Source organism: Oncorhynchus keta, chromosome 22 (genome assembly GCF_023373465.1).
Source record: "Oncorhynchus keta strain PuntledgeMale-10-30-2019 chromosome 22, Oket_V2, whole genome shotgun sequence".
In the NCBI taxonomy this organism is placed as follows: Eukaryota; Metazoa; Chordata; class Actinopteri; order Salmoniformes; family Salmonidae; genus Oncorhynchus; species Oncorhynchus keta.
Window position 1 is genome coordinate 14398464 of NC_068442.1, and position 60948 is coordinate 14459411.

A 60948-nucleotide genomic window follows, 5' to 3' on the forward strand; every position below is an offset into this window, starting at 1 on the left:
AGTGGGACACAATCATGAAGTGGAACGACATTTATTGGATATTTCAAACTTTTTTAACAAATCAAAAACTGAAAAATTAAAATTATTATTATTAATTATTATTAGGTTAAGTTATTAACACTTGTTTTTTCTTAACTTCTTAAAATATTGTTGGTTTAGGGCTTGTTAGAAGCATTTCACTGTAAGGTCTACACCTGTTATATTTGGCGCATGTGACAAATTCAAATTGATTTGATCAAAATTCATAATGATATAAATTGAAGAACAACATATGTTGGTATCTCCAGGCACTCAAGGGTCCAAACGTGTGTGCCTTTCACACCTGCAACTTCTCATGAGTGTTTTTGAGGGGGCTTTTGACAGCTTATTGCAATGAGTGAAAAGCTTCACCAGGAATGACACCAGGAGATTGTCATTAGGGTACCATGCACTGACATGAGTTGAAACAATTACCTACATTACAGAGAAGCATGCCGGTTCTAAATAAAATATTTAAATCGGAACGTTATGTAACGATGCACCCCATGCACCCCCTGTGACCCAGTTCCTTCACAGGCTGATATTCTTTATACACATCCACTCCACAAGTTGATGGGCATCCAATGGCATCAATATCCATACAGGCTACATTCGTCTCTCTACCACCCCACTTGTTAATCAGCCACGTCTGTCAACACTGACACTGACACAGGTGGGACGACGGCTAAACCAAGCTGTCGCCACACCTGTTGTAGTCTAGCAGCTCATTAGGGATCTGGGTCCTGATGCTTCCAATGTAGATCATGGTACTAAAAAGCATTGGAGCTCCCTGGGAGGATGAAAAGACACTTCTTGACATCATCAAGAAGGAGAAACATTCATTAGCAACAGGTAAGGTTTATTTGGCTAGAATGACTTGGCTGGTCTGATTTGTCAATAGATCTGCCTGTTTGACAGTGGTCACTGCAAGAGATGTGAGAGAATCTGGACACACGAGAAAACAGTTTGGGGGTAAAGTTTGTAGAAAAGGTTGAATTACACACATACTGTCACGAAGACTACAGCAACAGTCAGATCTGGTACAGTAAGATCAGTGACGTTCCTTAAGAGGAGCAAAAGATGGAGGCTTGTACTTAAAATATGACTGTATAGGTCGACACTATGTATTCTACTTCTTTGGTCCAGAGATTTATAAAACTAAATAAATTACTTTGTAGAGTGACAAAATGGGTTTTGTTTTGAATTTGTAGCAGTTTGTCTCTATTTTCTCTTTACTGCACAACACTGCAAAGAAAGATGGGAAAGAGAGAGGGAATAAAGAAAATATATTTCATAATCCACAATAGTACATAAAAAAGTTAATGGTTAGAACAAAGGTGATAATATCATAAAAGCTGCTTGTGGTGTTCAAATGGGAACGTTCTTATTTAAAATAAATGATGACCATTTCAGGTGAATACCTGAGGAAAACCATGGGAAAAATACTAGCGGGATTCTGAAACTAGGAAAAAACATTGAACAGTGAAGATGGGTAATGCAGTCAGGCACCATACAGACAGAAAACATGTCTCAATCCAACTAGGACTGTTTCTCCCATGTAGTGGTTTGGGGCCTACTAGTGGGTTGTGGCTAGCCTCTGGCTCATTGTTCCTGGGTTACGGTTAGATTCCACATTTTTGAAATCGTTGTCTATCGGGTTGGCCACAGCAAAGGCTTGGGGCGAGTCATAGCATTAAAAATGTGTGAACCAACCACTGACAGAACTTAAGGAGATCCTACCTTTTATTTGTCGTTCTGATAAACGTGGCAACTCGTCTTGATGGAAGTATTCGTAGCACGACGTCCCGAGCAGCTGCTGAGGTAAGTATCCTCGGAGAGTGGTGGCTCTTTAAGGATTGAATGATTGAATTTATTAGACCATTTTTTAAAAATACATACATTACATTAGGGTGCTCCAGCCGGTGACGCCTGCACATACAAGGAGTTGAGATGGAGAACGTATCGTTAGTAATCACATTGTGAATTCAAAACTTATTCAGTGGAGCCAAGGTGTTTATGAAGAGGTTCTGTTCTTGATGGTAAGTCCTGCTATTCTACAATTATAGGCAACTCGAGACTGAGTGATGTGTGTTATGAGTCAAAGTGACCCAGACTCTCAAGAGACACCCACTGCCATGGGTCTTGCAGAGACACATGGGGGAGACATAGACACGGGGTGATGCACAGGAGAGGTAGACATTTAAACCTTGTTGGGGAATAATCAGAATTAGTTTGTAACATAGGTAAGATGTTTTATATTCATCATATGTTTGTAAGTTACTTCTCATCAGAATGTTATTTTTGTATAATACTGTGGCGGGGTTCCAGTATCTGTTCTATGTCGAGACTAAGTTGCTTGGGCCGGAGAGATTGGAGAGGTCAAGCGTGTATCTCTTGGCTCCACAATGTCTGTGTGCCAGTCAGTGTGTCTCTGTGTCTTGTCAAGATAGGATGGATTTGATATATGGCTGTTGATATGGGGGATTTGTTTATGGTTCTGAGTTCGAGAAGAGAACATAGTTAAGGAGACAAAGCTGAATGATGAATTATGCCGATGCTGTCTTATCCTGTGTGTGTCTTTGCTATAAAGGATCTCAGTTGAAATGTGGAGGGGACTCTCAAATAATTCATTGATAGACACTGAATTGATCTGAGAGTCACAGGGTTGTGATAGAGCTCATATAATTAAAGATGGACTTTGATAACTAACTCTGACTTGTGTGTGGTTTGCTCTCATTATTTGGTAAATAGAGGAAATTTCCACGACAACCTCCATTTGTTTATCTATTATATTTATATCTTCATTTACACATTTACATTCATCGTTTAGCAATTGCTCCAATCCAGAGAATACATTTGATTCTATTTTTTATAAAGACACCGCTAGCCCAAAAAGGGGCAGCTCTATGGCCGCATTTGGCATGTGCTCCAAATTTTGTGCACCTCTGCCTTATATGGGTGATTCTGCAGAAGTGGTATAAATTGCTGTCCCACCCCAAAAAATATATTTTTAAAAAACTGTAATGTCTCCAAATTTAGGACATTTATTTACATCATAATATGTTCTAATTCAATCCAAAGCAATAAGAAACATATTGTTATGTTAATATAGTACAGTCATTGTTTTTATGCTTATCTATATTGAGAACCCTGACTCCTAAACTTGATGTTTGAAAATAAAGCAATTCATATAATATATATAGTTTTGTTAATTTTCAAACATCTTTCTCTGAAAAATTCTGTCCCCACTTTTGTCACTACTGAAGAACACAATTTAAAAGACTGTAGAATGGATATGGAAATGTGAAGTGCACATGTATATTTATTGGTAACCTCGACGTCTCCTCGACGTCTCCTCTCGATTCACAGCATTTCCCTCACTCAGACAAGAAAGGTGCAAAAGTAGCCCAATTAGCGGGAGGGATGGGGGCATCTTCTCGTCATGCGCTGTGCTCAAGTTTTTATCGGCTCTCAGTCAAAACCCTTACAGTGCTGTGAATCGGAGAACCTGAACTCTGATGTGTTGTATTTTGTATCTGATGCTGTTCCAATTTTGGTGCTTAACAATAAAACAAATCTGCCATTTTTAACCCGTATACGGGATGACAGCGGCTGTCAGGGGAAAAGGCTATGCCACAACCCTACAAATAACACCAGGTGAAGGGATTGCAGCCCTATACCTTACGGCCACATGGTGAGTAATCTAGCTGCATTTTTTTTATGAGTGAATGAGTTGCTAAATCTAAATCATTTATTTTTAAGACATGTCCCTATCAAACATCTAATATAAAGAAATATGTCAAGTATGGTTTTAGGACTAACATATAGTTTACTGGGATGTACATCTGTCCAAATTAAAAATAGCCAGCCATGTTAGCTAAATCAAAAACACATTTTTTTTTAAACTAACCGAAATTGGTCGCTACTAAAATAATTGACGCCGTTTACATTAGTATTCACACCTCTGACTCAATACTTTGTAGAAGCACCTTTGGCAGTGATTATAGCTGCGAGTCTTTCTGGGTAAGTCTCTAAGAGCTTTCCACACCTAGATTGTGCAACACTTGCCAATTATTATTTTCAAATTCTTCAAGCTCTTTCAAATTGGCTGGCGATAATAGGTAAACAAACCATTTTCAGGACTTGCCATAGATGTTTAAGTAGATTTCAGTCAAAACGGTAACTAGGCCACTCAGGAATATTTACTCTCTTATTGGTAAGCAACTCGAGTGTAGATTTGTCCTTGTGTTTTAGGTTATTGTCCTGCTGAAAGGCGAAAGTATCTCCCAGTGTCTGGTGGGAAGCAAACTCAACCAGGTTTTCCTCTAGGATTTTGCCTGTGCTTATCTCCACTCTGTTTATTTTTTGTCTTGAAAAACTCCCCAGTCCTTAACGATTACAAGCATACCCATAACATGATGCAGCCACCACTATGCTTGAAATTATGGCGAGCGTTACTTAGTAATGTGTTGCATTGGATTTGACCAAAACACAACACTTTGTATTCAGGACAAAAAGTGAATTACTTTGCTTAATTGTTTGCAGTATTACATTCGTTTCTTGTTGCAAACAGGATGCATGTTTTGGAATACTTTTGTTCTTTTAAATCTGTAATCTAGGTTAGTATCGTGGAGTAACTACAATGTTGTTGATCCATCCTCAGTTTTCTCCATCATAGCCATTAAACTCTGTAACCGTTTTAGTCACCATTGGCCTCATGGTGAAATCCCTGAGTGGTTTTATTGTCCCCAGCACAAGGTGCACCTGTGTAATGATCATGCCGTTTAATCCGTTTCTTGATGTACCACACGTGTCAGGTGGATGGATTATCTTGGCAAAGGAGAAATGTTCACTGACAGAGATGTACACAAATGTGTTTACAACATTTGAGAGAAACATGAGACCAACACTTCACATGTTGCATTTATATTTTTGTTCAGTATACTTTACTTTCTTACAATTGAAGAAAGTGCCCATCGTCTCTTGATCTAATGGTCTTGGTATTGAAACCACTCAAGACCACATTTCAGTTTTTAACTTGTCATGGTCTCAACTCACTGGGTCTGGATCCTGGATCTAAAAACTGTTATGCAAAAACAAATTCTAGAAAATATTTAATTCAGTTAAAGAATTGAAATGGCAGCTGAGTGCTAGAGGCGTCACTACAGATGAGTTCGATCCCGGGCTGTGTTGCAGCCGGCTGTGACCGGGAAACCCATCGCACTCTAGTGACTCCTTGTGGCGGCTGGGCGCATGCACGCTGACTTAAGTCACCAGCTGTACGGTGTTTCCTCCGACACATTGGTGCTGCTGGCCTCCGGGGTAAGCCGGTAGTGTGTCAAGAAGCAGTGCGGCTTGGCGGTGTCGTGTTTCAGAGGACGTGTTTCGGAGGATGCATGGCTCTCGACCTTCACCTATCCCATACAGAGTTGCATTGATGGGACAAGACTGTAACTACCAAATGGATATCACGAAATTGGGGAGAAAAAGGGTCAAAAGTACAACAACAAAAAACTAATGGTTGAAATGAAAATGTATTACACCACAAAATAGATGTGCAAGCTAATTCTCTTAAATAAGTCCAAAAATGCATTTCTGGAGCAGGTGTCTGGAAACACAAATTAGATAATACAGTACATTAAACCAAAAAAGGCACTGTTGGAACAGGCTTTGATGCTTTTAACTTCTTAATAACTTTTTCATCCCCTTTCATCCCAAATATTAGCTAGAGAAGGTATTGAAATGTCATGTAAAATGTCATGATTTGGACTCTATTTGCTGCAAAGGCTGGAGTCCTCAACGGCTGTCTTCATGTTTTTTCCTTTCATATACACTGTTGACAAAAAGCCATTAGTCAGAGTTCTGTATAGAACACAAAATACAGTATGTACTTTACAAGAAACACACCATGACCTAATTTAAAAGTGAAACAAATACAGTAATAGTTTACCAGTGCATTGCTTTCTTCACCCAGTTCAGAAGGTACAGTATTTCCCCCTGGCTTTGAGTTCTGAGATATCTGTAATTTTACAGAAGAACACTAATACATTACAAGTGTACAGGATTTTTCCATCAGGTACTAGGAAAGGGAAAGGGGATACCTGGTTAGTTGCACAACTGAATGCATTCAACTGCTCCTCCGCTCTCCACTGGCTTCCAGTTGAAGCTCGCATCCGCTACAAGACCATGGTGCTTGCCTACGGAGCTGTGAAGGGAACGGCACCTCAGTACCTCCAGGCTCTGATCAGGCCCTACACCCAAACAAGGGCACTGCGTTCATCCACCTCTGGCCTCCTCGCCTCCCTACCACTGAGGAAGTACAGTTCCCGCTCAGCCCAGTCAAAACTGTTCGCTGCTCTGGCCCCCCAATGGTGGAACAAACTCCCTCACGACGCCAGGACAGCGGAGTCAATCACCACCTTCCGGAGACACCTGAAACCCCACCTCTTTAAGGAATACCTATGATAGGATAAGTAATCCTTCTCACCCCCCTTTAAGATTTAGATCCAGTATTGTAAAGTGACTGTTGTACTGGATGTCATAAGGTGAATGCACCAATTTGTAAGTCGCTCTGGATAAGAGCGTCTGCTAAATGACTTAAATGTAAATGTAAATGTAACTGAAATGTGTCTTGCACATTTAACCCAACCCCTCTGAATCAGAGAGGTGCAGGGGGCTGCATTAATCGACTTCCACATTTTCGGCACCTGGGGAACAGTGGTTTAATTGCCTTGCTCAGGGGCAGAAAGACAGATTTTTACCTTGTCAGCTCGGAGATTCCATCCAGGATCCTTGCTGTTACTGGCTCAACGCTCTAACCACTAGGCTATCTGCCGCCCCTACATGGCAATATAATGTCCTTCAACTCATTTTTATTTATTTATTTTTATTTCACCTTTATTTAACCAGGTAGGCAAGTTGAGAACAAGTTCTCATTTAAAATTGCGACCTGGCCAAGATAAAGCAAAGCAGTTCGACACATACAACGACACAACGAGTTACACATGGAGTAAAACAAACATACAGTCAATAATACAGTATAAACAAGTCTATATACGATGTGAGCAAATGAGGTGAGATAAGGGAGGTAAAGGCAAAAAAGGCCATGGTGGCAAAGTAAATACAATATAGCAAGTAAAACACTGGAATGGTAGATTTGCAATGGAAGAATGTGCAAAGTAGAATAAAAATAATGGGGGTAGTCTGAGGTAGTTGTTTGGGCTAAATTATAGGTGGGCTATGTACAGGTGCAGTAATCTGTGAGCTGCTCTGACAGTTGGTGCTTAAAGCTAGTGAGGGAGATAAGTTTCCAGTTCCAGAGATTTCCAGTTTCAGAGATTTTTATAGTTTGTTCCAGTCATTGGCAGCAGAGAACAGGAAGGAGAGGCGGCCAAAGAAATAATTGGTTTTGGGGGTGACTAGAGAGATATACCTGCTGGAGCGTGTGCTACAGGTGGGAGATGCTATGGTGACCAGCGAGCTGAGATAATGGGGGACTTTACCTAGCAGGGTCTTGTAGATGACATGGAGCCAGTGGATTTGGCGACAAGTATGAAGCGAGGGCCAGCCAAAGAGAGCGTACAGGTCACAATGGTGGGTAGTATATGGGGCTTTGGTGACAAAATGGATTGCACTGTGATAGACTGCATCCAATTTGTTGAGTAGGGTATTGGAGGCTATTTTGTAAATGACATCGCCAAAGTCGAGGATTGGTAGGATGGTCAGTTTTACAAGGGTATGTCTGGCAGCATGAGTGAAGGATGCTTTGTTGCGAAATAGGAAGCCAATTCTAGATTTATCTTTGGATTGGAGATGTTTGATATGGGTCTGGAAGGAGAGTTTACAGTCTAACCAGACACCTAAGTATTTGTAGTTGTCCACATATTCTAAGTCAGAGCCGTCCAGAGTAGTGATGTTGGACAGGCGGGTAGATGCAGGTAGCAATCGGTTGAAGAGCATGCATTTAGTTTTACTTGTATTTAAGAGCAATTGGAGGCCACGGAAGGAGAGTTGTATGGCATTGAAGCTTGCCTGGAGGGTTGTTAACACAGTGTCCAAAGAAGGGCCAGAAGTATACAGAATGGTGTCGTCTGCGTAGAGGTGGATCAGAGACTCCCCAGCAGCAAGAGCGACCTCATTGATGTATACAGAGAAGAGTCGGTCCGAGAATTGCACCCTGTGTCACCCCCATAGAGACTGCCAGAGATCCGGACAGCAGACCCTCCGATTTGACACACTGAACTCTATCAGAGAAGTAGTTGGTGAACCAGGCGAGGCAATCATTTGAGAAACCAAGGCTGTCGAGTCTGCCGATGAGGATGTGGTGATTGACAGAGTCGAAAGCCTTGGCCAGATCAATGAATACGGCTGCACAGTAATGTTTCTTATCGATGGCGGTTAAGAAATCGTTTAGGACCTTGAGCGTGGCTGAGGTGCACCCATGACCAGCTCTGAAACCAGATTGCATAGCAGAGAAGGTATGGGGATATTCGAAATGGTCGGTAATCTGTTTGTTGACTTGGCTTTAGAAGATCTTAGAAAGGCATGGTAGGATAGATATAGGTCTGTAGCAGTTTGGGTCAAGAGTGTCCCCCCCCCTTTGAAGAGGGGGATGACCGCAGCTGCTTTCCAATCTTTGGGAATCTCAGACGACACGAAAGAGAGGTTGAACAGGCTAGTAATAGGGGTGGCAACAATTTCGGCAGATCATTTTAGAAAGAAAGGGTCCAGATTGTCTAGCCTGGCTGATTTGTAGGGGTCCAGGTTTTGCAGCTCTTTCAGAACATCAGCTGAACGGATTTGGGAGAAGGAGAAATGGGGAAGGCTTGGGCGAGTTTCTGTGGGGGGTGCAGTGCTGTTGACCGGAGTAGGAGTAGCCAGGTGGAAAGCATGGCCAGCCGTAGAAAAATGCTTATTGAAATTCTCAATTATGGTGGATTTATCAGTGGTGACAGTGTTTCCTATCTTCAGTGCAGTGGGCAGCTGGGAGGAGGTGTTCTTATTCTCCATGGACTTTACAGTGTCCCAGAACTTTTTTGAGTTCGTGTTGAAGGAAGCAAATTTCTGCTTGAAAAAGCTGGCCTTGGCTTTTCTAACTGCCTGTGTATAATGGTTTCTAGCTTCCCTGAACAGCTGCATATCACGGGGGCTGTTCGATGCTAATGCAGAACGCCATAGGATGTTTTTGTGTTGGTTAAGGGCAGTCAGGTCTGGGGAGAACCAAGGGCTATATCTGTTCCTGGTTCAACATTTCTTGAATGGGGCATGTTTATTGAAGATGGTTAGGAAGGCATTTAAAAAAAATATCCAGGCATCCTCTACTGACAGGATGAGATCAATATCCTTCCAGGATACCCCGGCCAGGTCGATTAGAAAGGCTTGCTCGCTGAAGTGTTTCAGGGAGCGTTTTACAGTGATGAGTGGAGGTCGTTTGACCGCTGACCCATTACGGATGCAGGCAATGAGGCACTGATCGCTGAGATCTTGGTTGAAGACATCAGAGGTGTATTTAGAGGGGAAGTTGGTCAGTATGATATCTATGAGGGTGCCCGTGTTTAAGGCTTTGGGGGGGTTCCTGGTAGGTTCATTGATCATTTGTGTAAGATTGAGGGCATCAAGTTTAGATTGTAGGATGGCTGGGATGTTAAGCATGTTCCAGTTTAGGTCACCTAGCAGCACGAGCTCTGAAGATAGATGGGGGGCAATCAGTTCACATATAGTGTCCAGAGCACAGCTGGGGGCAGAGGGTGGTCTATAGCAGGCAGCAACGGTGAGAGACTTGTTTTTAGAGAGGTGGATTTTTAAAAGTAGAAGTTCAAATTGTTTGGGTACAGACCTGGATAGTAGGACAGAACTCTGTTGGCTATCTTTGCAGTAGATTGCAACACCGCCCCCTTTGGCAGTTCTATCTTGTCTGAAAATGTTGTAGTTTGGAATTAAAATTTCAGAATTTTTGGTGGTCTTCCTAAGCCAGGATTCAGACAAAGCTAGAACATCCGGGTTGGCAGAGTGTGCTAAAGCAGTGAATAGAACAAACTTAGGGAGGAGGCTTCTAATGTTAACATGCATGAAACCAAGGCTATTACGGTTACAGAAGTCGTCAAAAGAGAGCGCCTGGGGAATAGGAGTGAAGCTAGGCACTGCAGGGCCTGGATTCACCTCTACATCGCCAGAGGAACAGAGGAGGAGTAGAATAAGGGTGCGGCTAAAAGCAATAAGAATTGGTCGTCTAGAACATCTGGAACAGAGAGTAAAAGGAGGTTTCTGGGGGCGATAAAATAGCATCAAGGTATAATGTACAGACAAAGGTATGGTAGGATGTGAATACAGTGGAGGTAAACCTAGGTATTGAGTGATGAAGAGAGAGATTTAGACAGCTAGCCAGGCCATCGGTAGCAAGCTAGCATAGGATGGAGGTCTGTTATTAGCCACCTCTTGCGTTCCGTCAATAGATTAGTGGGGTTCCGTGTGGTAGAGGGGATTAATCCAAATCACACAAAAAAAAAAAAAAATAGATATAGTTATAGAGGCCCAAGAAGAAAAAATAATAATAATATAAATAAATAAATTGTCCGATTTGTCTATTCAGATAGCAGCCAATAAGATAGCTAACGGTGAGCAGGCCGCAGATGGGCGTTCAGGTAACGTCGCGACGGAGGAGCCAGCCGGATAACTCCTTCGGGTAGATAACGTCGGCAGTCCAGTTGTGAAGGCCCGGTGGGGCTCCGCGTAGGCAGTAGAACGGATCCAGATAGGTGACTGCAGCCCAGGAGTGATTGATGGAACTCTTCAGCTGGCTAGCTCCGGAATAATTTATATTTGCTCCGGAATTGACGAAAGCCGATAGTCACACGGATAGCAGCTAGCTAGCTGTGAGATCCAGGTATGAATGTCCAGAGTTAGCGGTTGAAATCCAGGGACATGGAGAGAAAAATTGGTCCGGTATGTTCCGTTCTGAGCCGCGCTGCACTGCGCCATACAAAACTGGCGATAGATTTTCGAGCTAAAGGATAGCTGATGACCACAAACCGTGGTTAGCTGAATACAAATGATTTGCCAGTAAAGAAGCTAACTAGCTTCTGAACTAGCTTCTGAACTAGCTTCTGATTAGCTTCTGGATTAGCTTCTGGCTAGCTCCTGGCTAGCTTCTGGCTAGTTTCTGGCTAGCTTCTTGGAGTTTCTGGCTAGCTTCTTGGAGGATTACAGATTTGAGGTAAATAATACTTTTTTAAAATAAATATAAATTGGTGAGGCGGGTTGCAGGAGAGTGTTTTGAAGATGAGTTTATGGAAAATTGTAAAAATGTATGTTCAAAAAAGTTGTAAATATATATATATATACGGGACACGGCAAGACGAGGACAAAAGACGTCTGAACTGCTATGCCATCTTGGAGCAGAATCCTCATACCAATGAAACATTGAATTTCTCACCATTTATTTTCTAAAATAACTGTCACGCCCTGATCTTTCACCTGTTTTTGTTATTGTCTCCACCCACCTCCAGGTGTCACCTGTTTTCCTCATTAGTCCCTGGGTACTTATTCCTGTGTTTGTCTGTTGCCAGTTCGTCTTGTCTTGTCAAGTCAACCAGCATGTTATTTCGTGCTTCTGTTTTTCTCTGTTTTTTCTATTCCTCCTGGTTTTGACCCTTGCCTGCCTCTACTCTGAATCCGCCTGCCTGACCATACTGCCTGTCCTGACCCCTGCCACCCTGTACCCCCTGGACTCTGACGTTGCTATGATCTTTTGGCCTGTCCATGACCATTCTCTTGCCTGCCCCTTGGATTATAATAAATATCAGAGACTCAAACCATCTGCCCCCCGTGTCTGCATCTGGGTCTCGCCCTGTGCTCTTATAGTAAGAACTGGCCATGGCAGACCCAACAGACTTGGACCAGCTCCGCCACGCTGTCTCCCTGCATGGAGTCACCATTGGAAGGTATGAGGAGCTACTGCAAGACCTTTGGGAAGGGCTTCGTTCCCTGACGGAACGCCACGACCAAGGGTTCAAGGCTATTATGGAGTAAATCAGTGAGTTGGCTCATAGACAGCCCACCATCTCTGAGACCTCCCGACCACCCAGTAACCTGTCTACTATTAGTGTTGGGTTTGTACAGCCTACGCCGGCTCACCAAGAACCCTGCTTACCTCCTCCGGAGTAATATTCTAGGGATCCTGGAACCTGCCAGGGTTTTCTTTGTCAGTGCTCCCTTATTTTTGAGCTACAGCCATCTTCGTTCCCTTCGGACCGATCAAAGATAGCGTATATTATTACGCTAATGTCAGGAAGGGTGCTCTCCTGGGCTACGGCAGTTTGGGAGCAACAATCCACCATTTGACAATCATCTGGAAGATTTTGTGGCAGAGGTGAGGAAGGTGTTCGATTCTCCGGTATCCGGGAGAGAGGCGGCCCAAAAACTAAGACTCCCGTAGTGTGGCAGACTACACAGTAGATTTTCACACATTGGCTGCCGAGAGTGCCTGGTATCCGGAGTCCCTTTTTTGATACCTTCCTTCACGGACTTTCAGAGGAAGATCGTGAAGGACATTGATTGCCTTATTGCCCTTACTCTTAGGATTGATGGAACGCAGGAGTGAGAAGAGGTCTGGTCTTGGGCACACTCTTTCAACTGCTGCGGTTCGTTCATCTCTGACGGAATCTGGAATTCTCCCAAAGCTGTATTTCCGAGAAGACTCGAAGCCACCCAAGTTCCCTCGAGAATCATCGGCAACGCGTGAGTCAGATACACCGGAACCAATGCAACTGGGCAGAACTAGATTATCGCCGAGGGAACATAAACATAGGCTAAGCTCCAACAGTTGTCTGTATTGTGGTGCTGCAAGGCATTTCATAGCTAGCTGCCCAGTGAAGAGACCTAAATCATTAGTAGGTACATGTACACTGGTGAGCCAGACTGGGAATCCTCTAATTCCTGTTATCCGTACTCCTGTTGTTGTTATCCTGCTGTGGGGAGACCAGTCAAAGTCTCTTCAGGTGCCCATTGACTCTGGGGCTGATGAGAGTTTCATGGACGCTATCCTGGTATCGGAACTAGGTATCCCCTCTCAACTTTCCATGGATGCCAGAGCACTGGACGGCCGCTCCATTGGGATTCACACACAGCACAGTTCCCATTAATCTGTGGATATCTGGTAATTACAGTGAGCCAATACAGCTTCTCCTCATTGAGTCCCGTCACATCTCTGTTTTGGGATTTTTTGGCTCCAGAAGCACAACCCCGACATTGACTAGACCATGGGTTCAATCCTGGATTGGAATCCGTTCTGCCATTCACATTGTCTAAAGGCGGTGCAGCCTTTCCCGGAACATCTGCCTCCAGGGTTAAGTACGGCCTCGGATCTCTCTTCCTGCAGAGTATTATGACCTCCTGGTGGTGTTCAGCAAGGCTTGTGCTACCTTCCTTCCTCCACATCACCCTTTACGATTGTGCTATTGATCTCCTCCCAGGCACCACACCGCCTCAAGGCTGGCTATATTCCCTGTCTGGCCCTGAGACCAAGGCCATGGAGGACAAGCAGATAACCACCGGACTCCGGCTCCCCGCTATCGTATCGGGCATGGTTGTCCACTCAGGACCTGCCCTTCCGGGTGGAATCCTGCAAACATTCTCCCCATTTCATTGGTCCTTTCCCCATTTCTAGAGTCCTTAGTCCCACTGCTGTCCGCCTACTGTTGCCCCGTACTCTTCGTGTTCACCCTACTTTTCATGTGTCCAAGGTTCGCCAAAATACAGTATAGTCTCTGATTACAACCTCCTTGATGCCTGGTGAGCACATAATCCAAAAGCAAAACTCTGGAGATCCCTTCGATCTCCACTGATCGCCAAAGCACTTTAAAATATGAGGAATTGGTGCCTCTAGGGCACATATGTCAGAGTCAAGGCCCGCGGGCCACATCCGGCCCGCGAGAAGGTTTTTTACGGCCCCTGGGATGATCTTGATTTATTATTAGAACCGGCCCGCAGACCGCAGCAAGCCGGCAGCCCGCAGATCTTTTACACGCACCAATACTACATTTCCCACAATGCAACGGTGACGCACCGAGCAGTAGGCTGCTTCATTTCAATATTTATTGGCACAGCAGTTGTCAGCATCACAGTAAAATTAACTTTCAGATACCCATCAAAAATGGCAAAACGGAAGGTGGACACTGAGAACCGGGGTTTCAAACAAGGTGGGAGTCGGAGTATTTGTTCACTGAGGTAGCTGGAAAACCTGTGTGTCTTCTGTGTGGAGAAAGTGTGGCGGTACTGAAAGAGTATAATCTGAGACGACATTATGAAACGAAACACGCGGACAAAAACAAGAATATGGACATGGAACAAAGGCTACAAAGGCAGAGGAATTAAAACGAGGCCTCAAATCTCGACAGGCTCTGTTCAAAAGCCAAATCACAAGGCCAGGCTGCTGTCAAGGCCAGTTTTATTTTGGCAGAAGAGATCGCTAAATCAGCCCGGCCATTTACGGAGGGGATTTCATCAAAAACTGCATGATTAAAGTTTGTGACGAAGTTTGCCCAGAAAAAAGGCAACTCTTTTTAAATGTGAGTCTGAGCAGAAACACCATTGCCGAGAGTAGACCAGTTGTCCATCAATCTAAAAGAGCAGCTTGTGAAAAAGGGAAAAGATTTCATTGCATATTCCTTGGCTGTGGATGAGAGCACCGACATTTCTGACATTGCCCAGTTGTCAATTTTCATCCGCGGAGTGGACTCCAGCCTAAGCGTGACAGAGGAGTTTTTGGCTTTACGTCCTATGCATGGCACAACTACGGGGCATGATTTGTATGAAGAGGTGTCAAGATGTGTAAATGAGATGGAGCTGCCTTGGGAAAAACTTGTGGGTTTGACAACCGACGGAGCACCTGCGATGTGTGGACACAGGAGCGGACTGGTGGCGAAGATACGGGAAAAGATGCAAGAGGAAAACGCGACAGGTGAGCTGACAGCTTATCATTGTATCATACACCAGGAAGCGTTGTGCGGTAAAGCCTTGAAAATGGAGCATGTAATGAGCATCATCACGCGCACAGTTAACTTTATCAGAGCCAAAGGTTTGAATCACCGCCAGTTCAAGGCATTTCTGACGGAGTTAGAAACGGAGCATGGTGATTTGCCTTATCACACAGAGGTGCGATGGCTAAGCCAGGGAAAGGTGCTTCAAAGATGTTTCGAGCTTCGTGAGGAGATTTGTCTGTTCTTGGACAGCAAAGGGAAAGACACAACACAACTCCGAGACGAAATGTTTCTGTGTGAAATGGCTTTTCTGTGTGACATTACGAGTCATCTGAATGCAATGAACTTGCAGCTGCAGGGTCGGGATCGTGTCATCTCTGATATGTACAGTACAGTGAAGGCATTTAAAACCAAACTGACTCTGTGGGAGACGCAGATGTGGAAAGAAAATTTGAGCCACTTTCCCAGCTGCCAGACCATGAAAGAGAAGCTCTCTACCAGTGCGTTCCCGAGCGCACAGTTGGCTGATAAAATAGGTATGCTTGCCGCTGACTTTCGACGCCGATTTGCTGACTTTGAAGCACAAAAAAGCAGGTTGGAACTGCTCGGTAACCCATTTGCTGTTGACGTGGAAAGCTCACCACCAAACCTCCAAATGGAGTTGATTGACCTCCAATGCAATGATGCACTGAGGGCAAAATATGCGGCAGTGGGTGCTGCGGAGTTCGCCCGTTTCCTCCCGACACAATGCCCCAGCTGCGCATCCAGGCTGCTCAAACGTTGTCTATGTTTGGCAGCACATACCTGTGTGAACAACTGTTTTCTTTGATGAACTTGAACAAAACATCACACAGAAGTCGACTTACTGCTGAACACCTCCACTCAATTCTGAGGATTTCCTCAGCTCAGAGCCTTACCCCGAACATTGATGAACTTGTGGAAAAGATGGGACACCACCAAGTATCACCCTCAACCTCAAACAAGTGAACATTACTGTGCAATCACATATTTAGAGTTTTTACTCAGTTCAAGTTTAAAAGTTAAAGTTTAATATTTGTTTTCACTGCATGTTACTTCTCCTTAAACAAAGTGTTGTTTTTGATTAATAGATTTTTGCACTTTATTTTATTGTATTTCAATCCAATTATATTTTAAAAATATTTCAGTTGAGTGGATGATAGAAAATTGCTATTATTGTTTTTTTCTTTGAAGTAAATTTAGCCCACTTTTGCTAAAATAGAAAATATAGGCTACTGATGGTGCCTTGAATACCGGTTTCTTTCATTTAATGTTCATGTTATGGGGATTTTTATATAAAGGAAATTTGTCTTTTGTGTCTGTTGAAAATTAAAGATTACTGACAGAGCCATAAGAAAATATTGCTTTATTTATCTGATCATATTGGAATATATTTGTTAGGTTTTCAGTAGGTTCAATTAGGTTCACTAGACTATATGCGTCATTTAAAAAATTTTCAATGAACATTCGAACAGTCCGGCCCTCGGCTTGTAGCTAAATTTTTTATTTGGCCCTCCGTCCATTTGACTTTGACACCCCTGCTCTAGGGCATCTCAGACAGATGTTAGGGTGTCAGTTTGTGATTGTTCTTTGCTTTTTATTAATTGTTGTCTATAATACCATGTATAATTTAATGTATATATTGTTGTGCTTAACCGGGCTCATCTGGAAAAGAGACCTTGGGCTCAGCATTGACTCCCTGTCAAAATAAAGGTTAAATAAAGAAAACATTCATATTTTTTTAAATGGTAAAGAATTAACTCAATTAAATAATGAACTAGTCCATCTCATTAACTCATCACAAGCGGGTTAGCAGGTGTTGAATTTATTATGGATTTATTATGGATAAATGAATAAACAATATCCCCATTTTAAATAGAATTGTGTCTAGGTAAACTTATACTCTGTATGTTTAATAGACAATATGAGTTCATAAGAAGAGATTGTGTGACAGGAGAAAGGAGTAATAAAACCATTCCAACTGGGCAGGAATAAATGGGTTGTGGACTGTGTAAACACATAAGGTCGTGGTTGAGCCTATGGTTGACCCAACTTGAAACTTAGCTCTGGGGTTTTTAGATTAGGCAGTGAGTGCATTCCTAGGGTTTCTGTTAATTAAACCTGTCAGTTCAGTGGTGATCGATAATGTTGAGGGGTCAAAAGTTATCTGGGAGTGTGTTAGTAAGTTAGAATGAACTTTTCACCTTACTTTGTCCTGTCGAGAGGGGGGTTTGGTTAAGACAGTGAAATGACATCATGATCTGTATTTAAACTGATGCATGTGTTTTGAGTGGTAGTGCGCTCCGAGAATAAATTATATTACCTATTTAATGACTGGTCTGCGTCTATTTTATGCAAACAAGAAATCTTACAAATTCTCATAAAATAGATGAAGGGCTTTCAATTGATGAAAGCACATTGGCATAATTAAATTATACTAACAGCAGGCCAAGCAACTGTTTTGTAGGTGACCCTTGAGGGATTTGTGGTGCTACACAGCCATCCTTAGCATGGTGGGACAGCCACACACATCCCCCAAGCGCAGCCCTCTTCCATTACAACTGTTGGATTTTCAAATCCAAACAGCAAGAGGTCTCAACCCCCAGGAAAAGCGCCATAGACAAACGCAGGCACGTAGAGTGCACACACACACTCACATGTCCATGCTTCCATTGCCTTTCCTGGGGCAGCTCCATGCCCGAGGTCATGCCTGCGGCTGAGGTGGGGGTTATCAAGCTGGGCAAAGACAGAGTGGCTTTGTTTTTTCTCCACCAGCACACATATCCAAACACACACAGAACTATTTCAAATATATGACCTGACCATAAGCTGCTCACTGGGCTGTGTGCGTGTGTGTGCGTGTCCAGTCATGACTCATGATAGGTCCAGGCAATGAGACAAGAACACAGGATAGGCCAAGCGTAGCTCCTGTCCCTGTCTCCTATGTATTACCCAGTGCCTGTTCCACAGACCCAATGACCCAGTGACCCAAATAGCCCCATTACCAGATCAGATGTTTAATCCTGCTCTCTCCACTGAAGATCTGCAATGGGATTACCAGGCTTTGGAGAGGGGACAATGCTCAGTCCCCACGCACGCACCCTTCCATCTCATTCACATTCATTCACTAACTCACTCTCGTCCTGAATCATTTTCCTGCATTCACATGACCTCCTGTCCAATGCTCACTCACATGAGCACTAGATGCAGACGTCACACAGAAGAACAGGCCATTCGATGGTAACAGGGAGAGGGATTCAATGACGGCTTACATGAATTTAAAACCTGCTTTTGTTATAGTTGTTTTATATTATAATTAAGTGAATATATATGTGTTTGAAGGTATGTTTAAAGTTGGAATCCTCAGTAAGGGGAAACCGCACCTCTGGCCGCCGCACCACATTGTTATTGTTTTTATTGCTGAGCTGAGGAGCAGCGTGGTAAAAACAATTGCAGTATATATTGTGCTCTTCTATCACGCGTGCAATGATGTCAGAGGGGGGAGAATCTGTGTTTGTTGTTTGCAGTAAGTTCTTTGTTGTTGTAATATTGCAAACGGACTGTTTTACTATTAAGGATTTCCTCTTTAAGGGAATAAATGTTGAGCCTTCAAACTGGATGAACTGTTACAATGTAGGCCAATAGAATAGATGTAACATCCTATTCATTTACACAAGAAAAAAAGGCTGATTCATACTGACGTTCATATTAGCCTACTTCAACTACTGCTGCAGTGATCGAAGCTGTGTAATATGTAACAGCAAAACAAGGCAACTAGGCTGCACAAACAGGGTCAAATGGGATTTTCAAAACCGGCCAAGGGATGATGCCGTTACAACCACTAGACAGCATTCAAAGATCTTAAGCAAATAAGGGTGCCTCTTACAATTTGACTAATTCAATCAAGACTCCTTAAAAGATAATAATTGGGAGAGGTGAGGAGCACATGAGCAGTGTGAAGACGTTATTTGACATTATTTTATCTCTGTTCACATTGGAAACAACTAATAAGGGAAAGAGGGTTGTATTCATTAGGAAACCTATCAAATGGACGAAAACAGTGCGTGACTACCTGTACTTGTCCAATAAGAAAGGTGCATTTTTGTTTTCTGTTGTAAAATGTGTATCCTAATGAAAATTAACCTGATGTTCTACTTTAGTGTCATTAAAGGAAAACCAATTGAAACGTGAATTACAAAATTGTTACTGACTGTACTACCTCAAAAACAGCAAATCAAAGGCATCCGAGAAAGCTGTGGTTTTCTTTTCATTTGAATTCAGCGGAATTAGTGTAGTGATTCTTTTGACAGTTTGGCATAGCATATGTGGGAACTCCTTCAAGATTGTTGGAAAAGCATTCCAGGTGAAGCTGGTTGAGAGAATGCCAAGAGTGTGCAAAGCTGTTGTCAAGGCAAAGGGTGGCTACTTTGAAGAATCTCAAATATAAAATAGATTTGGATTTGTTTAGCACTTTTTTGGTTACTACATGATTCCATATGTGTTATTTCGTAGTGTTGTAGTCTTCACTATTATTCTACAATGTAGAAAATAGTCAAATAAAGAAAAACCCTGCAATGAGTAGGTATGTCCAAACTTTTGTCTGGTACTTTGATATATGTTGATATATTATATTAGCTTAGTTTTCCGTATGAGTATATTTAACAGCGAGGCATTGGTCTACAGTAGTTATAATGGCAATGCAAAGCCATGACTGTCCATGACTCACTGACAACAGCTTTAAGGCCCCCTACATTCATCCAGCATATGTTTTGATGGATTTAAATCTGAGTAATCTTGAATAGCTGAGGCTATAACATGGAAATAAACAGACGTAGGCTACTATCAAATGCAACATATTCACACACACACACACAGTGTACAACATGATATCTTATTTACTACTACATCTTCTCTGTTCATTCTGGAATTATTGACAAAGAGGCAATATTAGTAGTACCACTTTACATTAATAAAGCACCCCTCAAAAAAGTTTATAAAGCCTCTTATAGACTTTTGGCAATTTATAGATATGGTTTTAGTGTGAAGTACAGTATGTACCACAACTTGGTCGGGGCCTGTACCCCCTTCTAGCCACTAGATGGTAGGCAAGACTTTTCCTGAAATTGTATTGCAAAGAACCCCCATGGAGTTGAATGTACACTCCGGGCCCCATTGTCTCCGACAGGTGGCATAATTTTAACGTGACATGTCACAACGCAGACATTGAGGGTCGTTACTTTATCCGACATGAGACCACACTCCGGGCCCTATCAATGACCCATCACATGAAAGCACAACCAACTTATCATGTCATCCCAGATAGCATCTCCATCGACATACTGAGCTATACTACTAGAGCATCATCACCACCTCAACGAAAACTAAATCCAGAATTCCCTCATTTTCTCATCCCCTGGAGAGTCTGGAATTTGGGTCCTTGCAGAAAGAGTGTTAGCAGGGAAGTTTTACCACACACACACACACACACACACACACACACACACACACACACACACACACACACACACACACACACACACACACACACACACACACACACACACACACACACACACACACACACACACAGCATGTGAGTATCAACATATGCATACATAGTACAATACATGCATTTACTGTAAATGCCTACAGAGAAAGGAAACTGGCTTTATCCCATGTTACACTGACAACTGGCCTGTTATATTTCTGTCATGAAGGGCCTTATTTATTGAGAGAGAGCCCACTCGGGAGCTGGATCCACAGTTTATTTATGGTGCTCACAGACTTGTGAAGTAAGCAGCACCGCCCCAAGCCGTCCCTCTGGAGCAACCCATCAGTAAAACAGAGCCAGAGAGCTCGTTGCACCAACCAACATTCTACTGATACATTTTTAAAATGTCTATATTGGAATTCTTAAAATCCCATGCATATTTAATGACCCGGCAAATAAAGAGATTCACACTGGACAAAGATTGGGTTCTGGGGCTTGCCTGTACCAGTTAAATAAGCATTTAGTTATGGGAAACCCACTTATGTGGGTTATGTTTCCCGTGTAATTTGGTGTGACTGTGAATAGGTAAATGTACATCTGTCTGAATAGCTCGTGGGTAGCTAACTCTGTTGCTGCTGACAGCTGATCCAAATTATAGTCCTATGGAAATGCTGGCAAAGAATGGGAGTGTTGTACCAGCGAACCTGATGATAGTTGCGTCCTACGTTTCACCTGCGCACATACTGCTCTGGTCTCTGAATGCGGCTTGTCAATATTAAATCATTCATCCACTGGGTTGGTATCAAATGAACATTCTTGGCTAAAGAGGTAGGGCTAGAGGTACCTGCTAGAGCAGTTAGGTACCCCAGACCAATTTTTTTGCAATTAGTGTTGGAGCTGTCAGATGGAGAGGAAAGCAAAGGGGGCTGTTCAGTCCTGCTGCACCACACACAGCTCACCATGCCAAGATACTGAGGTGGGGGATTGTACTCTTTCCTTCTCTCTCTCCCTCCCTCTTTCCCTCTATCTCTCTTCCCACCAAACCTTCTGAAGGAACTATGCCATGCTAGGAGCTCTATCTGGTGCCTTGGACCTTGAGGAGTTCATCTGACACACCCTTAGCCTCAACACGATCACCTTTCACCTCCACCTAGCCCCTCCTCACTTTGACCATCATCCCCTTGCCTCCCAGTCCCTGGTCACTCCAGAGAGGAGCAGACAGCAGAAGCACATCTCACATCTGAGGAACGTCTGAGGGACCCGTGGCAACACACAAAGGCGGAGCAAGCCCCATTGTGCCTAAAATCTCAGGAAGAATGAGCAACCACATCTAGCAGATATTTGCTTGTCTTTCCCAGAGAAAAGCGCGCAAGAGAGAGGGGGAGATACATACTCCTGTGAAATAAAGAGAGGGAGAAGGACAGGGAGAAGCAGAGGAAGATGCCTTTCGGGGGGGTTGCAGGGCTGAAGGAGCAGTTTCTGAAACCAGGGAAGGAGGAGGTGAAGAATATGGTAGGAGACGGCCTGGGGAACCTGCAGAGGTGAGTCTGAGACTGTCTGGAATGTGTTGAGGGAAATGGGATTGAATGAGTGTGAATCTCCGCTCTTTGACTGAGATATGTGTGTGACTCAATGGGGTAAAAACGACACAGTGCAAGTTTGACATCTACTTGAAGCAACAGATCAGATCATTTCAGATATATTATTTATTTTTGAGTACTGTTAGATATTTTATCTTAGTTATCTTATTGTATTTTAAGATCTTTATATAGCTTGGTCAATATTCTAATCCAAATTATAGTCCTATAGGCTAGCATTAAAAAGCTCTATATCCACTGGCAAAACGATTGCAGTGCTATAATCCCAAACTCAGATAATTTGATCAAAATTCTAAGGACTATGAACAAAGCCAGTGGTAGAAAACAGGAGGATTGAAGAGCATTAAACTTACCATGTACTGTACCCAGAGATCTTAAGAGATAACTAAATATTTAATTGTTTTGCTTGCCAGGCAATGCAAGTGATGTCATCGCGAGTTTTATCTTAAGACATTGTGATGCATATTTCATATCTGATATATATTTCACAAGGGGAGGATGATAAATATGTAACTTCCACATATGAGGTGGATTGTTGTCTGAAAAGAGATAAACCAAGTAAGTGGGCAATTTCCTGTGAAAGGGAATTATTTCAGGTTAAGATCCAGAGTTCACTGTGCAGTCTGAAATAGATACATTTGAAAGTATATTTTAAAAAGTGAACTGGACAAATTGACCCAACAAGCGATTTTCATTTATATTATGGTTGTGATATTAGTACAATGAAAATGCGTCCTCATTAAATGTGTGTAAACTGAATGATGTTGTCAGCTTACTTTCTATTTTATCAGTTTTATTTTAAACACGATACAAACACATGGAAAAGGCAAAGTGGAATCTTTCATCAAAGTCCACAAGGATCCATGTGCCACCAATCCCACCAAACTGGTCAAATCATTACTATCTATCTATCTATCTATCTATCTATCTATCTATCTATCTATCTATCTATCTATCTATCTATCTATCTATCTATCTATCTATCTATCTATCTATCTATCTATCTATCTACCAGTAATCTTATTTCCTATGAGGTCATACTTCACTGAGACTACATTTATTGGCCGAAATACAAACATATATGGGAATGACATGTTCTCTTAATGGGGTCTCTCTAGGATGTTGCTGACCAGTCTGTCAGTAAACTGACACTGTTTTAGTCCATTCTGAATTACTTCTTGAAATGTAAGCTATCGTTGGTACAAAAAAGGTTGGATAATAATGACATTGAACAACAGACACAAATACATCTTCTGTTCAGTATGATCTGACTTCTCAATAGTCATAGAACTTCATAGACATGATGACGTCATTGACTTAATGCAGACAGGATGACATCATTTTGGTCTACCTGAGGATAAAAAAAATATATAAAAAAAACAAGACAAGCGTAAATACTTTCCACTGATAATGATCAACCATTCTCATAACATTGTCCAGTCTATTTTAGATAGTGGAGAGCACGATCTGTGTGTTTGGAAAGAGGGATGGGGCTGGGGATGACAGGGGTGAGTTGGTATGATGGATTAGGGATGGAGAAGGCAGGGGTGAGTTTGGATGAGGGCAAAGCCGGTGCCAGAATGAGTCAGTTGAGTCACTGTAAATGTATTGCCTTTGAATGTGGCATGAACATAACCAGTCATAATGTTTTCATCTGATTGTCAAACAAATCACTTCAAAAAGTAGGTTACCTTTGACATTTGTCCAAAATAATTCTAGAATCTGAACAGTGCACGATGCACCCGGCTGTTACAATCTCACCGGAGAACGTATCCGATCGAGCGAAACAGCGCTCCTCTGTAGACCATATATCTGATTGTGTCTGGCCAAAAAGAGTATGACATTCCATACTCTTTTTGGCCAGACAGCATCAGATACAGTACATGGCCTATAAATACTGAGACAGATAGGGCTCTGTTTCGTTTGCTCAGATGCTTTATCTGTGACTGATGAGTCTTTCTGTCAATATTTAAACATTTTATTTTGGACGGGCAAGGAGGTAGGGTAGGGCAGGCCTACCCATAACACCAGCTCTGGATGAGGGATTGGAGAAGACATAGGTGAGTTTAGAGGAAGGATGGGGGCTGGAGAAATCAGGAGTGAGTTGGGGAAGAGAGCTAGAGGCTGGGGGGGGTAGGGAAGACAGGGGTGAGTTGGGGTGGAGGGATGGAGGGATGCGGGCTGGGGGGTTGGGGAAGACAGGGGTGAGTTGGGATGGAGGGATGGGGGCTGGGGGGTTGGGGAAGACAGGGGTGAGTTGGGGTGGAGGGATGGAGGGATGGGGGCTGGGGGTTGGGGAAGACAGGGGTGAGTTGGAGGTGGAGGGATGTGGGATCATTGGATGAGTTGGAGGTGGCAAAGAGAACAGTCCATTACTTGTTTGACTGGAGTCTTTTGACAATTTTTTGGGCCTTCCTCTGACACCGCCTAGTATACAGGTCCTGGATGGAAGGAAGCATGACCCCAGTGATGTACTCGGCCGTACACACTACACTCTGTAGCGCCTTACGGTTGGATGCCGAGGGAGAAAAGGTGTCGCTGTGCCCTCTTCACAACTGTCTTGGTGTGTTTGGGCCATGATAGTTGGTGATGTGGACACCAATGTACTTGAAACTCTCGACCCGCTCCACTAGAGCCCCGTCGATGTGAATGAGGGTGTGTTCGGCCCTTCTTTTCTTGTAGTCCACGATCAGCTCCTTTGTCTTGCTCATGTTGAGCGAGATGTTGTCCTGGCACCACACTGCCAGGTCTCTGACCTCCTCCCTATGTCCTGTCTCATCATTGTTGGTAATCTGGCCTACCACTGTTGACGTTGGAGTCATGCTTGGCCACGCAGTCATGGGTGAACAGGGACTACAGGAGGGGACTAAGCATGCACCCCTGAGGGGCCCCAGTTTTGAGGATCAGTGTGGCAGATGTATTGTTGCCCACCCTTACCACCCGGGAGCGGCCCATCAGGAAGTCCAGGACCCAGTTGCAGATGGAGTTGTTTAGTCCCAGTGTCCTTTGCTTAGTGATGAACTTTGTGGGCTCTATGGTATTGAACGCTGAGCTGTAGTCAATGAACAGCATTCTCACATAGGTGTTCCTTTTGTCCAGGTGGGAATGGGCAGTGTGGAGTGCAATTGAGATTGCGTCATCTGTGGATATGTTGGAGCGGTATGCGAATTGTAGTGGGTCTAGGGTTTCCTGGATGATGGTGTTGATGTGAACCATGACCAGCCTTTCAAAGCACATCATGGCTACCGATGTGAGTGCTACGGGGAGGTAGTCATTTAGGCAGGTTACCTTTGCTTTCTTGGCCACAGGGACTATGGTGGTCTGCTTGAAACATGTAGGTATTACAGACTCGGTCAGGGAGATATTGAAAATGTCAGTGAAGACACTTGCCAGTTGGTCCGTGAATGCTCTGAGTACACGTTCTGGTTATCCATCTGGCCCATCGGCCTTGTGAATGTTGACTTGTTTAAATGTTTTACTCACACAAGGCTACGGAGAGCGTGATCACACAGTTTTCTGGAACAGCTGGTACTCTCATGCATGCTTCAGTGTTGCTTGCCTCGAAGCGAGCATAAAATAAATGTAGCTCATCTTGTGTCACTGGGCAGCTTGTTTCCCTTTGTCAACTATTATGGTTTGCAAGCCCTGTCACTCCCGACAAGCTTCAGTGCCGGTGTTGTAGGATTCAATCTTAGTCCTGTATTGACGCTTTGCCTGTTTGATGGTTCATCTGAGGGTACAGTGGAATTTCAATGGGGGATCAGTGGATAGGGAGACAGGGCTGAGTTGGAGTGGAAGGATGGAGGCTTAGGGGATTGGGAAAGACAGTGGTGACAGTCTGTGGGAGACAGGGATGAGTAAGATTCTGCTTGCTAATAGATCATGGGATAAAATACCCTTTTGTTTTTTTACGAATGTGGGCCTTTCAAGCAAGACATCATAAAGGTTTTCTTGCACATGAAAGACTTGTGAATGAATGAAGGAGTGAATGAAGTGTACATACTATAGACCTCTGAAGAGTGCCTGGGAAAAAGGAATGGAGCCCAGCATCATTGACATCAAGGGACTAATAAAGGGATATGTTTGTATTGTATTGCTGTTTTGTTTTGCTTCAGCTAATGCTTTGACACTTCAGTTCTCTTTATGTGCACTTTGCCTGTTCTGCAGCAAATAACATGTGCATTAGTTAAGGAACCTGAGTATGGTGCAAATTTAAAAATGACTGACTCAGTCTACAATAGTGCCAATTTAGGGTTATTTGGCTTGTAACAGTAGCGGATCCCCTTTTGGTGCTATGCAGAACCCTTTTTGACAAGGTCTAAATGGAACACATGCTGCTATAACCCTTTTGTAAGGTTCTGCAAAGAACCATTATTTTAAATATAATTACACCAAAAATGATTTTTTTCAGGTTGTTTTATGGATAGAAGTTTGCAAGAATCTCTACTGTTTGCCCACCTGTCTATCAAACACTCTGTCTGTTAGCTGCCTGGAGGAGTGCTGAGGATATCTATTAAACTGTCAACCATTGAATTTGTGCTTTGCTAACCTAATGCAGCAGACACCTGAGCCCTGTTTCTTTCTTTCATTCTGGTCCTGGAGAGAAAAAAACTGTTCAACCAATCAAGTAAATGTGGAGGAGGAGTTAAGGTGGAGTGTTGCCTTGTTAACATCCAAAAGTGGAAGTCATGTCACAGGCTCTCTTTCCATTTCCGCTGAAAACGAGATGCATCAGGGTGTTTCCCGACACCACTGAGGGTGGCGCTCTGCAAACGCCACACACCAATGTAACACACAAATACTTATATTGTTTACATTCAATCCATTTGTGATGAATGTTAGGACGCTTCGAATACTGACCTTATTCCCCTGTGAATCACTATAGCTGTCCGTATTCAATGGATTGAAAACATATAGTATATATAGTTAGGACATGCCATTCACTAACAATGGATGTACAGTATGTGCAAGAGAGACCAAATACATGATAAAATACAGAGCCCTTGAACACCATTATCATATCTGCCCAGAGAGAGGAACTCAGGTAGAGATCTGAGGCGGCCAGATGAAAGCAATTCCTTCCTCAGTTTAAAAAAATATATAATAATAGTATTGAAGACAGAAAGGGTAAGATCAGGAATGGTCTTTGTGTCTTTTAAAGACTGTTTAACTATTTACCATGAAGTGTCATTCAAGGGAATTAGGTATACATCACATTTTTGTATACACAATACTTATTTGTTGTACACTCTTCGAAAAAAAGGTGCTATCTTGAACATAAGAGTTTTTCTCAGCTGTCCCCATAGGATAACCCTTTGAATAACTATTTTTGGTTCAAAGTAGAAGCTTTTTGGGTTCCATGTAGAACTTTTACACAGAAGGTTCTACGTGGAACCCAAAAGGGTTCTGAAAACAAAAAGGGTTCTCCCTGGAACCAAAAGGGTTCTCCTATGGGGACAGCCGAAGAGTATTAGGACTATGTAGTGTAGTATAACAACATCACCAATTAAACACTAACCATTGTCCTCCTGTTGAACATTGTAGGAAAATGGACTGTTTGCTGGGTATCTGTCTCAACTTGTTTTGTGTTACAGGAAAATCGATGGCACCAATGCGGACGAGGAGGACCAGATGGAGCTGACAGATGACGCGGAACAGGAGACCCCTCGCCACAGTGCCCCTCTGTTTGATTGCGGGTGCTGCGGCCTGCCCAAGCGCTACATCATCGCCATCCTCAGTGGACTGGGTTTTTGCATCTCCTTTGGCATCCGCTGCAACCTGGGGGTGGCCATCGTGGAGATGGTCAACAACAACACGGTCTACATCAATGGGACACCTGTACTCCAGGTGAGAGAGAAAGAAATATCTCACTGACATAAACAAGACTCCATAGATTGAGGTGTGCATTATGGAGTGTGTAAGACTTTGTAGCAGTCGTTAGGGCAATGAAGCAGCAGGAGGTAGGCAGGTAGAGGCAGGGGTCAAATTGAGTCGGTCGGCACCTATGATCCAAATGAGAGCCAGACGGAGCTGAGACCTGGTACCTGCTTTGGTTATTTGAATTATGGCAAATTGTTGTCCACATTTCATTTTCCACAGACAAAAACACGAGTAAGCTTCAGCCAAATCAGACATCCTCATAGTAGAATAGTTTAACTATTCAATTGTTCAGCCTGTCCCATCAATGCTAGAAAACAATCTTAATCTCAAGGTGCATTCAAATTGCACGTGCCGTACAGAGAGAGAAATATGCATGCCCAGCAGTGGCGGTCGGTGCTGTCTAAGATGAGGGAGAACTATTTTTTTTTAATGGGCATGGCCTTATTCTATTACAGCATATTCAATGACTGTCATTCATATTCCATTCACCCAGCTCAGTGTAACATCGAAAGGTTTTGGCTACAACATGATTCCCCTACACCCATCAAGACCTTGCCTATGAATGAAAGTTTGCAACGTATTTTCCATCATAATTTTCCATGCATACTTATTTTCCATCATAATTTTCCATGCATACTTATTTTCCATCATAATTTTCCATGCATACTTATTTTCCATCATAATTTTCCATGCATACTTATTTTCCATCATAATTTTCCATGCATACTTATTTTCCATCATAATTTTCCATGCATACTTATTTTCCATCATAATTTGCAAATAAATTCATTAAAAAAAATTGATGTGCAATGTGATTTTCTGGATTTTTTTCTCATTTTGTCTGTTAAAGTGTACCTATGATGAAAATTACAGGCCTCTCTCATCTTTTTAAGTGGGAGAACTTGCACAATTGTTGGCTGACTAAATACTTTTTTACCCCACTGTATATACACTGCTCAAAAAAATAAAGGGAACACTAAAATAACACATCCTAGATCTGAATGAATTAAATATTCTTATTAAATACTTTTTTCTTTACATAGTTGAATGTACTGACAACAAAATCACACAAAAATGATCAATGGAAATCAAATTTATTAACCCATGGAGGTCTGGATTTGGAGTCACACTCAAAATTAAAGTGGAAAACCACACTACAGGCTGATCCAACTTTGATGTAATGTCCTTCAAACAAGTCAAAATGAGGCTCAATAGTGTGTGTGGCCTCCACGTGCCTGTATAATAATAATATAATAATATAATAATAATAATATAAGTATGACCTCCCTACAACGCATGGGCATGCTCCTGATGAGGTGGCGGATGGTCTCCTGAGAGATCTCCTCCCAGACCTGGACTAAAGCATCCGCCAACTCCTGGGCAGTCTGTGGTGCAACGTGGCGTTGGTGGATGGAGCGAGACATGATGTCCCAGATGTGCTCAATTGGATTCAGGTCTGGGGAACGGGCGGGCCAGTCCATAGCATCAACGCCTTCCTCTTGCAGGAACTGCTGACACACTCCAGCCACATGAGGTCTAGCATTGTCTTGCATTAGGAGGAACCCAGGGCCAACCGCACCAGCATATGGTCTCACAAGGGGTCTGAGGATCTCATCTCGGTACCTAATGGCAGTCAGGCTACCTCTGGCGAGCACATGGAGGGCTGTGCGGCCCCCCCAAAGAAATGCCACCCCACACCATGACTGACCCACTGCCAAACCGGTCATGCTGGAGGATGTTGCAGGCAGCAGAATGTTCTCCATGGCGTCTCCAGACTATCACGTCTGTCACATGTGCTCAGTGTGAACCTGCTTTCATCTGTGAAGAGCACAGGGCGCCAGTGGCAAATTTGCCAATCTTGGTGTTCTCTGGCAAATGCCAAACGTCCTGCACGGTGTTGGACTGTAAGCATAACCCCCACCTGTGGACGTCGGGCCCTCATACCACCCTCATGGAGTCTGTTTCTGACCGTTTGAGCAGACACATGCACATTTGTAGCCTACTGGAGGTCATTTTGCAGGGCTCTGGCAGTGCTCCACCTGCTCCTCCTTGCACAAAGGCGGAGGTAGCGGCCCTGCTGATGGGTTGTTGCCCTCCTACGGCCTACTCCACATCTGCTGATGTACTGGCCTGTCTCCTGGTAGCGCCTCCATGCTCTGGACACTACGCTGACAGACACAGCAAGCCTTCTTACCACAGCTCGCATTGATGTCTCATCCTGGATGAGCTGCACTACCTGAGCCCCTTGTGTGGGTTGTAGACTCCGTCTCATGCTACCACTAGAGTGAAAGCGCCGCCAGCATTCAAAAGTGACCAAAACATCAGCCAGGAAGTATAGGAACTGAGAAGTGGTCTGTGGTTATCACCTGCAAGAACCACTCCTTTATTGGGAGTTGCCTATAATTTCTACCTGTTGTCTATTCCATTTGCACAACAGCATGTGACATTTATTGTCAATCAGTGTTGCTTCCGAAGTGGACAGTTTGATTTCACAGAAGTGTGATTGACTTGGAGTTACATTGTGTTGTTTACGTGTTCCCTTTATTTTTTGAGCAGTGTATGTAGTCATATTGACTACTTCATCGCTCGCTCATTAATGTCTTAGTCGAAATTACGGATTGCCTCTTATCCGTTCGTCCCCCCTTATGCCATAGTTTGTACATCTCAATTGTCAGTGGAAACCACATTTGTTTATGCAAGTCAGCCATATCAGCTATGTTTTTTTAAAGGTAGTAAATGAGGCTGAATGAACTGAATCGCCACTGTAAGTGGCTAGAGTATTACAGAAAAAAATATATACAGTATATAAATAGTATATTCTATTTTTATTTATATTATTATATTTCTTTACAGGGCAAATCTGAAGGGGTACATGCCCCTATGGCCCCTGATGGCGGCATGAAGCCTCTGCAGCACACAACTTAAAATGTCAACGCAATTTCACCAAAATCCTACATGGTTATCTGGTCAGAATATAAACTTTCATGTTCATGCAGGAACCATATTACCGGTAGATAAACAGTAAAAAAATATCACTAGCAGGCCTCCACCCAGTACCCTGGCCTGAACTTAGTCACTGTCACTAGCCAGCTACCACATGGTTACTCAATCCTGCACCTTAGAGGCTGCTGCCCTATGTACATAGACATGGAATAACTGTTCACTTCAATAATGGAGCACTGGTCACTTTAATTTTTACATACCGTTTTATTTATTTCATATGTATATACTGTAATCTACTAGATTCTAGTCAATGCCACTCCGACATTGCTCGTCCTAATATTGATATATTTCTTAACTATAATATTTTACTTTTAGATTTGTGTGTATTGTTGTGAATTGTTAGATATTACTGCATTGTTGGAGCTAGGAACACAAGCATTTCACTACACCCACAATAACATCTGTTAAATATGTGTATGTGACCAATACAACTTGATTTGATTTGAGAATAATGCGTGTGCGCCTTCAGTGGCTTGACCAAATGCAGGAAGGCCAGAAATAAACTTGTGAACGCTCAGGTGCGCACTGATAGCATTGTCACCGAAAAGTCCGGAAACAAAACAGAATGATATGGGAAACAGACTCTAAACTAAGAAAAAAATTATTGAGCGAAATGAAGTAACTCTTTCCTCATGAGTAGCGTTGTTCGTGAGTGTAGTGTTGTTCGTGAGTGTAGTGTTGTTCGTGAGTGTAGCGTTGTTCGTGAGTGTAGCGTTGTTCGTGAGTGTAGTGTTGTTCGTGAGTGTAGCGTTGTTCGTGAGTGTAGCGTTGTTCGTGAGTGTAGTGTTGTTCGTGAGTGTAGCGTTGTTCGTGAGTGTAGCGTTGTTCGTGAGTGTAGCGTTGTTCGTGAGTGTAGCGTTGTTCGTGAGTGTAGCGTTGTTCGTGAGTGTAGTGTTGTTCGTGAGTGTAGTGTTGTTCGTGAGTGTAGCGTTGTTCGTGAGTGTAGTGTTGTTCGTGAGTGTAGTGTTGTTCGTGAGTGTAGCGTTGTTCGTGAGTGTAGCGTTGTTCGTGAGTGTAGTGTTGTTCGTGAGTGTAGTGTTGTTCGTGAGTGTAGCGTTGTTCGTGAGTGTAGTGTTGTTCGTGAGTGTAGTGTTGTTCGTGAGTGTAGTGTTGTTGGTGAGTGTAGCGTTGTTCGTGAGTGTAGTGTTGTTCGTGAGTGTAGCGTTGTTCGTGAGTGTAGTGTTGTTCGTGAGTGTAGTGTTGTTCGTGAGTGTAGTGTTGTTCGTGAGTGTAGCTTTTTTCGTGAGTGTAGTGTTGTTCGTGAGTGTAGTGTTGTTCGTGAGTGTAGTGTTGTTCGTGAGTGTAGTGTTGTTCGTGAGTGTAGTGTTGTTCGTGAGTGTAGCGTTGTTCGTGAGTGTAGTGTTGTTCGTGAGTGTAGTGTTGCTCGTGTGTAGTGTTGTTCGTGAGTGTAGCGTTGTTCGTGAGTGTAGCGTTGTTCGTGAGTGTAGCGTTGTTCGTGAGTGTAGTGTTGTTCTTGAGTGTAGTGTTGTTCGTGTGTAGTGTTGTTCGTGAGTGTAGCGTTGTTTGTGAGTGTAGTGTTGTTCGTGAGTGTAGTGTTGTTCGTGAGTGTAGCGTTGTTCGTGAGTGTAGTGTTGTTCGTGAGTGTAGTGTTGTTCGTGAGTGTAGTGTTGTTCGTGAGTGTAGTGTTGTTCGTGAGTGTAGTGTTGTTCGTGAGTGTAGTGTTGTTCGTGAGTGTAGTGTTGCTCGTGTGTAGTGTTGTTCGTGAGTGTAGCGTTGTTCGTGAGTGTAGCGTTGTTCGTGAGTGTAGTGTTGTTCTTGAGTGTAGTGTTGTTCGTGTGTAGTGTTGTTCGTGAGTGTAGCGTTGTTTGTGAGTGTAGTGTTGTTCGTGAGTGTAGTGTTGTTCGTGAGTGTAGTGTTGTTCGTGAGTATAGTGTTGTTCGTGAGTGTAGTGTTGCTCGTGTGTAGTGTTGTTCGTGAGTGTAGCGTTGTTCGTGAGTGTAGTGTTGTTCATGAGTGTAGCGTTGTTCGTGAGTGTAGCGTTGTTCGTGAGTGTAGCGTTGTTCGTGAGTGTAGTGTTGTTCGTGAGTGTAGCGTTGTTCGTGAGTGTAGTGTTGTTCGTGAGTGTAGTGTTGTTCGTGAGTGTAGCGTTGTTCGTGAGTGTAGCGTTGTTCGTGAGTGTAGTGTTGTTCGTGAGTGTAGTGTTGTTCGTGAGTGTAGTGTTGTTCGTGAGTGTAGTGTTGTTCGTGAGTGTAGCGTTGTTCGTGAGTGTAGTGTTGTTCGTGAGTGTAGTGTTGTTCGTGAGTGTAGCGTTGTTCGTGAGTGTAGCGTTGTTCGTGAGTGTAGTGTTGTTCGTGAGTGTAGCGTTGTTCGTGAGTGTAGTGTTGTTCATGAGTCCCGAACACTGCATCCATATCAAACCTAAATAAATGGGCCTATGGTATGAAAATGAAACAGACTTGTCTACAATGTTGCAATAACGGCAAGGGAATAAAATGATGTAACGACAGCAATTGTTGTAAGATTATATGGAATATAGATTGAACAAATATGTAGTTTAACATGAGAAAACAACATCAAACATTTTCAACACGAAAACAGTACTGAGAGGGCACTATTGTGGAAAGACGAGTTTACTGACATCACCATAGAATGATATCAATGCCCACATTGATTGAATTTTGAAAACGTTTTTTAAAATATAATATAATTCCATAGTATGCCTAGTAAATGGGCATGTATAGGCTAACACTTGAATCATCAGTGATTCATCTATCATCACCTGTTAGCCAGCAGTCATCAATGTAGGCCTATAGGCTTCAGTCAAAATACTAAAAAGATTGCATATCTAAATCTTGAGTTTATTCCTCTTAATTATCTACATCAATCATCCATCCCTGATACAGGGGATCAGGTGAACACACCCTTGAATGTTGTATTATAACAGCTGATATTTGGATGGAAATGTCAAAGTGTTCTGAAGGACAGCAGCATCCCCCAAACAGTCCTCTAGTTCTATTTTCAAACTCTAACAACATAATAGCCCCGGACACATACACAAATGCTTCTTATGTGAAATAACTCATAACCAGTTAAATACCCTATATTATCCCTCTTCACCAGCCAGCTCAATTCAACTGGGACCCAGAGACTGTGGGACTGATCCATGGCTCCTTCTTCTGGGGTTACATCGTCACACAGATCCCTGGAGGCTTCATCTCTAACAAGCTGGCCGCCAACAGGTGAGACCTTCACACTACTAACACTCTCACTCCTTGTGACCCTGGGGCTGTCCCAATATGGGCAATGTTTACTATACTGAAAAACTCAGGAAATTCAAGAAATAGAAGGTATTTTAATAGAACTGGTTTGTGGGTGGACTAGAGAGTGTTAAATAGGTGACTGGGGTGGCTCAAGATCATTGACTATTGATAATGGAGGTTTGGAATGCATACATTGTTTCATTGTTTTTTTTACCATCGCTAGGACCCATTTCTCGATACTTCGGTCACTTTTTCAAAACTCTTCACACAGTTCTCCTAACTAACTTTCAGCTTGGCACAGCAGTTAATTTCACGTTCCAAATACGTTCAAAATACCCTATAACTATCAAAACACTTTATACATGTCTCAAATCAACTCTTTCTTCCATAACACTAGCAAAGGTTGTCACCCAACAAGCACACATTGTCATTCATAAAACAATAACCTAAACAACACGAACAACAGGTAGCATTACACAATGTTTTCTTTACAAAACAAGAATGACACATCTCTACTGTTTAGAATTCACTGCAGTTTATGTTACAGGAATATATCAGACATGATGCAATACGTTTTAATATGTTTTATGTCATTTTATGGCATTGAGGGATTCCAAAATACAATAATTTGTATATACACCATCTACCGATACAGATACAGTAGCAATACTAGTCAACTCTGTCTTATGCATTTGGCCACAGGTTCTCATCCACGTCACATCTTATGTCATCTTGGGAAATACACCGAGGAAAGAATATTTTGGCATGCCTGGTCCATCACTGGCAATCTTCTGCAGATATTTCCAGGCATCCAGCATTCACTGCGTCCCGGAGGGACATTTGATCATGTGGATGGTGGTCATAAACCTTCCACCTCTATGAGGAAAATAATTCCTACATGGGGTTGAGGAATAGAGAGTAAGGAAGGAGGAAAAGTGACATCATCCTGGGATGGAATGCAAATCACTCTGTGACTGCACGGGAGTGGTGAAATGCCACATTGTCCCATACAATTACAAACGTTGGCCGATTTCACCTCGCTGCAACCCTTTCCTCACCCGGCACAACCCTTCCATAGAGGTCACCCAAGAATGATATGAGATGCTCGGTGTTGTATGACCCAATTAGTGGTTTGTGTAACAGGAATCCATCAGAGGATATTGCTGCACACATTGTGATGTTGTCACCCCTCTGGCCCAGGACATCCAATGTGGCTCTTTTTCTAATCACATTCCTTCCTCGCCGCTGTGTTTTGGCCAAGTTTAAACCAGCCTCATTCACAAAGATGAATACTGTGTGTGGGGTGTTTGCATGGCTTCAATCTCCATGACTCTCTAAAATAAATCCACAAGACAACATAAGAGTTAGGTTATTACGGTAGTTTACATTATACCTAAAACATGCCATTGTGTGCCTCTGCCCTGTTTGGTTTTGTTCAAAACCAGTTCTGTATTTTATAGTCATCTTACCTGGACTTATTGGTTCCTGAGTTGCTTGACTCGTTCAGAGTTCCTCTCAAAGGGGACAGTGAACAACTGCTTCATTCTGACTTTATGTTGTTTCAGGACTTTAGAAATATTTGTTATGCTTACATTGTCTGCTAACACTCTGTCCTGAATCTCTGTGAGTTTTATGCCATTGTTTCTGATGACCATATCAACGATTGCAGTTTCCTGCACAGCAGTGAAAATCCTACCTCTCCCGCCTGTAGGAGGTAACCGTTCGGTCCTAAGCAGAAATACAAAAACAATTTACAATTACCCACAAGTAGATTTGGAGGCTTTGCTCAATTTACTTATGTAATGTGCAGTTCAGTCAGATGCCCTTGCAGAATGCACATCTTACCTGTTGTTTTGCCAGAAATTGCTCAGAATAGATGCCACTGTTGAGTGTTGCAGATTTGGCTGCACTTTTAGACCAGCCTCTCTCATTGATAGACCATGATTTATTACATGATCAATTATAGTAGCTCTAATCTCATCTGAGACGACAGTTCTTGATCTTCCTCTCAGTCTTCTTTCACCATGCGTACGTACTCCTCTCCCTCTCCCAGCCACTCTTCTTCCTCTGTCAGCCACTTCTCTATCTCTGGCTGGGTCCATGTTTACATTATAGTACAGCATTATTCCTAAGATGTCCCCTTTGTATAGATGGTAATGTAATTGAAAGACTAACACTTGGGTAGGTGTTCAGCTACAACGGGAATCAGCTGTGGTTGGTCAAATTGTTTTGATAGTATTTCATTTTTTAGATTTGGAATATATTTCAATACGGGATTACTGTAGAAATGTAGCAAATTTATGTCTTATTCAATTTTGTGTTATTTTAGGTTTTGAACTTAAGTTGAACATTTTTGAAAAGAGTATTAAAATGTGCAAATTGGCCTGTAGGAACATAAGTTTTGGTGGTGGTTGTGTCTGAGTGAGAAGAGAGTTCATGAAAATTGAAAGATGTAGTCGTTGAATGCATTTTGTGCCAAAGCGATGAAAAATGATCCACAGTTTAGCCCACAAAGACTGCTGTTATGCTCACTGTGTGAAGAGTTTTGAAAAAGTGACTTAAGTATTGAGAAATGGGTCCTAGCAATTGTAAAAAATATAATTAAAATAAGTGCAGGAACATACATTGGGTGTCTGAAATATGTAGTCAGTCAATGTGTGTGGTGAGGTTTAGAACTGCAAGACGGGATATTTGGCATTGGTAGCCAGTGTGTGGCGTTAGAGCTATAACTGAAAGGTTTCAGGTACCTAAGTGAAAAAGGCATGCAGTGTTTGTGTGTTAGGTAAGGGTTAATGCCATCCAGTGTGTGTGTGTGTGTGTGTGTGTGTGTGTGTGTGTGTGTGTGTGTGTGTGTGTGTGTGTGTGTGTGTGTGTGTGTGTGTGTGTGTGTGTGTGTGTGTGTGTGTGTGTGTGTGTGTGTGTGTGTGTAGAGCTCTGATGGGGCTGAAAGTAGTCCTGTAATAAAATCTTCACAGGAAAAGAGAACATGCCATTGACGGAGTAAATAATGAAAGATCCTGCATCTGATTTCTCCCTGAGACGCCAGCCACTGGAATATTACGAGTGTCACTTACACTTTGTTTTGGAAAAAAGGAGGGGTGGAAGAAAGGAAGAAAGCAATGGGGATGAAGCAGAATCATATGGGATCTCTGTCTGTCCCTCAAAGGCAGATGTATTAGAACTGTCATATTGTTATGTTGGATTGGTCATTTTGAGCTGTCAGAAGGAGACCCATTCTTGCAATGCCAGAGATCACACCATATTCTCCTAAATCTAGAACATCTGGAGTCGAGGCTAGGGGAGACCTGGGAGGGACCGACTATTTCAGGGACATTGATGATTGGTGTTGAGTCAATTAGAAGATAGTCTTGGGTGCTCACTTTCTTTTACCTGTGACTGGTTTTAACCTTTAGATCTACAGCAGTACAGGCCATGACAGTAATTGTGGTGGGTTGTTGTTGACCTGGTTGTTGTATGTCAAGTGTTCATTAAGATTTTATAATTCTGTATGTAGCTGTTACTGTATCATACACTCCCTTGCGTGTTTATCTGGACAGTGAAGAAAAATGTTTTATTTGGCTCTATATCTCCAGCATTTTGGATTTGAGATCAAATGTGTTATATGAAGCGACAGTACAGATTGTCGCCTTTTATTTTAGGGTATTTTCATACATATGTTTTACTGTTTAGAAATGAATGCACTATGTATCTAGTCCCCCCATTTGAAGGTGTCATGGGTAAATGCATTTCAATTCATTCACTTTTTGACAGCATCACTTTTGTTTTCAACAACTTTCCATACATGTTTTCCCATGATAGAAGTGGTCAGAAAGTCACCTTTTTAACCTGAATGACAAAACATTCAGGAGAAAGGCATTCAATGTTTACCCATCGTCGTAAGAAGCGGACCAAAGCGCAGCGTGGTGTGAATGCATAATTTAATAGATGATGATGAAAAACAAGTAAACTGTACAAAAACAATAAACAAATAATGACGCTACCATAAGAACTGTGCTGACACAAGCAACTAACATAGACAATCACCCACAAACAAACAATGAAACCCAGGCTACCTAAGTATGATTCTCAATCAGAGACAACTAATGACACCTGTCTCTGATTGAGAACCATACTAGGCCGAAACATAGAAATCCCCCAAATTATAGAAAAACAGACATAGACTGCCCACCCCAACTCACGCCCTGACCATACTAAATAATGACAAAACAAAGGAAATAAAGGTCAGAACGTGACACATTTTGCATACCCCATACCCCACCCTACCCAAACATCCATGTCTTCATCACTGGAAAAGATAAACGGTTGAGTTTGATATAAATGTTAAGCTTACAAACAGGGTTGTCAAACAATTTAATAATTTCAGGATGTAGTTTTCGTTCCTTTTAAAATGACCCTTTTCTTACTTTAATATCAATTATCTAAAAATGCATAAACTTAGATTTTTTAATATATTTGCATATGTTGTAGCTTAGATCCTACAGGTTGAGACACAACATTCTCTTGAATACAGGGTGGATGTCATTTCAATAATATACACCACCGATCAAAAGATTTAGAACTCCAACTCATTCAAGGTTTTTAAAATATTTTTTACTATTTTCTACATTGTAGAATAATAGTTAAGACATCAAAACTATGAAATAACACATATGGAATCATGTAGTAACCAAACAAGTTTTAAACTAATCTAAAAAATATGTTATATTTGAGATTCTTCAAAGAGCCACATTTTGCCATGATGACAGCTTTGCACACTCTTGGAATTCTCTCAACCAGCTTCATGAGGTAGTCACCTGGAATGCATTTCAATTAACATATGTGGCTTCTTAAAAGTTAATTGGTGGAATTTCTTTCCTTCATGCATTTGAGCCAATCAGTTGTGTTGTGACTAGGTAGGGGTGTATACAGAAGATAGCCTTATTTGGTAAAATACCAAGTCCATATTATGGCAATAACAGCTCAAATTAGAAAAGCAAAATGATAGTCCATCATTACTTCAAGACATGAAGGTCAGTCAATATGGACAATTCAAAAACTTTGAAAGCATCTTCAAGTGCAGTCGCAAAAACCATTAAGTGCTATGATGAAACTGGCTCTCATGAGGTCCATGGAATGGAAGACCCAGAGTTACTACCTCTGCTGCAGAGGATAAGTTCATTAGAGTTACCAGCCTCAGAAATTGCAGCCCAAATAAATGCTTTACAGAGTTCAAGTAACAGACACATCTCAACACCAACTGTTCAGAGGAGACTGTGTGAATCAGGCCTTCATGGTCGAATTTCTGCAAAGAAACCACTACTAAAGGAAACCAATAATAAGAAGAAACTTGCTTGGGCCAAGAAACATGAGCAATGGACATTAGATCAGTGGACATGTGTCCTTTGGTCTGGAGTTCAAATTAGAGATTTTTGGATCCAACCACTGTGTCTTTGTGAGATGTGGTGTGGGTGAACGGATGATCTCCGCCGGTGAAGCATGGAGGAAGAGGTGTTATGATGTAGGGATGCTTTGCTGGTGACACTGTCTGTGATTTATTTAGAATTCAAGGCCCACTTAGCCAGCATGGCTAATGTAAACAGTAAAAAGTACAGGATCCAAAATCGACCCCTGTGGAACACCTTTTGTAATATACAGGAAGTCTGATTTATAACACCATCCGTAGACACGCATTTACTTCTAACTGTCAAGTAAGCCTGGTCTAATAGCTCAGCTACTGTAGGTGTGAGAAAATAAATACTCTTAAGTTTTACATTTCTAACTACAAACCTCATGCAACTGCAAAATGTCAGATAAAGCATATACTGTAAAGTATTTATGCGTTTGTTACTGTACAGTATTTATGCTTTCATTAATGAAATAATTATAAAAATAAAATTTCAAAATTCTGATGTTTTTTTCAGCAGGACAATAAGGAATAAATATCACTGAATCACAGAGCATGGGGAATGGTCTTGATAAATCAATCAGAATTTTATTTGGAAATGTTAGGATTTTTATGCTCTTCACTTGCAGTCCCTTAATAATAGCTTAGGCCTACACTACTCCCGACCGGTCCCGTTGTACAGCGCCATATTTCCCTAACTGAAACCCTTAATTAAATCGCTTTATCCATGATTGTTAAATGAATCAGTTGATGCATTGGTCCAGAGCAAGGTGGTATTGGTGGAGAGTCACTCATCATTGGTGGAGAGTCAGGCGTCATTGGCGGAGAGTCACGCGGCTGGCGGAGAGTCACTCGTCATTGGCGGAGAGTCAGGTGGAGAATGATGCGTTGAAGAGGGCGAGGAACGACATCTGTAAGCTCTGTAAACTCTGGAACTCCCCCTCCTGTTTGTGGACTCTGCAAACAACATGTCCTTGATGGGCTAGAAGCCATCCACCCTTGATGGGCTATCAGCAGGACAATAGACCCTTGCCTAGTTTAGGGACTTTAAATGTACAGTATTAATGTATGTTTGCAAGGCATGTCACCTCTCCCATAGCCCACCAAACCCAACTTTTAAAGGGAGAACCATTGTACAACCAGGAGCTCAAATTCTAGCAACAGAACTATTTTAAGGTTGGAATGCCATGAAAATAGATTTTACATATATGGACACTCCTCCCCCTTTCTGTAATCTGTCACATCTAAATACAATATAATCATTTACTTAAATGTATTTATCAGAGACAAACCATTTAACCATGTTTCTGAGAACCAGATTGTCAGGACACGAGTCTTGTACACAAATGTCAATTGTGTAAACATTTGTTTTATCATACATCACACACTAAGGTACAGTACATTAGCCCAAGCCCCTTACAATATGTACATTCTGAGGGGGTGTTCAGCTTATTCCCATAACAGTTAACAAGCATAGGATCATCTGCAGCTATTTGTTGAGTCTGATTGAGCTGTGCTGAGGCGGGCCTGGTCTGGTAGCATGGGAGGGAGGTTGTAGGGGGAATTAAAGAGGGGTGTGTGGAGGGTAGTGTGGCCTGTGATCTTCCAAACTCTGCGTGGGGCCTCTTTGACTGCGTACGGCTTGTGCATAGCTCAGTGTATCTGCATGCAGTTCCTCAGCAGAAAAGCGATGGGGGGTGGGTGGTGGGCAGTGTTGCTGGCTGTTCTCCAGCCTCTGTGAGGCGCCAACGGATGCAGGTCTAAAGGAGCAACTGATTTGTCTCAGGGAGTTGGTGGCTGGTCTACTGCTCCTGTGGGGTGAGTTGAACTGGCCACCCAAAGCAACATCCTTTAACATCCTTGCGAAGGTGGGGACTGTCTCTTTGTACAGGTGTACATTGTCGGAAAGAAAGACCAGGCTGAGGGTGGGATGGTGGGCCAGGTGTACGTTGGGCCATAGCATACAGTCCCGAGAGATGCTGGCATTTACCCTCTGGATGGTGGCAGGGTGGAAATCTCTCTGGAGCAGTCTACTGTAGATATTACAATATTCGCAAGGGGGAGATGGTGGAGGCCCTCTCTATTACTCCCCTTAGTGATTTGGCCACCCTCTCCTGTTGGGCAGGCAGGTCATTAGTCCCTGTGTTAATGATGATAGGGCTGTGGGAGCCAAGCTGGGCCACAGTCAAGAGCCTCATAGCTCTATCTGTTGTGAGGCGCAATAATTTTGCCACCTTTTTATTTGGGAAAAGTTTATTCTAGTATAAACTTTCCATAATTAATATATTATCTGGTTTCTCGTCAGGTCTGTAGAGGATGGCAGGAATGATGGGAGTAATTACAGGTCGTGAGATGGAGGGGCTCAGCTGGGTTGGTGCATTAGTTGGTTGGTTGGTTGGGTTGGCTGGTTGGTGCGTTCTGATTCAGCTGTTGGCTTGGTCCTGGGTTTTTGTGGGACTCTGTAGAGTGGATGGTGGTGGCTGAGAAATTTCTGCATTAGCTCATGTAGCTCCTTCTGCAGGTCCTGCATATGGCTGGTGTTGACTGTTGGCATAGTTACTGCGTTTTGCCTTTGTAACTGTCGCCTCCTATAAAACATTTGATCTCAAATCCAAAATGCTGGAGTATAGTGTCAAATTCAAAGTTTTAGCTTCACTGTCCAAATAAGTGCATAGGGGAGGGTACAGATGTAGGATCTTAATTTTATCACCCTGGTGCAGGATAACTTTTCTGCAATGCAGGAAATCTAAAATTTGTACTTTGGTTTCTGAAGTTTCCACTTTGTCAGACTTGACTTTCCCTTTTGAAAAAGTTATCAACCCCTACAAAAATGTACATTTCCTGTTGCTGAATGATTATTTCCCTGCTGTAGCAAGCTGGCTCAAACTAAGACCCTATAAGATCCTGTACGCAAATATTGGAAAATGCTACCCTTTGTAGTAATTTTTGCTCACCATTGTTGTCTATAACCTAGTTACACTATAATGTAATGTTTCCCCAGAGTGTTTGGGGCGGCCATTTTCCTCACGTCCATACTGAATATGTTCATCCCGTCAGCAGCCAGGAGGCACTACGGCTGTGTCATGTTAGTTCGCATCCTACAAGGCTTGGTGGAGGTGCGTCGTCTTCAGTGTTGCTGGATTTTGACACTTTCATTGCCAAATTTAAACCAAATCTACTAAATGTAGCCAAATTGAAGGTGGCAACGTTAGTCATCATAATGACACATTATACATGCATGATACAAATGATACATTTGACAAAGTTCATATACAGTACAGGGACACGTATACAGTACCAGTCAAAAGATGGACACATTATTCAGAACGTTTGACTGGTACTGTATATATCTGTATCTCTTTACTCCGGTTGATTATTTGACCATTCAGAATAAGGGTAATAATCCTGTAATGCTTCCTATACAGGGTGTTACCTACCCAGCATGCCATGGGATGTGGGCCAAATGGGCTCCTCCCCTAGAGAGAAGTCGTCTGGCCACCACCTCATTCTGTGGTAAGTGAAATTAACACTAACCACGTTTCCATCCAGTTTTTATTTGAGGAAAGTCATACCATATAAAAAAACAAACACGTGAGCTGTAATGGAAACAAGATTTTAAGGCACAATTTTATAAACACCGACATATAATTTGTTTGTTCGACATGGTGGGATCTTTTTGTTCTGTAAAATAAATTATGTGTGAAATGGTGATGCGCAAATATTGATCATATGGGCCTCCACCATCTTCCCCCTTGCAAAGATATCAATAATATGCTATATGGTGTGTGGTCCTCCCACTACGACTCGGGTAACCATGCAGTTTGTTAGGCTACAGATTAAATAAATTATGATGAACTACACAGGTGAAAGTGCAAAAATCGAATTCATTTATTAAATCGAATGGATATTCAAAAATAACCTGCCTGCCTTTCTGTTACACCCATAACCACAATCAACCCTAATCGAGCCATTGAATATATGTCTCATTGTTCTCTGTCCAGAGATGTTTAGCATTGTGGTCAAATGGGGATGGGATAGGTTGTAGTAACGCTTCATTTTATGGGGTCCTTATTACAATGTAATTACATGTGTAATTACACTAACAAGTATTGTAGTTAATTGTGATAACTCATAGTTACACTGTAATAACAACATGTAACTGGTGGCATTTGCGGTCAGTAATGATAGATCTGTAACAACAAATGCTTGTTGCCTTGCTTGTTACAAATGGGCAAGTTTCCACTAAATTCACAAATATTGTGTTTCATTTCTTCTCAGCTGCATCCAATTTAGTAACAACTGTCACAACGTGGCAATCTCTCATGGACAGATGCGCTGGGTGTCCAAGATTAGAAAGGTTGGAGGCTCAATAGGCTCAAATAACTTACCTGTCAACACAATATTATTGCTAGCAGTCCCCCCCAAAGTGTATAATCTGCGTTAATTTGGTTGAGTTTACAAAACCAGGTCAGATATAGGTCAACCATATACCATAAATATACTTAATACTAATTACCAAGTCAAAACAACCAAAAGATGAACTTCTAATTTAGTCAACTTTATTGTAACATGTAAAAAGACTACAAAATAGTACAGCTTTTTATTGTTGGATTCATCATTTGATTTAACTAGAATAAACAAAAATATAGGCCTACTCAATAACATACTTTTTTGTGGTGGTGACTGGAATCTGCAGCGTATAGTATGTTGAGCAACCTAGCCAGCTAGCTAATTCAGAGAGAATGGGATTGTCTTTTTCTCCCCTTTTTAACATTACAAGCAACAATGGAAATCGACAACGTCTGTTTTTTCATCTGTTTCTGTGTTTTCCAATCCTGGAGTCTGAGACCCAATGGGAAAGGTGTCATAGAGAAACAGAATGTAGCTACTGTATATGGGAATATAGCTAAGACAATTAGCCTACTAGCAAACTATCATCAGAGACAGTACAGACAACTTCCTCCAATATCTCTGCTAACATTATTAGATGTTTTTTTTAGGGTTTAAGCCTATATATAGCTAGACCTAGCTACCCAGCTAGTTGTTGTGTTATCCTGCTAGCATAAAACTTATGGTGTTTGCCAAAACGAATAAGCTAGCTAGTGTTTACTTTAAAAAGGAACTATTCATAGGTGTGTTGACACAAGCTAACATTAACATGCTGGGTGTGTCTCATTTAATAACCTTGGTAATGGATACCCCGAGAACAAGGTTCAGGGAAGATAAGACCATGATCGAACCCAGCTAGCTTGCTATTTGCCCTCTGTAGGTAGCTAGCTAGATAAAGTTAGCTGTCAAGGCATGGAAAGTCTGTGGATGTTAATTAAGTTAGGAAGCTAACATTAGCTAGCTAGTTTTTGGTATTCTGCAGGATGATTTAGAATATGTAGAATGCTAGCTAGATAGCTAACTACCTATGCTAAATTATCCAGCTCAATTTCTGTATCCAAAAAGCAAAAAAATTGCATGGAAAACCGACCTTCTCTCTCCTATGTGGACGTGTTTGCCTCCTATATAACCTTTTGTCTCCTATACAACCTCTCCTGTACAACCAATCTCTTATGGCTGTATTTTGCTCAAAACTTTCTTCTCGATCTCAGTACCACTGTCACTGTGAGTCAGTCAACACAAATTGTGGGCACGTTAGAGGTTGTTGTTATTTCGAGTGCAGTGGGCAGATATTGACGTGATCACAATCAAATCAAACTTTATTTGTCACATGCACCGAACATTACATGTGTAGACCTTACCGTGAAATGCTTACTTACTTACAAGCCCTTAACCAACAGTACAGATCAAGAAAGAGTTTAAAAAATATTTACCAAATAAACTAAAGTAAAAAATTATGAAAAGAAACTCAATAAAATAACAATAACGAGGCTAAATACAGGGGGTACCGGTACAGAGTCAATGTGTGGGGGTACAGGTTAGTCGAGGTCATTTGAACATGTAGGTAGGGCTGAAGTGACTATGCAGTGACTATAAAACAGTGAGTAGCAGAAGTGTAAAAAACAAATGGGGGGGGGGTCAATGTAAATAATCCGTTGTCCATTTGGTTAATTGTTCAGCAGTTTTATGGCTTGGGGGTAGAAGCTTTTAAGGAGCCTTTTGGTCCTAGACTTGGCACTCCGGTACAATTTGCCGTGCGGAAGCAGAGAGAACAGTCTATGACTTGGGTGACTGGAGTTTTTGCAAATTTTTGGGGCTTTCCTCTAACACCGCCTAGTATATAGCTCCTGGATGATAGGAAGCTTGGCCCTAGTGATGTACTGGGCCGTACGCACTACCCTCTGTATGTAGTGCCTTAATAAAGATGCCTTAAATAAATAAGTGCACTAATGCATCCAAAGTGAGCATGTTCTTCAACTGTGAAACCCTTGCCAGGTTACATGATAAAATAAGGGGTTGTCTTATATTATTATGACCATTTTAAGTGCATTTATAAACATATTATTTAACCAAGCTTAATAGGTTACAATTTGGCAAGCACTGAATGACTATCCCCAAATGTTTGCCGTAACTGTTAATTCATCCTTTGTCAAGCCCCACCCTCCTTAGCTACAATTGCTTTACATGTAAAATTCACTGTTAAACAATTTAACAATTTAAACTATTTATTTATGTAAAACCCTGTTTTTGGCATAGTGCTCATAAGCTTCCATGAATTTCAAAAGAAAGCAGGACCTGGGCCTGGGCATCATACTCCAGAGCCCTTTATAGCTTATGTTGTCAATGAGGTGGTTGGTTTTAAATTGGCTAATATTTATAATGTGGTGTGTTCAGGTGAAAAATGGTGTGTTCAGATCTTATCGGAAACCTGAACATTTGTAACAAGCATGGTAACAAACCTTAGTTTACATCTCTGTAATTACAGACTGCAGGTACCACCAGTTACATGTTGTTAGTACAGTGTAACTAGGAATTATTACAATGCTATACATATGTAATTACACTGTAATAAGGACCCCTTAAAATGATGTGTTACAGAGGTGGTTTCCTTTTGCAGAAGTCGGCTGTTGTTCTCCCCCGAAAATGCATTAAAACAGCCATCTTTCATAATAAACTGGAGCCATGACAACCGGTGCTTCCAAACCCTTTTGACATCACTTCTGAATTAAAGATTGCCCTCACACACTTCACCTGCTCATTCTGAAGGAGCTTGCTCGCTGGCCTATTCAAATGGAGAGTGTTTATAAGGCCATCAGATAATAACATATACATTAAAACATCCTCTCCCAAGGATGGTGCCAATAAGTCCAAATTTGATGAATCCAATAGGGTTGCAGTTGCATGACATTTACACTAACTGAGATTATTCATGTTTTTGTGACAAGTCATACTTTTTTCTAGTAGTCCTTTTCTAGTGATGAAGAAGAGTTGCTGAGGTGCTGCAGAGTAATGATCATGTAATAGTCTAAGCTTTTTTCAGTCAAAGCTAGTTTTGATACCAGGGCATCACTACTTAGTCATTTTATTGGGGTTTCATTTAGATGCTGACCAAAGAGAACTACGACATTGGCATGTTCATTGTTTTCCATTTTCTTTATCTCCAGGTTCATATGCAGGTGCTGTGATTGCCATGCCTTTAGCAGGAGTACTGGTTCAGTTCGTTGGATGGCCCTCAGTCTTCTATATCTATGGTAAGATTTTTTTTTAAATCAATATTAAATTGCTAAATTGAACCCATGTGGATTATATAGGTGTGGTTTACAATTATTTCATACAGGAATGCATACAAAGGTTTGCATATTGAGTTTTGGTTGGGAAAATCATTGCAATGCATGCACTGATGTTCAGATACTCTAGATGGCGGAAATGACCAAAGATAGTGATCTTTGTAAAAACAGGGAGATGTCTATGATCTAACTAGCGATAGGGGGGAAAAGTGTCTTGAGTTTCTAAATGTATATTCATTCTCAACTTAATTACTTATATGACTTCAGAACAGCTTTCACAAGACCTGGCCCAACTATGATAAAGTACAGTAGGTGGGTGATTCCCATTTGAGCAACATTCCACACAGTGTGACATGCAAAAGCACCACAGTCATTATGTCATTAGTATTACACCAGTCTTAGATTGTTCACTAATTTCTTTGCTTTGTCTGTTTTATCAAATTCATTTGAATTATTGTTTGATTAAGATATTCACACAATCTCATAAGACAGTTTGTGCCTGCTGCGTTTCAATATCATTTCCGTAGCTCTCTTGTGATCTAATCACATGATTAATTAACTGAAATTAAAGTTTTCCTGTCCGGGATTCCTACCTAATTACAGTGCCTTCGGAAAGTATTCAGACCCTTTGACTTTTCCACATTTTGTTACATTACAGCCTTATTCTAAAATACGTTTTTTAAATCCTCATCTACACACAACACACCATAATGACAAAGCAAAAACAGGTTTTGAGACATTTTTGCTAATTTATTCCCCCGCTAAAAACTGAAATATCACATTTCCATAAGTATTCAGATCCTTTACTCAGCACTTTTTTGAGGCAACTTGCAGCGATCACAGCCTCAAGTTTTCTTTGGTATAACGCTACAAATTTGGCACATATGTATTTGCGGAGTTTCTCCAATTCTTCTCTGCAGATCCTCTCAAGCTCTATCAGGTTGGATGGGGAGTGTTTCTGCACAGCTATTTTCAGGTCTCTCCAGAGATGTTCGATCGGGTTTAAGTTAGGGCTCTGGCTGGGCCACTCAAGGACATTCAGAGACTTGTCCCGAAGCCTCTTGTCACGCCTTGGTCTTAGTATTTTCTGTTTTCTTTATTTATTTGGTCAGGCCAGGGTGTGACATGGGTTATTGTGGTGTGTTTTTTGTCTTGGGGTTTTGTGGGGTGTCTAATTAGTCTATGGCTGCCTGAGGCAGTTCTCAATCAGAGTCAGGTGATTTATCGTTGTCTCTGATTGGGAACCATATTTAGGCAGCCATATTCTGTGAGTGTTTTCGTGGGTCATTGTTCCTGTCTTTGTGTTTGCACCAGATAGGGCTGTTTCGGTTTTTCACTTTTCATTTATTTTGTAGTTTCCGCTTGTATTGTTTTTTCCTTCATTAAAAATTATATCATGAATCATCATCACGCTGCATTTTGGTCCGATCCTTGTTCTACCTCTTCGTCAGAGGAGGAGATAGAAGAGAGCCGTTACACCTCTCCTCCGTTGTCTTGGCTGTGTGTTTAAGGTCGTTGTCCTGTTGGAAGGTGAACCTTCGCCGCAGTCTAAGGTCCTGAGTACTCTAGAGCAGGTTTTCATCAAGGATCTCTGTACTTTGCTTCATTCATCTTTGCATCGTTCCTGGCTAGTCTCCCAGTCCCTGCCGCTGAAAAACATCTCCACAGCATGATGCTGCCACCATCTTGCTTCACCATAGGGATGGTGCCAGGTTTCCTCCAGACGTGACGCTTGGCATTCAGGCTAAAGAGTTCAATCTTGGTTTCATCAGACCAGAGAATCTTGTTTCTCATGGTCCGAGAGTCTTTAGGTGTCTTTTGGCAAACTCCAGCGGGCTGTCATGCGCCTTTTACTGAGGAGAGGCTTCCGTCTGGCCACTCAACCATAAAGGCCTGATTTGGTGGAGTACTGCAGAGATGGTTGTCCTTCTGGAAGGTTCTTCATCTCCACAGAGGAACTCTGGAGCTGTGTAAGAGTGACCGTCGGGTTCTTGGTCACCTCCCTGATTAAGGCCTTCCTCCCCCGATTGTTCAGTTTGGCCGGGCGGAAAGCTCTAGGAAGAATCTTGGTGGTTCCAAATTTCTTCAATTTAAGAATGATGGAGGTCACTGTGTTCTTGGGGACCTTCAATGCTGCAGATTTTTTTTGGTACCCCTCCCCAGAACTGTGCCTCTACACAATTCTGTCTTGAAGCTCTACGGACAATTCCCTCGACCTCATGGCTTGGTTTTTGCTCTAAAATGCACTGTCAACTGTGGGACCTTCTATAGACAGGTGTGTGCCTTTACAAATAATTTCCAATCTATTGAATTTACCACAGGTGGACTCCAATTCAGTTGTAGAAACATCTCAAGGATGATCAATGGAAACAGGATACACCTGACCTCAATTTCGAGTCTCATAGCAAAGGATCATAATACTAAATATTTCCGTTTTTATTTTTTGCAAAAATCTCTAAACCTGTTTTTGTTTTGTTAGAATTGGTCAATGCCCAGTTATTACTAGGCTGCCATATCACTTACATGTACATTGAGATGGATAGAGGGTGCACTTGCTACAAAGCCTGTTTAGCATGGGCAGCATCATTGAAGGCTTTCATAATTTTAAAGTAGACAACTGGGGGAGACTTCCTATGGGTTCAGGAGGGATCATGGAATTCATTCCTCGTCAGCGGGAGAGATGATCCAATGAATGAGGTGTGCCGTCTTTCCATCTCTATGATCTATAACAAAGCCCTTAGGGCGGTTTCTCGGACACAGATTAAGCCTAGTCCTTAACTAAAAAACATTTTCAATGCAGATTCCCAATGGAGCTTGTTTTTTAGTGCAGGACTATGCTTAATACGTGACCAGGAATCTGTCCCTAAGTGCTTCATAGTTACAATATGAACCGTAATCTGGAAGTCTAGTAAAAACAGACTATTTTGTTATACCCATATGACAATAAGAGCATTGGTGATGACCTGTGTTGTTTATTTCTGTACATTCAGGTGTATTTGGGATCATATGGTACATCTTCTGGCTCCTGCTTGCCTATGGGAGCCCAGCCGCCCACCCCACTATAAGCAATGAGGAGAGGATCTACATAGAGACCACCATTGGCGAGGGGGTCAAAATATTGAGCGCCACTGAGGTATGCTGCTACTCACTCTGGCTGCTGTCAGATACATTATCGTAGTATAATAAAGATTTATGTTATTTCAAATATCATGCTCTTGTGAGTACTTATAGAAGTTTTGTGACACACGTGTAAGATATAAGCAAGATTGACAAGAGACTTAAGCCAGGTTAACAACAGTAGGCTTCCTATTTGAGTGCTGTTGACCCCTGAAATCGATGGCACGCTTGAAAATGAAAACATAACCCAATACATAACCCAGGTTGACCCCTGAGATTGTCAGTGAGATCAGATCCCCTATTTCCGGCCCACCACAGAAATTCAAGACTCCATGGCTCCGTTTCTTCACCTCCATGCCTGTCTATGCCATCATCGTGGCTAACTTCTGCCGTAGCTGGACCTTCTATCTGCTCCTGATCAGCCAGCCGGCCTATTTCGAGGAGGTGTTCGGCTTCTCTATCGGCAAGGTGGGTCTTCTCTGTATGGTGTAGATCTAACACATCTCTTTGCAATTTGTTATCCATAGTAAATGGAACAACACTCTTATTATCATAAGACTCAAGTGGATCATCATTTATTTTCAACTTCGAGATTGTCTTTCATCAGAGAAAGTACAGTATATTAGAGAAATGTTTGACATAATACTGAAAAGAAAATGTCAAAATGAACTGCATGACACATGTATCTACAGTACAATCTAGAGCACTGTTTCCCAAACCTCTAGCCTGTCCACGCATTTGATGTGTTCCAGAACTAGCACAGCTGATTCAAAAGGTCACCTAATCATCAAGCTCCTCATGAGTTAAATCAGCTGTGCTAGTTCTGGAATACATTAAATAGGAGGGTACTCTGGGGGCTACTCGAGGACAGGTTTGGGAAACACTGGTCTAGAGCAACTTTTCCCAAACTCTGTCCTGTGAACTCCAAGGGGTTCACATTTTGTTTTTTTGCCCTAGCAGATTAAAATAATCAACTCATCATCTAGCATCATGCTCTTACCATCATTTCTGGGTGTTGTTTTGTTCCTCCACAAAGGTGGGGCTCCTGTCTGCTGTTCCTCACATGGTGATGACCATCGTAGTGCCAATCGGTGGCCAGCTGGCCGACTTCCTACGCAGTCGTAAAATCATGTCAACTACAAATGTCCGGAAAATCATGAACTGCGGAGGTATAGTACCCAGGACAGAGGGAATTAATTTCCCTTACATTGTACCTACAGTGCCTTCAGAAAGTATTCATTCCCCTTGACTTATTCCACATTTTGTCGTGAATTCAGAATGGATTCAATTACATCTATGCACAATACCCCATAATAACAAAGTAAAAACATGTTTTTAGAAATTGTTTCAAATTTCTTGAAGAGGAAATACAGAAATATCTCATTTACATAAGTATTCACACACCTGAGTCAATACTTTTCACCTTTGGCAGCGATTACAGCTGTGAGTCTTTCTGGATTGGTCTTTTAAGAGCTATACATACCTTGATTGTGCAACATTTGTCCATTATTATTTTCAAAATGTTTCAAGCTCTGTCAAATTGGTCGTCTATCATTGCTAGACAACATTTTCAGGACTTGCCATAGATTTTCAAGTAGATTTAAGTCAAAACTGCAACTTGGCCACTCAGGAACATTCACTGTATTTTTGGTAAGCAACTCCAGGGTAGATTTTGGCTTGTGTTTTAGGTTATTGTCCTGCTGAAAGGTACAGTGTCTGGTGGAAAGCTGACTGAACCAGGTTGTCCTCTATGATTTTGCCTGTACTTAACTCCAACTTGTTTTTCAGTATCACTTTAGTGCCTTATTGCAAACAGAATGCATGTTTTTTAAATATTTTTATTCTGTACAGGTTTCCTTCTTTTCACCCTGTCAGTTAGGTTAGTATTGTGGAGTAACTGCAATGTTGTTGATCCATCCTCAGTTTTCTCCTATCACACCCATTAAACTCTGTAACTGTTTCAAAGTCACTATTGGCATGGTGAAATCTCTTCATCTCCGGCAACTGAAAGGACGCACATGTATATTTGTATATTTGATTCTATACTTTCTTATAACCATTATGGCATGTCCTTCTACTAATGTTCATGTCCTTCTACTAATATTCAATTCCAGGACATTTTGAAAACATTTGTAGGTTCATTTGTAACGTTAACTGAAAACAAATTGAGACTCCCTTGGAACGTTACCTAATGTTGTAGAAATGTTCACTGTTTCCTGGGTATTATACTGTATCAGGGTTGATGAAGCTAGTAAAGCATTGCATACAAATCAGGATTTGGTAAGGTAGCCTTCGATCTTTGTGTGCCCTGTGACCCCTGCAGGTTTTGGTATGGAAGCCACTCTGCTGCTGGTGGTGGGTTTCAGTCACACACGTGGTGTTGCCATCTCCTTCCTGGTGTTGGCTGTGGGCTTCAGTGGCTTTGCCATCTCAGGTATAAAAGCTTCAGTTCAGCATCACTTTAGATGTATTTATAACATTTATCAAGTGAGATTACAGACATAATTATTTGTGTGCCTCTGTTGTAAAGTTGTGAATCCAAGAATAAATGTTGAGTCTGGAGGTGTATCACTCTCTTACGGCTGCTGAACTATGTTTGATAAGCCTCAGTTCAAGATTCACAGTTTATTCTCCACGTGCACAGAATACAACAGGTGTAAAACAGTACAGTGAAATGATTACCTTGAGCTCTTTCTGAACAATGCAGGGATAGTAATAATAATATACACTAGCGTTCAAAAGTTTGGGGTCACTTATAAATGTCCTTGTTTTCCATGAAAACATACATGAAATGAGTTGCAAAATTGACAATGTTACAAATAATGATTTTCAATTGAAATAATAATTGTGTCCTTCAAACCTTCAAACACTTTCGTCAAAAAAAAAAAAATCCAATTGCAGAAATTACAGCCTTGCAGACCTTTGGCATTCTAGTTGTCAATTTGTTGAGGTAATCTGAAAATATTTCACCCCATGCTTCCTGAAGCACTTCCTCCAAGTTGGATTGGCTTGATGGGCACTTCTTACGTACCATACGGTCAAGCTGCTCCCACAACAGCTCAATAGGGTTGAGATCAGGTGACTGTGCTGGCCACTCCATTACAGAGAGAATACCGGCTGACTGCTTCTTCCCTAAGTAGTTCTTGCATAATTTGGAGCTGTGCTTTGGGTCATTGTCCTGTTGTAGGAGGAAATTGGCTCCAATTAAGCAGCGTCCACAGGGTATGGCATGGCATTGCAAAATGGAGTGATAGCCTTCCTTCTTCAAGATCCCTTTAACCCTGTACAAATCTCCCACTTTACCACCCCCAAAGCACCCCCAGACCTTCACATTGCCTCCCCCATGCTTGACAGATGGTGTCAAGTACTCCTCCAGCATCTTTTCATTCTTTCTCCATCTCACAAATGTTCTTCCTCGTAATCTGAACACCTCAAACTTAGATGTGTCTGTCCATTATACTTTTCCCAATCTTCCTCTTTCCATTGTCTTTGTTCTTTTGACCATCTTAATCTTTTATTTTTATTGTCCAATCTGAGATATGGCTTTTTCTTTGCAACTCTGCCTAGAAGGCCAGCATCCCGGAGTCGCCTCTTCCTGTTGACGTTGAGACTGGTGTTTTGAGGGTACTATTTAACTTGTGAGGCATCTGTTTCTCAAACTAGACACTCTAATGTACATGTCCTCTTGCACATTGGGGCTCCGGGGCCTCCCACTCCTCTTTCTATTCTGGTTAGAGACCATTTGTGCTGTTATGTGAAGGGAGTAATACACAGCATTGTACGAGATCTTCAGTTTCTTGGCAATTTCTCCCATGGAATAGCCTTCTTTTGTTTCTGGCCATTTTGATCATGTAATCGAACACACAAATGCTGATTTTTTTATGTATTTTTTATTTCACCTTTATTTAACCAGGTAGGCTAGTTGAGAACACCTTTATTTAACCAGGTAGGCTAGTTGAGAACACCTTTATTTAACCAGGTAGGCTAGTTGAGAACACCTTTATTTAACCAGGTAGGCTAGTTGAGAACACCTTTATTTAACCAGGTAGGCTAGTTGAGAACACCTTTATTTAACCAGGTAGGCTAGTTGAGAACACCTTTATTTAACCAGGTAGGCTAGTTGAGAACACCTTTATTTAACCAGGTAGGCTAGTTGAGAACACCTTTATTTAACCAGGTAGGCTAGTTGAGAACACCTTTATTTAACCGGGTAGGCTAGTTGAGAACACCTTTATTTAACCAGGTAGGCTAGTTGAGAACACCTTTATTTAACCAGGTAGGCTAGTTGAGAACACCTTTATTTAACCAGGTAGGCTAGTTGAGAACACCTTTATTTAACCGGGTAGGCTAGTTGAGAACACCTTTATTTAACCAGGTAGGCTAGTTGAGAACACCTTTATTTAACCAGGTAGGCTAGTTGAGAACACCTTTATTTAACCAGGTAGGCTAGTTGAGAACACCTTTATTTAACCAGGGAGGCTAGTTGAGAACACCTTTATTTAACCAGGTAGGCTAGTTGAGAACACCTTTATTTAACCGGGTAGGCTAGTTGAGAACACCTTTATTTAACCAGGTAGGCTAGTTGAGAACACCTTTATTTAACCAGGTAGGCTAGTTGAGAACACCTTTATTTAACCAGGTAGGCTAGTTGAGAACACCTTTATTTAACCAGGTAGGCTAGTTGAGAACACCTTTATTTAACCGGGTAGGCTAGTTGAGAACACCTTTATTTAACCAGGTAGGCTAGTTGAGAACACCTTTATTTAACCGGGTAGGCTAGTTGAGAACACCTTTATTTAACCAGGTAGGCTAGTTGAGAACACCTTTATTTAACCAGGTAGGCTAGTTGAGAACACCTTTATTTAACCAGGTAGGCTAGTTGAGAACACCTTTATTTAACCGGGTAGGCTAGTTGAGAACACCTTTATTTAACCAGGTAGGCTAGTTGAGAACACCTTTATTTAACCAGGTAGGCTAGTTGAGAACACCTTTATTTAACCAGGTAGGCTAGTTGAGAACACCTTTATTTAACCAGGTAGGCTAGTTGAGAACACCTTTATTTAACCAGGTAGGCTAGTTGAGAACACCTTTATTTAACCAGGTAGGCTAGTTGAGAACACCTTTATTTAACCGGGTAGGCTAGTTGAGAACACCTTTATTTAACCAGGTAGGCTAGTTGAGAACACCTTTATTTAACCAGGTAGGCTAGTTGAGAACACCTTTATTTAACCAGGTAGGCTAGTTGAGAACACCTTTATTTAACCAGGTAGGCTAGTTGAGAACACCTTTATTTAACCGGGTAGGCTAGTTGAGAACACCTTTATTTAACCAGGTAGGCTAGTTGAGAACACCTTTATTTAACCAGGTAGGCTAGTTGAGAACACCTTTATTTAACCAGGTAGGCTAGTTGAGAACACCTTTATTTAACCAGGTAGGCTAGTTGAGAACACCTTTATTTAACCAGGTAGGCTAGTTGAGAACACCTTTATTTAACCAGGTAGGCTAGTTGAGAACACCTTTATTTAACCAGGTAGGCTAGTTGAGAACACCTTTATTTAACCAGGTAGGCTAGTTGAGAACACCTTTATTTAACCAGGTAGGCTAGTTGAGAACACCTTTATTTAACCGGGTAGGCTAGTTGAGAACACCTTTATTTAACCAGGGAGGCTAGTTGAGAACAAGTTCTCATTTACAACTGCGACCTGGCCAAGATAAAGCAAAGCAGTGTGACACAGACAACAACACAGAGTCACACATGGAGTAAACAATAAACAAGCCAATAACACAAACAAGTCAATGACACAGTAGAAAAAGGAAAGTCTATATACAGTGTGTGCAAAAGGCATGAGGAGGTAGGCAATAATAGGCCATAGGAGCGAATAATTACAATTTAGCAGATTAACACTGGACTGATAAATTAGCATATGATGATGTGCAAGTAGAGATACTGGTGTGCAAAAGAGCAGAAAAGTAAATAAAATGAAAACAGTATGGGGATGAGGTTGGTAGATTGGGTGGGCTATTTACAGATGGACTATGTACAGCTGCAGTGATCGGTTAGCTGCTCAGATAGTTGATGTTTAAAGTTGGTGAGGGAAATAAAAGTCTCCAACTTCAGCGATTTTTGCAATTCATTCCAGTCACTGGCAGCAGAGAACTGGAAGGAAAGGCGGCCAAATTAGGTGTTGGCTTTGGGGATGATCCGTGAGATATACCTGCTGGAACGTGCACTACGGGTGGGTGTTGTTATCGTGACCAGTGAACTGAGATAAGGTGGCACTTTACCTAGCATAGACTTATAGATGACCTGGAGCCAGTGGGTCTGGCGACGAATATGTAGCGAGGGCCAGCCGACTAGAGAATACAGGTCGCAGTGGTGGGTGGTATAAGGTGATTTGGTAACAAAACGGATGGCACTGTGATAGACTGCATCCAGTTTGCTGAGTAGAGTGTTGGAAGCTATCTGATGCTCCAGACACTCAACTAGTCTAAAGAAGGCCAGTTTTATTGCTTATTTAACCAGGACAACAGTTTTCAGCTGTGCTAAAATAATTGCAAAATGGTTTTCTAATGATCAATTAGCCTTTTAAAATTATAAACCTGGATTAGCTAACACAACGTGCCATTGGAAAACAGGAGTGATAGTTGCTGATGATGGGCCTCTGTAGATATTCCATAAAAAGTCTGTTTTTTCCAGCTATAATAGTCATTTACAACATTAACAATGTCTACACTGTATTTCTGATCAATTTGATGTTATTTTAATGGACAAAATGTTTTGCTTTTCTTTCAAAAACAAGGACATTTATAAGTGACCCCAAACTTTTGAATGGTAGTGTATATAATAATACATTAATAAAATGTATTCATATACATTACTGTTTGGCTAAATGGTTATTTATTCATCCAAATGGATGTTCCCAAAAACATTTCTAAGAGACACCATGAGTAGTGTATGGTATTCAATATCTAATAATAAATAATACATGATGGGATTTCATGTAGTGCTTTTTAATTACCCAAAGATCATTTGATAGTGGCATAAACAATTTACTCTGATGGACTGTACTTGTTACTGTATCCCCAGGGTTCAACGTAAACCACTTGGACATTGCCCCTCGCTATGCCAGTATCCTAATGGGCATCTCCAATGGCGTTGGTACACTGTCTGGAATGGTGTGCCCCCTTATCGTTGGAGCACTGACTAAACACAAGGTATTGTAGCATTCAACATTACAGACAAATTCTAACAGCTGTCAATGAGATTAGCAAAATGAGCCAGGATAAGACTACGGCATCAATATTATTAAGTCCCTTAGATGGCAGACAAAACTCCCCCTGAGGGACTTCCTAATATGAATACCGTATAGGACACGACTAACACGACTGGTGAATGACACAATGAGATACTGGTTTTATAACATTGTAAATGAAATCAAACGTTATATCAGACAAGTGTGACAGTTTGGTCACTGACTCAAGTCTTTCTCCCTCTTTAGACCCGTCTGGAGTGGCAAAACGTGTTTGTGATTGCCGCCATGGTGCACTACACAGGGGTCATCTTCTATGCTATCTTTGCCTCGGGCGACAAGCAGGACTGGGCCGACCCGGAGAGCACCAGCGACGATAAGATTGGCATCATCGACGAAGATGAGCTGGCCGAAGAGACGGAGCTCAACAGCGAGATTGCCATGGCACCCAAGAAGAGCTATGGAACCACAGAGAACCCATCGAGCTGGAAGAAGAAGAGAGGAGTCACCATGCAGCAGGATGAGGATGATGGGAACTCCCACCATGGTAATGGGAACTACCAGGAGCAGTATCAGTGATGTGCCCTAAGTATCAGGGACATTGGCTGTCCTTGTTCTTCACCTTTATCCTGAAGCGTGCACTTGCACACTTTCTCACATGGCTTCAACAATGGTGGAAACTCCCTCCAGCCAAGCCTTTCACCAATCCTATGCTTTAATATCCATGTGGCGTGTGCAAATGCCCACTTCTGGAAAAGGGTAGAAAACCGAGACACAAAATGATCTCTATCTCCCTATTCGATATATAGTGCACTACTACTACCGAGAATAGGGTGGCACTTGAGAAGCACTGCAGGACTTCCCCTTCACGTCGACATCAAGTGAATGAAGGGTATAGTGACATACTTAGGGTGCTGTTAAAAAATAATTGACTCTTGGAAAGGGGGTAATTTGAGAGGACTTTGCCTTCACGTCAACATCCAGTAAGTAAGTTTCAGCAGCAATTGGTCAATTACCACAAACTTGCTTTTTGTTGTTGTTTGGTCATTTTATCCATTTGACGGTTTTACCTCGTACTGAGACATCTTTACATTATCGTGTGGTCCCTGATGATGTCACATTTCACTAACCAGGTGTTGCGTCTGAGGCTGAGTAAGTGGTGTCAATTGAGAAAGAAATGAGATACATTTTTCTGGTAGGAACTCACCGATGAAGGGACATTACAATTTGTATAAAATAAAAATAAATATATATATTCTGTACAGTACCAGTCAAGTTTGGACACACCTACTCATTCAAGGGATTTTCTTTATTTTTACAATTTTCTACTTTGTAGAATAATAGTGAAGACATCAAAACTATGAAATAACAAATATTGAATCATGTAGTAACCAAAAAATGTAGATTATTTATTTGAGATTCTTCAAACTAGTCACCCTTTGCCTTGATGACAGCTTTCCACAATCTTGGTATTCTATCAACCAGCTTCATGAGGTAGTCACCTGGAATGCATTTAAATTACCAGGTGTGCCTTGTTAAAAGTACATTTCTTATCTTCTTCATGCTTTTGAGCCAATCAGTTGTGTTGTGACAAGGTATATATAGGTGGTATACAGAAGATAGCCCTATTTGGTAAAAGACCAAGTCCATATTATGGTAAGAACAGCTCAAATAAGCAAAGAAAACGACAGTCCATCACTATTTTAAGAAATCATGGTCAGTCAATCTGGAATTTTCGATAACTTTGAAAGTTTCTTTATCTGCAATCGCAAAAAACCATCAAGCGTTATGATGAAACTGGCTCTCATGAGGATCGCCACAGGAAAAGAAGACCCAGAGTTACCTCTGCTGCAGAGGATAAGTTCATTAGAGTTAACTGCATCTCAGATTGCAGCCCAAAAAAATGCTTTGTGAGACGCAGAGTAGGTGAACGGATTATCTCCTCATGTGTGGTTCCCACCATGAAGCATGGAGGAGGTGTGGTGGTGTGGGAGTGCCTTGCTGGTGACACTGTCAGGGATTTATTTACAATGTAGAAAATAATACAAATAAAGAAAAACCCTTGAAGGTGTGTCCTAACTTTAACTTGTACTGTATATTAATTCAGCAATGTAAATGTATGCAATATTGGTATAATGCTGCCTTCAAATGCTCCTTGGAGTCTCATTTGCCATTTGTGAAGTTGTAAATACAACACGATTGTGTTCAAGTTCTAAAGTCGGAACAATTATCCAACCAATGAGATTTTAGCTAGCTAGATGAGCTAGCTAACGTTGCTAATAATAAAGTAAGCTAGCGTGATGACGTAGCCGACAATAACGTCAAACTAGCTATTATCCACAACTGCTGACCAACGTTCTTTGCACAGTATGGGCAGATGAAACATACTGGAGTATGGCTTACCTTTAATTGAATGTGAATAGTTTTGTTTTGTGTCAGTTATGCAACTAAGGGGACGTGCATATCATGAATGTGACTGGTTTGCTTTCAGCATTATTGAAGTAAACCACAGTGTTAAAAGTATAGGCCTTTTTTGTTGTTGCTTGTAACAATTTGCTACTGTTTAGTGACAATACTCTACCACAGCTCTCAGCCTGCTGTCCATGCCTTTACCAGGCCCTGGTCCCACTGTTTCCTTTTAATACACTAGTTTCAGCATTGCTATGTGTATTTATGGAACTGTAAGCTCTCAGTAGGACAAATATACTGTGGAATGTAAAACTGTGCACATATTCTCCAAGTGGGTTGAAGTCACATATCATCATGTAATCATCTACTATTGATCTATTTGATATTCATGTTCATTTACTCATTTTTTTTATTGTCTGAATAAGGGGTTGATTGACTACTCCTCAAATATAAAAAATCTTTAAAAATGATGTATATAGTGTCAAATTATTACTGCTATTTATAGGACTTATGGGACAGTGATTTTTCCGTTTTTTTGTATAGTATGTAATTATTTGTCATTCCATTGTTTGATAAATGCACTTTACTATTTTCAGATTGTCCAGCGTTTAACTTGAATATTGTCTATTCTGTATTGAGAACTTTGTTTAAAAAAAATAAACAACCTGAACAAGTCTTAACTATGGATCACTGAGTAATGTGAACCGAGTTGTCCTTTATTCCACCATTGATTGTTCATTTCAAAGTTCTTTGAGGCAAATCCACCATCAAGTGCAATATGTCAATTTCTCTAACTCAAAATAAATCTTACAGTTTGAAACCCCCAATTTGTCCTCTTGTAAACGGGGGGCTGCAGTCATGCTTGTGTGAACTGATTATATACACTCA

The 60948-nt window shown here is 41.7% G+C and overlaps 1 protein-coding gene across 2 annotated transcripts; it reads left to right on the top strand.

Moving 5' to 3' along the window:
• Positions 1 to 21926: 21926 nt before the first annotated feature.
• On the top strand, positions 21927 to 60692 carry LOC118400744 (vesicular glutamate transporter 3-like). Of its 2 annotated transcripts, XM_035797748.2 has the most exons (12): positions 21927 to 22043; positions 27695 to 27947; positions 34065 to 34183; positions 42610 to 42724; positions 43034 to 43121; positions 47162 to 47248; positions 50275 to 50417; positions 50720 to 50869; positions 51438 to 51570; positions 52725 to 52835; positions 57489 to 57616; positions 57901 to 60692. In XM_035797748.2, exons 1-12 carry the CDS (start codon positions 21943 to 21945, stop codon positions 58228 to 58230), a joined length of 1758 nt encoding a protein of 585 aa, XP_035653641.1. In that variant the 5' UTR covers positions 21927 to 21942; the 3' UTR covers positions 58231 to 60692. The 2 variants fall into 2 exon arrangements, with proteins under 2 accessions (XP_035653641.1, XP_035653642.1); XM_035797749.2 differs by lacking the exon at positions 50720 to 50869.
• Positions 60693 to 60948: the final 256 nt, after the last annotated feature.

What these genes read in the sequence shown, in the direction of transcription:
- LOC118400744 (XM_035797748.2), top strand. Translation starts at nt 21,943, where the DNA reads ATGCCTTTCGGGGGGGTTGCAGGGCTGAAGGAGCAGTTTCTGAAACCA. An exon ending in AACAAGCTGGCCGCCAACAG is followed by an intron (nt 34,184 to 42,609) that starts GTGAGACCTTCA and finishes ATGTTTCCCCAG; the next exon opens with AGTGTTTGGGGCGGCCATTT. An exon ending in GGCCACCACCTCATTCTGTG is followed by an intron (nt 43,122 to 47,161) that starts GTAAGTGAAATT and finishes CTTTATCTCCAG; the next exon opens with GTTCATATGCAGGTGCTGTG.